General features: G+C 35.5%; 4 protein-coding genes across 4 annotated transcripts in view; all 4 read left to right on the top strand.

Annotated features, from left to right (window-relative positions):
• The window catches only part of LOC139141555 (organic cation transporter protein-like), a 15,875-nt gene extending 9,427 nt beyond the window's left edge, over positions 1–6,448 (top strand). The window contains exons 4-8 of the mRNA XM_070711148.1: positions 1,620–1,636; positions 2,945–3,165; positions 3,532–3,646; positions 4,014–4,223; positions 5,799–6,448. Coding sequence (XP_070567249.1) covers positions 1,620–1,636; positions 2,945–3,165; positions 3,532–3,646; positions 4,014–4,223; positions 5,799–5,928 — 693 coding nt within the window. The 3' untranslated portion in view covers positions 5,929–6,448. The remainder of the gene's footprint in view (positions 1–1,619; positions 1,637–2,944; positions 3,166–3,531; positions 3,647–4,013; positions 4,224–5,798) is intronic.
• Positions 6,449–16,731: 10,283 nt separating this feature from the next.
• Positions 16,732–17,157, top strand: LOC139141556 (solute carrier family 22 member 21-like). Its single transcript, XM_070711149.1, has one exon. It carries the CDS (start codon positions 16,732–16,734, stop codon positions 17,155–17,157), a length of 426 nt encoding a protein of 141 aa, XP_070567250.1.
• A 13,108-nt stretch (positions 17,158–30,265) lies between these two features.
• LOC139141557 (organic cation transporter protein-like) lies at positions 30,266–33,577 on the top strand. The gene is made up of 4 exons (XM_070711150.1): positions 30,266–30,464; positions 30,855–30,969; positions 31,346–31,555; positions 33,448–33,577. Exons 1-4 carry the CDS (start codon positions 30,266–30,268, stop codon positions 33,575–33,577), a joined length of 654 nt encoding a protein of 217 aa, XP_070567251.1.
• Positions 33,578–34,376: 799 nt separating this feature from the next.
• On the top strand, positions 34,377–48,129 carry LOC139141452 (organic cation transporter protein-like). The gene is made up of 10 exons (XM_070711064.1): positions 34,377–34,456; positions 40,122–40,225; positions 41,431–41,585; positions 42,697–42,865; positions 43,761–43,914; positions 44,336–44,439; positions 44,944–45,164; positions 45,551–45,665; positions 45,997–46,206; positions 47,412–48,129. Exons 2-10 carry the CDS (start codon positions 40,164–40,166, stop codon positions 47,539–47,541), a joined length of 1,320 nt encoding a protein of 439 aa, XP_070567165.1. The 5' UTR covers positions 34,377–34,456; positions 40,122–40,163; the 3' UTR covers positions 47,542–48,129.
• The last annotated feature ends 12,062 nt before the right edge of the window (positions 48,130–60,191 follow it).

Below are 60,191 nucleotides of genomic sequence, written 5' to 3' on the forward strand. Positions count from 1 at the left end.
ACCTCTTTGAGTGACGAGAAAATCGCCAGTAACTTTATCCCCACCACGCAGTAAGGGACTGGTCAGTTTCTTCGCCCTGGGGGGGTGGTGGATTATTTTTTGCCGACGTCAAAAAGTGACTGACCCCTCCTATTCCAAATTTTGAAAACAGGGTGACCCCCCCCCCATTCCTAATTTCGAAAACAGGGTGACCCCCCACCCGGCGCGCGACATAGGTAAAACAAAAGGTGGACATAAATTATATATATATATATATATATATATATATATATATATATATATATATATATATATATATATATATATATATATATATATATATATATATATATATATATATGTATGTACGTATATATATTATATTTTACATTTTACATATATTTATTTTTTAATAGTCATTTTATGTTTTAATGAAATTGTTGACATGTCAGTTGTAAGATAGGAATTTCAAAGTATCAATCTTAAAGTTTGAATACAGTACATTTTGAATGAGCTGTATTTTGAATGAGCTGTGAATGTATTTCACACTTTCTATGCTTAACCAGATGTCCTGAACTGTTGTACAGAAATGGATGTCAATCATTAATATCAAAGAGGAAAAAGGAGTGAATCATAAACTTTGATGGGTGTTAAGACTTGCCAACCATCCAATTAAATCTCCTGAGGAGCCATAGAGAGCTTTTTAGCCAAATCTGATGTGTACAGTGTCTGAGAGGACCTTTTCTTGTAACATTGAAACCATAAAAGCACAGCTAAAAATGACAAAGACTGCCTTTTTTAACTGTTATTTTGTTCATAAAAAAGCATCTTTGTACAGAAAACCTGCGACACAAAGGAAAATAATTGCATCAATGAGAACGAAAGATATCTTGTCATTTTTCTATCTCTAAAATAAGTCACTCTATCAAATATATATTGTGAAATATTTGTGCATGTTGCTTTCTCATGCTGAATTCTCATAGGGAGAACAGAAAGATAACAGGAATTTGTCATCCTTTTCATATGAAATGCAGATTTCATAATGGTACACTTTCACTTAGCAAACATCAAGATATCTCTGATTTATTAAAGTATGGCGCCCGAAGGGCGCGCCGAAAAATATGAAACATCCTGATATCTCTGATATATATGCCTTGTATATTAAAGTCATGAACCTGAAGGGCATGCTGAAAAATGTCTGATATATTAAAGTAATGAGCTTGAAGAGCACGCTGAAAAATTTTGAACATACAGATATCTCTGATGTGTGTATGCTTGATATGTTAAAGTTGGGCGTGCTGAAAAATATGACTGATTATTAAAGTTACGCGCCCGAAGGGCGCGCCGAAAAATACAACTGAATGATGAAATTTGTGGCTGACACTAGCATTTTAGGCAATGATGAGCCTGTGTCAAAATTCAAAAACACACTGACCCCCCCCCCTATTGGGCATTTCAAAAACATGGTGACCCCCCCCCCCCCTATCACCAAAGTCAAAAACAGGGTGACCACCCGTGAATCTACCGGCCCCCCAGGCTGAAGAAACTGACCAGTCCCTAAGATTTCCATGCTTGACAATCAAATCCTGTAACTCGGGAAGATTGCCCTCCCACTCCTAAATCTCCGTTTGAACCATTAGGGTGTCACAGGACGAAGGTAAACCAGAGACTTGTTCAAGTCGGTGTATTTTTTAAAAAAATAAAATAATTTGCAAAAGTTCCTCGTGTAAAATTTGACAGCCCAGGTCAAATTTTCGTAGCGATCGAACGCGTTTTTATTTAGTCTGTGCAGCTATAGCAGTAGTGAGTTAGCTTGTGCCGGGTGAAACTCCCCTGTATCGCGTTCACCCCACTCAACGCGTTCACATAATCCTACTCACACGTTTCACATGAAAACAGAACACAAATCATCGCATTCCAAGCGTTCACCCAACTCACACGTTAATTCACAAATCACGCACTTGAACCAAGTCTAGTAAACCAGTAAATAAATCCAGAGAATCAGACGTGCTGGCGACAGGGTCTTTGTTTTTACGTTTTGAATGCATTAGTGATTTCAGCAGTAATTCCTGCGGATCATGTAGGTCAACGTCAAACGTACCTACACAACTGGTGTCAATGGGCCCGAGTATAAGCCGTTCCCAATCCCGTTAACTTGAAGTACAGCATCGCATCGTCACCTTTACATTGAACTACCGTACGGTGGTTGACTTGTTCGCCGATAGTACGACAAAGCAAACTGACCAAATTATGAATGCACTAGTTTTAAACTTTTGTAATGAATAGTTGGTGGGAAAATGCTCGAACGCGGTGACAGTCGTTTCGGGCCCTGGCGCTGATGCTGGGTCCGGCTAATGCACCGGGCCTAAATTACCTCATTTTTACTCTGGCCTAATGCATCACCACTTGAAACGTAAAAAGCACTCTCATACTCAAGCAACAGAAAAAAAAGAGTTTGAACAAATAGCAATCCAGATTCAAACGAACAGTGGACGTACATCACAATCGAAACAGATACACATGTGCGTAAGTTAGATATAAATATGACTCTCTCCGTCTCCATTGTTACAGTGATCACGTTTAAAATCCCGCTCTCGCGTGGCTAGTGATATCATCACTCTTTGTGCTCCATACCACGTGATCGCCTAACATTTTGTAAACACAAGCGCCGCGAACTTCGGTTTTATTACCGTTCGTCATTCACAATCGGGTGTTAGTTTCGACTTATTTCCTTGTCAATCGACAATTAGGAAGGGATAGATATAATCTAGCTTGGTTTTTATCATGTGGTCGGCCGGAAAAAATGGTCAAAATTTACCGCTACTATCCCTTTAAGTTACATTTTATATGAGTAGCCTCTAAGCATGACAGAAGATTGCCCCTCCAACTGACAGGCCAGATAATAAATCATCCGCTTATTTGTATATCTTACAGGTTTGATTTCTTTTTGTATTGATATTTCAAGGTTCGTAAATACGTTGGTTTACACAGGGATATCCATGAATACGTCAAATCTTGGAGGAAATGATTACATCAGTGCTGCCATATCCGCTGCTGTGGAAATCCCCGCTGCTGTCTTGACTTTCTTTTTGGTTGAATTGCCAAGACTTGGAAGTCGCCGATCAATGGTCATTATGATGACATTCGGTGGTTGCGCCTGTCTTGTGACACCATTCATGCCCACGTGTAAGGAATATGGCGATTTTAAGACCATTTTTGACAATGGCAGGTGTGACAAATGGACGAGTAACTGTCTTCTCATGTCCGTTCATTAATGTTCAAGCAAAAGAAAATAGAGTCGTTCATCACTATAGCTAAGATAGGCTGGATTTTACTTAGTTGGTTCCTTAGAGTGAACAAGGCCATGTTAATTACTATGTGCTCCTTTCAAATTCAAATTCAACGGAGCAAGTAAAATATGTGTATGCATACCTACATTCAAATTCACGCTAAAATTAATAACAAGGATTGTACATGCTATAAGCCTATGTCGACCTATAAAATTAAACGTAAGTTTGTCAATTAATAATTTGATTTCCGTTTTTCCTCTAGGTGGAAACGTGGTCTGGGCTGGCATATTGATTCTTATGCTTGGTAAAATGAGTATCTTGATGGCCTACAATACAATCATCGTGTATGCCAATGAGTTGTACCCTACACCACTAAGGTCTGGAGTAAAAAATATTCAGAAATCTTAGAAGTTTAACTCCTTTCTCTTGATAATGTAACCTTACGATTTAAAATATTAGTCATACTGGTAACTTATGAGGTTAAGACGTGGACTGGATGAATACTCACGGTGTGAGCACTCTTATAATTTGCGATTATTCTGTAAAGGTGATTTCGATCCTTGCTGATGCTGCTATTGCTGCTGCTAGTGATGATGCTGATGATGCAGAAGGATCTGCTGCTGCTGCTTATGATGATGATAATATAGATGACTGCTATGACATTGTTTTTAGTAACAAATATGATTATGACTAAATATTGTAATTATTGATGTTATAAAGTTTTGTTTATTTGTATTTAACCAGGTCAAGTGGTGTTGGTATGTGTTCCATGGTTGGTTATATAGGTGGTATTCTGTCTCCTCAGTTTCTCGAATTGCAGAGAGTATGGGCACCCCTGACGTTGTTAATATTTGGCGTGCTCTCTGTCATCGCTGGAATTCTGATACTACCTCTGCCAGAAACTCCGGGACAGAAACTTCCAGAAACAATGATGGAAGGAGAGAACTTTGGCAGGTATATCATAGCTTAGAATTTATGCAATTGTCCGTACATATTTGCTGATTTATGCTCGTTTTCCTTCAGTCGTTCGTTCTTATAACGATCTTCTTTGATGTTCCCGATCTTAGCCAGATCGAACACGTATGACATATGTAAATAGCAGATATGTAACAATTTGGGAATGCTGCTGTATAAATGCGCATTTCAGTTAGAATGTATCTCAAAGGAAGAATAAGATTCTCAAAAGCTACAACACTTTTAAAGTATAGTATTAATATTGACATATTTTGAAGCATTTTTCTAATAAAGTTTTAAACGTCTTGTTGACAGTTGAAGTCGCCGGTTTCCAGCAGCATTGTTGATTTCATACTTCAAGACGTCGACATTTGTGATCCTTCTAATATTTGATACAATTGTGATATTTGTAAACGCTAACATGCGCCTCGAAAGTGAAAGACATTACCTTTTGTTCAAACTTTCCTCAATGAAACTTTTAACCATTCTCTTACCAAATAAAGAATAAAAGCTAGGGTGCATTGCGAAAAATGGCACTAGAGAGACAAAATACCTTTGATCTACCGACATTTGAAATTTAAAATGTGATGTCTGACATCCCCGTGTTAACTCTATGGGTAAAAATGCAATATTCAAGTTTCGAAAAATGAAGATGTTAAAAACTTTTCTGACACCAAGAGCTTTAAAATGAGCCCTACAAGTGGTAGACCACATAAATATTAATAAAATTTGAAAAACAGATGATCTATTTCCGAAGCGCGTTCTACCTAAAGCTGTTATTATCAATAGAAGGTCGGGCAATTTGTGATAGAAGTCACCTTTACATATAATACATGAACTGTAATATTGGCTCTATCCACTAACGTGTTATTTTCTATTACTCATAGCTTCTTGTCCAATTTCAAATATCCTGAACTTGAAAACAGGAATTAAATATTTATTATATATATATATATATATATATATATATATATATATATATATATATATATATATATATATATATATATATATATATATATATATATATATATATATCGCTATCGTGGGTAGTGAATGCATGACTGAAGAAGGGATTTATTTGTCACCAATAAAATCCCATGTTATATTCAACCTATTTAATGACATGGTTGTTGCTTCATATTTCAACACAATAAAGAAAGACAGATAAATCGTATTGTTTGAATGTATATATATATATATATATATATATATATATATATATATATATATATATATATATATATATATAGTGTTTGAATATAAATTAATATATTATCAAAGGTTACAGGTAATCGCTCTTTAACGGAAGTCCTCTTTCGACAATGAACAAAGTGACAAAGTTCTCTACGCACGCGTTAGTGCATACTGTTAGTTTTTCATACTGACAATGAAATTTGCAGTTTCTTAGATGCATCGGCGCTCCCTCCGGGCAAGGTTGCCCTGGCCGCTGGCGTTGGGGAGGGACAGTGATTAAGAGATGAAATAATGCAGTTATTTATTAGCGACGTTTTGCAAACCTCATCTAGTAACTGAGAGAATCAATACGGGTGTAATATATTTCTATTTCTGTAGAAAACGCAAACCAAACGGAAATGGAGATGAACAAACCAAAGGCGAAGATCAACTGGAGACATCTCCTTCAAGTGTTAATCTTATCGTTGAGCATGAAAAGGTTTTGCAGGGACTGGACAATGCTATATGATGGCGTATAATATGTTCTTCTGGTGTGCTTTGTAATTATCCTGAAGCGATTTTGCAACATTTTGAATAGGGCCCCGACTCATACTTGCAAGCATTGTCACTTTGACGACTAGGTCGTCGTTGAAATTAACATCTATCATATACGATCTCGTGTTTTTTTTATTTTATATTTCAAGAATTTGGTAAGAATAATGAAAGGTGACATTGTTTTTACAACGGTGCCGCAAAGTGTTAAGATAGTAACAAATTATACGCATTTGTACCAATAGCGTTTGAGTAATCTGCATGTAAGCCATAAATGTATTTATAAATTGTGAAAAAGGGGCAAATCATTAAATCAATATGAACACGTTGAAAATTTTACCGTGAAACGACAGAAATCTTATCTGATGCGTTACTATGAATTAAAAATCAGACACGAAGTTTGCGTTGTCTACTTTACCCTTTTTCGCATTTTCAAACACCTTAATATTTCAGACTTGTGTTTTATTTGAAAAACAACAGCTCTCAAATAAATACGCATCTCCACCGTTGTTAAAGTATAAAACACAATATTTAATACTCATTTATGCTTGTCTGCATGCATGCGAGCGTACATATTTACACAGGTTCCTAAATGCCTACCTACCCATCAACCAACCCACATCTTTTTGCAAATTGTTATATTTGTACTGTATCCCATATTTGTATTGTATCCCATAAACAATGTGGTACCTGTGTCCTTCGCTATTCATTGCTCAAAAGCGAAAGAGGATGAGATAAACGAGGCTTGAAGCAAATAGTTTTACTTTTTATTTGGACTATTTACAGTAGGTCAGAAAACGTCAGTCTTTCTCACGTTACCTTTACCCTGGGCGTTGTCTTGTCAGAACAACATTTGATACACGGAAACGAACTGTACAACATCATTTCTGTTCTACTGCCCATATTTGTTGCCATCAGCAGACGCTACAGATTCAGGTGAGTAAAGTAACCCTACGCCGGATCAGTTTATCGATTATCTGACTTTGAGCAGAGTGAAACAAAATGAAAAATATTTCTCAATCGTGTAATCTAGCACAATGGCTTTCCGACTGAGAAAAGCGCTCGATGTTAAGTATTTACAAATTTGTAGAACTAAAGAAAAGAAAGCACGGCGCTACGGTCAGAGTTTTATTTGTCGTTCATGCTTTTAGGCATTTAAGATAATTACGAGGTTGTGATAGCAATGCAGAAACTACAGCATTTGTAAGATGTCAATAGGTTTACTATGAGATGAAGAGATCCTGACTACAGACTCAAACTAACAATTAAGTGATATCTTGACAATTAGTCCAGTCAATCTACAACATTTTGGCACCCGACCCTCACAACGGAATGCTTTTCAGAATGCATTTGAGAGAGGCACCCAGATCAACATACTAAAAAATTACTTGAATCTACTTTGGGAAAGATGTCTTATTTGTATAAATCATATATGGCTGCCAGCTGTCTGACAAAACAACATTATTGACCATATATCACATGGTAAATTAGCTAAAACAAGTGATTTTAAAGTCTAACAGGTTATCATGTTGGTGATATAATTTTCAATACGGGAACTTTGATAATGTGCAAAATATCAATATGGCTGCCAACATTCCTGCAAAATAACATTTCGTCCGAACATCACGTCATAAACATGGTATTTCTGTGAAATTTTTTAAGTCGGAGCACATTTCTTCGCTGTTGACAAACGATTTTTTGGTAGAATGTTTTTTTTCTTTGTATAAATATAATATAGCGGTTAAAGTTCCTGTAAATGACATATTCAGTCACACAACACGTATTAAAACAAGCTATTTCAGTGGTTTTCAAGTTTAAATATATATCTGGGTATAAAACATTTTGGACGTTCAATGTTTTACAAAAACACTATGATATTTTGCATAAATCAACATGACTGCAAAATTAATGCCCAAATGCTTAATAGTCTAGGAATCTATCAAAAAGTAACTCAAGTCCGAAGACATTTTTTTAAAGTGGAAAATATGCTATAAAGATATTTATAATAACGACCCATTTAATACTAAAGGTCTATTTCAATAGGTTAATGGGTCACCCGAATGTGTTAAAATACTTCATAAATGTACTGTATTTTGTAAAGAACGTTAAGCTGATTTTAGAAACTTCCATATATGACTTTAAATCAGATTAAAGCAATTAATATACTGATAGCTTTTGCTACTAGGACGTAAAAAAGAAATGCGATCTTATTATTTTGTGATTTTCTATCCTATGACAACTGTTGATGGAGGAGTACTGATAATAATTGCAAGCCATCTAAATAATTTATTCTCAATGGTAATGTAGCATTGGACACATTTGTGCAAGGCATTATTTTTAATTTGTATTGGTGTTAAATGCTTTACGGTGGCAAACTGTGTGTTTGTTTACTCTTTAAAAGGCATGTACAACATGTGAAGTTTGTATTTTAGACTGAAATCCCTCATTATGGATGAGTGTATCTTTAGTAGATCCACCTCAGATGATTTGCAAAATACCATCCTAAATGACAGCAAAATAGAATGAACCCAACAAAGCTAATGTAAACACACAAACAAAAATGGAATGACAAAAACGACAACATGCCACAATGAAACCAAATTAAAATTCAGCACTTTTGCAGACAATTTCAGATTAATAACAGCCTATTCACCCTACAAACTCACAAAGATTGCAAACTGCATGCTTAAAAACGGCTTAAAATTATTCAAAACTTATCCATTTGTATAGAATCAAACTGTTAAACAAATACATCTGAAAAAAGACATTTTTGAGTATTGAAAAACAAAATCGACCTTACATACAACAGAAAACATAAAGTTTCGACAACTGTCGGAAAGCTATGTAACTGGCCCCTGTGAACGTCCCTTAAAAACAGAAGAACCACACAATTCTTGAAGGACGCAAACCATTGAAAATGCTATCTAAAAGGAGGAGATAACAATTAACCATTTGATAAAGACACGAGAACAGCAGCTCTAGGCACTGATGAGAACATATAAGGGAAATGTCTACGACAACTGTACAACCAGTGATACTACATGAAGTTAACAGCAGATGGCACGTAGTGAATAAACTCGAAACAAACAATTTCATAGCAGGGTTTGGCAGTTGTATAGGATCTCCAACTCACTGAATATACCTGATATTACTTTTTATTAGACAGAAATGATAATAATACAGCAACATACAAAACGAATATCGCCCAGGTAGAGATTCTGAGAAGCTGTATGAACATATACCCATCCAATGTCAAATTTTGTTTGAAACTCTGATAACCGAATCTAATGTTTAGGCCAAATTATCTTTAAACGTTAGTGATATAGCAAAGAAGATTTTCCTCACCAAAACGCACAAAAGCAACTGGTACATTCCGGTTCTTACACGTACACAGAAAGCCATGTCTTCCTAGTGCAATATTCAAAGGCCTCATTGAAAATGAAACGTCGAAGTAAAATGCAAAATCAAAGATTATTTTTACTCAGAAAATTACATGATGTTGACTATACTAACCAGATTTAAACTGACAATGCTCACGTGTTTCATTATATATAGCAGTTGTGTGTAAATTGAAATTTTTGCAACATGTTTGCAACTTCATTGAAAGTATTATGATCAACATCAGGAACAATATTCAGCACAGATTAATTTTAAAGGTCATTAACAACACAAATATGTAATTAGCCGAAATAAAAGTACTAACTTTCTTTGACTGGTGTCATGGTATCACCACTTATCATAGCAACTGCCTTTCGTCAAGTCCTAGCTCAAGTCTTTTAAGCTATATTTGTCAAACTTTGAAAGCTCATTAGATATGAAAATCATAAATTAGCTGACATTAAAAAGCGAAATGAATTTCAATATTGTTTTAACCTGGTATCATCAATGTACATAGCAGTTTGTCTCTACTTTTGGTCAAGTAAATCCCGGTATATATCGCTAATTAGGAAAGATCATAAAATATGCAAATTCAGGATTGGCAGAAATAAAATGCTTAATGACTTTGAATAATGTTGTAGCCAAGTATCTACAATGTACATAGTAAGTTTCGTCAACTTTGGTCTCGCCAATGAAGATATATATATCCCTAATGAGGAAAGTTCATTAATTATAACCAGATATGAACTGAAAATGCTCACGTGTTTCATTATATATTGCATTTATGTGCAAGTTTGAACCTTTGCTACATGCTTTGCTACATTTAAAGTGTTATGATCAACACAATGAATTTCACCACAGATCAATTCTAAAGGTCATTAAGTATTCAAATATGTAATTAGCTGAAATAAAAATAATTAATTTCTTTGAGTACTGTCATTGTATCACAATATAGCATGTGTAATTACCTTTGGTCAAGTCCTTCAAGCTCTATATGCCAAACCGTGAAAGCTTGTTAGCTATTTATGCAAATTATGAATTAGCTGACATGAAAATGCAAAATGACTTTCAATACTGTTATAACCTGGTATAATGATCAATGTACACAGCATGTTTCGCCAAATTTTATCAAGTAAATGCCAGTATATATCCCTAATTTGGAAGGTTCATTAAATATGCATATTGGGAATTGGCTGAAAAAAATGTCAAATGACTTTCAATAATCTTGTATCATAGTATCTTTAATGTACATAGCAAGTTTTGCCAACTTTGGTCAAGTCAAAACAGATAAATATCGCTAATAAATCGGACACGCCAGGCGGGCGAAGATTGCATTATAAGCGCGCCAACCCAAACTCACTGCATGACATCACATTTACGAAATCGAAGTCCAAAGTCAACTACGTCATTGTTAGAATAAGAGAGGTTTTCCATCACACGGGAGCATACCACCACAAATTTTGCACAGATGGCGTTTCACTGGCATTGAAAATGGGTGCATGGGAGCATGGGAACGCGGGCAGTTCCCTAGCTATGGGTAGGAAATGCATTGAGCAAGACACACTTCCGGGTTCGCAAAAAAACGAGGATCCCATTTACGGGGCGCTCAAATATAACTATTTGCTGTGATACATAGCAGAGGCGTATATGTTTGTGATGCTGAGAATAACATCAGTAAATAATGACGGGTTTTAAAAGTTGACGTTTTTTGCGATGAAACAGACTTCTGAAGGTAGCTCGCTTGGGAACACGTCATCCCGGCCGCTGTCCGCTTTGACCCCAGTAATTCACACTGGTTTTGGTCGGCCCCAGGTACCCAAGTCACTTCGACCCCGTCACACTTTTGCCTACATGTCCACGGAGACGATTCAACATGTTCCACAACAAAGCCAAGACAAAAATTGAAAATATCAATAAAATGGCTTCACAAAGGCTGAAATACACGATACTCGATGAAGTATGAAGTTTATGAAATGAAATCAAAATTGACAACACAAGTGTTTGTCTCGGGTAATACCACTTGAAGTTGAACTATTCTACAGACTGTTTTTTCCATAAAGTGCAGTATTTGTCAGTGACAAATTAATCTTTGCAATACATTTTTTTGCGATGAGCTGGAAATTTGATTAATATCGAGTTAATGTACATAAATATTCCGTTATTTACTGGGACACGTTTATTTTCTCGATCCGCTATCTGCGGACTACGTGCTGAAGTACATTGACTGTTCATGTCAACGATCGTTTCTCCCTCTGCAGAGTTTCTGTATCCCGTTCAACAACGCTGTACCTCGATCACACGATAGTGACGCTATGTAGCTGTGCAGTATTGAAACTTATCATAAAATGGCCACCTCGTCTAACAGTAACACGTATTGTCGGGATTATCGTACGGAAAAAAGACTGCAAAAGTAAGACTTATGAATCTTCATCAGAATTGAACACATCATGATTGTACACGAGTATCAACCGTGAATGCACGTTGAGCTCGGCAGTTACACAAGCATGGTACGCTACATGCATAGCCCTACGAGTATGGCGACAGTGTCCGGCTTTGGCTACGCCGCCTACCGGAGGTGGGAGGCGGCGTAGCCAAAGCCGGACACTCTCGTCATACTCGTAGGGCTAGCTACATGCACTGCCGCGATGCCGATCGTATGCATTCCAAGGCCTATCCCGGAATTTGTTTCACAAACAACCTCAAAGGAGAGCAAACATACTTCTATGGACAATGACGAACACGTTTCTTGGCGAAGCAAATTCAAAACAGTGCAGAAGTACATGAAGTAGGTCATGGCCTTGGACTCTGTGCACGAACCTGATTGGACACTTCAATACCTTTGACCCAAAGTTATTATTCATCAGCACTTCCATGCCATGAGGCTAGGTAGAGAACGTATGTACTCATTTCTGGCGATTGAGCAGCGAGGGAAACAATCAATTACCAAGGATAAAGCTAATTTGCTAAACGATATTTATCTTGAATAGTGAGTTGAATGAGTAATAAAATATCATATTTTTAATGTTCAATACGAGGTTGAAACACGGAGGGACCGTGGTTGAAACCAGAGCTATCCAGCTGTAGCCAACCTGGACAAGCACATTTCACAGCGCCCTCAAACAGTCGATTGTTTTCACTTGTCATACGCGGCGTAACAGAAAAATTAAAACTTTCATAACTTCATTAATATCCAAGCCACGCCCACCAAAACCTTTTCAGTTCTAGCCATTTGAATTCTGAAGATGTCTACCAAATTTGACTGAAATACGTTCAGCCGTTTTTGAGAAAATGGACCAACAGACAGACAGACAGACAGACAGACAGACAGACAGACACACAGACACACAGACAGACAGACATCGCTGCGACATATGCTCACGTGTTCACACGTTAGCATTAATTATAAAAATTAAAAATTGGCTGAGATAAAACCTCTGATAACTTTCAAGAATATTGTATCATAGTATTTTCAATATACGTAGCAAGCTTCGTCAACTATGGTCAAGTCAATTCAGATATATATCCCTAATTAGGAAACTTTATTAATATGCAAATTGGGAATTGGCTGAAGTCAAACTTCTTAGCGACTTTCAATAATGTTATATCCTAGTATCTTCGATATACATACCAAGTTTCGTCAATTGATCTTGTCAATTCAGATATATATTCCTAATTACGAAACTTCATTAAATGTGCAAATTAGAAATTTGTTGAATTAAGACTGCTTAATGACTTTTAAAACATTAAATCACAGTATCTTGAATATACTAACTAAGTTTCGTCAATTTTGATCCAGTCAATTCTGATGTATATCCCTAATTAGGAAAATTCATTTTTTTTAAATGTGCAAATTAGCAATTATCTTTCATGTCACCCCTAAATATCTTTCATGGCTGATATATCATGGTTTGATCGACATTTCCAGCAAATCTCATCAAACTGTGTGCAGTCGTTCTCAATGTATATCCATTTTTTTTTCTAAAACCATTAATTTTTCAAATGAGTAAAAACGTAAGCGAGCCACACCACCCATCAAGAACTAATTAGCTCTTGCCATTTGCAAAGTGCATCTAAGTACCAGATTTGATTCTGATCTGATGAGCTGTTTTTGAGATATCGGGCCTACAGACAGGCGGAAAGAAAGAAAGACAGACACACAGACATCGCTGTGACAATAGCTCACGTGTGCGAACACGTGAACTAAAAACGGGAAATAGAACACATCATCGGGTAAAATAACGTGCAGCAAGAAGACAAGTGGAACAAAAAGTAGCAAACTAAACCAAGGACGAGAATCTATTTTTCACATCAATGCAATCCATAAATCAGAACTTTGAAAATCATACAATCCTTAACGGAAAACGGGTTTGAGCTTGGAAACATTAAAAAATCTGTTTCCAAAACGACCTATTATCGCGTACAAAAGAATCAGAAAAATTGACAATGACCATAAATACAATCCAAACGAATATCCTAACTTCGATCACCTGAGCATACACAATTGTAACCAAACTGTTTGTATAAGTGTCGTCATATATCGACGTGTCATTTTTAGCTCACGTGTTCACACACAAAACTTGCTATGTGCATATACAGCAATAATGAAAGTCATTGAACATTTGTACTTCAGCCAATTCCACTGCATGAAAACCCAATAATTCAGATAAATTCACATTATGAGTTGCCTGTATTATAGTGTAATACACGTGAATTCACATGAATCCACATGAATACAGGCTTGCTGAATACAAAAAATGGATTCTTGACTGTATTCATCTGTATATGCACTCTTCAGCTAAGATACAGGCAATAATTCATGTAAATACAGTAAGTATTATAGGTTTTTATGCAGTGTTCCTAATTTGCATATTTAATGAACTTTCCTAATAAGCATTATATATCTTGATTGCCATGATCCAGCATTATTGAAAGTCATTAAGCAATTTTACTTCAGTCGATTCCTAATTTGCATACTTTATGAATTTTTCTGTAGGGGATATCTCCCTCGATTATCTTGACCAAAGTTGACGAAATTTGCTGAGTACATGAAAGACACTATGATACAGCATTATTGAAAGTCATTAAGCATTTTTACTTCGGCGAATTTCTAATTTGCATATTTAATGAACTTTCCTAATTAGGTATACATACTTGGATTAACTTGATCAAAATTGGCTAAAATATACTACGTACATTGAAGATAATAGGTTAAAACAATATTGAAAGCCTTTTAGCATTTTAACTTCAGCCAACTCCTAATTTTCATATTTAATGATCTTTCCCAGCTAGGGTTATATATCTTGATTGACTTGACCAAAGTGATGAAACTTGCTATGTACACTATGATACAAGATTACTAAAAGTTATTTAACATTTTACCTCAGCTGATCACTTATTTTCATCCATATATTGAACGTACTTTCCAAACTGAAGATATACATCTGGATTGGCATGAACAAAGCTAACGAAACTCACTATGCATGCTTGAGATACACTGAAATAACAATCATGAAAGTTGTTTTAGCAGGTTTAGATAAACCCAATACTAATTTGCATTTTTAACGAACTTTCCCAATTAGGGATATATCTGGATTGACATGGCTAAAGTTGATAAAACTTGCAATCTGCATATTTAACTATCTTTTTGAATGAAAATTATAAGACTGCAAGGGCCGTAAAAAGTAAAATTTATATTGATGAGATAATTACATGGTATAATGTGAAAGCTAGATATTTTGCATATTTATGTCAGCTAGTGTATAATTTGTATATCTAATGACTTTCATAGTTTGACATATATAGCTTGAAGGACTTGACCAAAGGCAATTGCACTTGCTTTATAAAGTTGTAATACAATGACAGCAGTAAAAGACATTTAGTACTTTTATTTCAGCTAATTGCGTCTTTACATACTTAATAATCTCATAATTAATCTGTGGTGCATATTGTGCATAATGTTGATCACAACACTATCAATTAAATTGCAAACATGTGGAACATATCTAAATTGACAGCCAACTGCTATTTGTTGGGAAAAACATGAGCATTTCAGTTCATATCTTGTTACAGACGTTCTTGTTAGTTTTGTGTAAAAGTTAAATTTTGTTGAGATGATACGGTGTTTGAAATGATTTTAAGCCTTTGATAAGCATGTACTTTTGAAATGTTTATTTTGTTTGGTGATAAGATTGTTATGAATCTGACATCTTTTGCAACGATGCTGTTTTAATTTTTAATGTGTGTTGTGCCTTTTTTTATAATTTGCCATTTTATTCTTTGTTTCGGTGGTTTTATTAGCTTTGTTGTGTTAATGATATTTACACTATTACGTGTCATTCCTTCCTGCATATCATATAGTGGAATCTACTAAAGATAATTTCATCCATAATGAATTGGTTCTGTTTAAATTACCAGGTAAACATTTTGTAAACGTCTTTTTAACAGTAGAAATTAGAGATTACATGTTTTGTCATAATTAACACTGATATAAATTACAAATAATCCCTACTTAAATGAAGCAAACGTTATCTTAAGAAAGTTTATAAATGATAAAGACCATTTACAATGATTAAAAGGTGTCATATATGGAAATATAACGATATAATTAAAATGACTTTTTAACATCGTCATATAACTTGCTGTAATCCGTTTGTAAGTCCTTTTATGGAAGTCTCTAAAATCAGCGTAAACCTACTTTACAAATTTCAGTATATTTATGAAGTATTCAAACACATTCAAGTGCCCTAAAAACCTATTAAAATAGACTTTCAGTGTTAAATGGGTCCTTATTATAAATAGTTTTATAGCATATTTTCCATAATTTTAAAAATACATGTACAGGGACTTCTGTTCCTTTTTGATGGCTACTAGTGCTAAAATTAAACCAGAATTTTATTCATATTAGGAACTATTAAGCCTTGAGGCATAAATTTAACAGCCATGTTGGATTTACGCAAATTTTCATAGTACTTTGTAAAATATTGAACGTCAAAAGTGTACTTTTATGTCCAAGAAATATATTTAAACTTAAAAATCACCGAAATAGTTTGTTGTAATGTATGATGTATAACTAAAAATGTCCATTTTTAGGAATTTCGGCCATCATATTAGATTTATGCAAACTATTAAAATGCCTGCGTAAAAGACTCAACCTCAATCTGCGAATATTGTATATGATGCCCTGAGTGCAGTTCGGAGACACATCCTTGGCATTTCACTGTTAATCTAATAAATTATAATTATATGCATCAATAAAATTGGGTAATCTTCAACCACTACTTAGTGATAAGAAATAGCAAAAAAGCAAGACTGAGTTTATTTTGCTTTTTTGTTTCATAATAATGGTCTGCAACTTAGTAGCAGTTACTATACTATACTTTTTTATCGCTTTTCCTAGTTCAGCATGTTGCACTTCGATGATGTCTTAATTCATTTGCTTGGAGAGTTTGGAACCTACCAGCAACGATGTTCGTTTTTGATCTTGCTGGCTGTTATTCCACTGGGAATGGATTTGTTTTCCGTGGTCTTCACCATGGCCGAGACTGTGTCGTGGTGTAAGCTGCCCGATCCGAGCACGGAATGGTGCGGTAACTTGTCAACAAGTAACTGTGCACAGATTATGAAAAATCTGACCATACCAAAGGAGGCGGTCTATGATGGTTGTGACATGGTTGAGATATTTAGCCAGTGTTATCGCTACGATATAAATTACGGTAACATTTCTCTGTCGGCTGACATCAGTAACTCATCAAAGGTCAAATGTGACAATGGATACGAATATGATACGTCACGATATAAATCCACCGTGGCGCAACAGGTGAGGAATTAAGCAAATCATATCAGAGGATTTTCTGACCTTATCGGCAAATAAACATCTGAACTCTCCTTTGAGCGGAAGTTGTTGCTGTTAAGGTAAAATACAACACTTGACACAATCATATATAAATAATCTACCGATTATCCGAAATTTCGTACAATTATTAGTTTCATATTTAAGTTGTGCAAAATCATGATATATTTGACAAACCATACCTTCCTAACCTTTCCATTATTGCAGAAGAAAATATCCCAAATCTTACTAATTTAACTAAAAATTCAAGGAGAAAGTTGATTTTTCTTTATTTTTCATACGAATCATGGAGTTAAACATACTCTTTCCTTCAATCACGATGTGTCGCTTTTCCATGTAACTGCGCGTGTGTGCCTTTCTTGTTTACAAACAATGTATTTCATGCATGATATCTAGATTCGTCAAGTCAACATAGTTGCACATTTAAATTTTACGATATTCATTATTTAAAACATCTTTTAACTTTCATCAATCGCCAACGTTCCCTAGATACAGTGTTTACATCGGTAGTAAGGGCTTACTTTCAACCTTTGAGCAGAGTTCCGGCGGAGTAAATTATACTATTATCATTTATAACGCTCTGCTTTTTGCAGGGATCACTGTATTATTCAAAATGATGGTCTTCTTTCGGTACAGTTGTACATTGTCCATTATGCAGAGCCGCTGAAAAAACATCGAATCTGATTAAAAGTGAAATTCGGGCTAATCCTATATCTTTTTTTCAGTTTGACTTGGTATGTGATAAAGCTATCCTGGTCCCAGTAGCAATGTCACTGTTTCTTGTCGGCATCCTCCTTGGGAGTGTTGTTATTGGGATAGTTGTTGACAGGTAAGAATGCTACAAGAAGATAAAAGGTTATATGTGTGGCATTGTATTTTGATGCCAACTGACGTATTACGCAAGTATGTTAAAGCATGGGTCACTGTAGCAAACAACTGAATTAAACGAAATTTTATTATGTGGTCAGAATTGACTGAAATTTTGATTACTTGTTCGTTTTGAGAAACTTGAACACATTGAACAAGAGAAATATTGACAGACGCGGTAAAGTAAGTAAAATTGACTTTTCCCGCCAAATTTCTTACCTTAAAAAAAGGTAAAATTTCAACTTCTAAACTAAGAATCCTATGTTTTTCTGAATATTTAGAAAGAGTACCTATCATTTAACATAAGAGATATCATATCCTTAATAAAATAATTTGACATATTTAAAATATCATTTAAAAATACCCATCAAATGTTAAAAAATACTGGATTTTTTTTAGGTTAAAAAATATTGCAAAGAAAATGTATAATTTTGGTGTAGTGGTTGGTACACGAGCTTAATTGGTATTCTATAAACATAACAATTAAGTTAGAATAAATTTTCGTCCAGTGGTTGAAATATCTTATTGTTTTCCACGTGTCATTTTAGCGGGAAAATATCGTGCCTTGGACTAAACTCCAACATTTCCACAATTTTTTTCTTCACGTTGAGAAATGTATTCGTGCCAACTTGCAATTTATTGCGGTCAGAACTTCCTAAAACTTTATCCTAAGCTGCTTTTGAATGTTAAATATATAAGACCTATGCCTTAACTCACGTGCGCATTGCTTTATTGATTCAAAATATTTTTAACGACACATACTTTGTACGTTATTTTCACTGCGATACTTCCCTAATGTGTGCTCTAGAACATAAGATGATTATCTACAGTTATTGCGTTGAACAAATAAATCAATTATATGGCCGTCTAGCTAGGAATATTTTCTGTAACGGTTACCTGTAGAATGCAACTGGGTTCCTTCATGTAATAATAACCACAATACTAGTACTCTTAACTAGTACTTTAACTGGTACTGAACCCGTTCAGAATAACATTTGACTGTATGAGCGATATGTTGGTAGGGTTTGAGGGCCCTCTAAACGACTGTTAGTTACCAACAAGGGGTGCATGCTAAGGACCAATATTCATTACTCACTACTATGCCCTCAATGGAAAAAATATAAAGTAAGTACATCGCTGCTCATAATTGCAGATTTGGTAGAAGGACACTAATAGTTGCATGTTGTGTAATCTGTTCAATATTTGGAGTCGCTGCTTCATTTTCACCGAATTACATCGCTTTTTGTGTGTTGCGATTTCTGGTCGGTTTTTGGGGTGCAGGCGTGTGGCTAGGTTGCTTTGTTTATGGTAAGTGTGATTTGTTGAACTTTATTACATCTTTATATGCTTAAGCAATGAAGCACATCCAGCGGTGGTATACCACGAGATTTTGTTCTCGACATATATGCACGAGCAATAGCAAGTGCATATCTGAATTGAACTTGTCAAAATCGACTTGTATACCGTCGCTGGGTGTGATTTATTGCACTTATATCGTAACAGTATGTTGAAATTCTGACCGTCTAGCTAGGAATATTTTCAAAAACGAGGGGTATACCTACGAGGCGCCATATGTAAAAAAATAATTTACACAATCACCCTTATTTCAGAGATAGAGCAGCAAGGAAATGTATATAGAGATTAATTTTTAATATATTGATATAGATATACAAACACACATACAAACACACATATACATTGGCCATACATATATATGCATACGTATACATACACGTATATATATGCATACATATCCATATAGGGTATTAATTTATACATGTAGAATACATACATACATACATACATACATACATACATACATACATACATACATACATACATACATACATACATACATACATACATACATAGAGTCTGGACTTGGATAAAGGTCGAAAATTTACATTTAGGCTCGCTTTCGACACATACAGTTTAAAATGAGGTTGAATGTAAATGTTTTCAACTGTAAGCTTATGTCTCGAAAACATTAAAATTGTCTCGTTTTCATGCAGCTGCAAAAATAGTATATATATATATATATATATATATATATATATATATATATATATATATATATATATATATATATATATATATATATATATATATATAGGGCCTCGCTATCGTAATACAACTGCAACTTTTATAAACACGAAATAGAACTGCAAAATTTTATATACCGTCTCGTTTTAGCATAGATGGGACGGAAATGTATTGATATATACATACTTGTTTTCGAAACATGATAGTGACTTCCAAATGTTCATATAATGTCGGTTGCAAGTGGAATTACATAAAAGACATTGTGTTCACACCCCTGCACACAGCAGGGCTTGTGTGTTTCACAAGCCCAAAGAAGAACCCTTGTGGTCCAGCCTTCAATGCTGTACATTCCCGGCGTAAAAGGTGCTGGACGGGAGGCGTAGGTCTCTCGCGCCGCGCTGGGAAAACATAGTGTCGTACGCAGGGCCATGGAGTAAAAGGGTACCATGGCAGGGCTAAGAATGACCCAGGTTAGGTACAACTATTGTAGCCCATATGCCGTGCGCTGGCTTTTCTGACGTGTTTGCTTTGCAGCGCTGGCCTATAGGTCTTTTATCTAAATCCACTTGCAGCCGACATTATATGAACATTTGAAAGTCATTATCATGTTTCGAAAACAAGGCCTATTTAAATAATAACACATGGGAGCGAGGGCAATATCACAATTTATTGCCTGCCCAAGGGATGGTGGTCATGATCGAAATACTGATGATGCCCGAGCCGTAGGCAAGGGCATTATCAGTATTTCGATCATGACCACCAGCCCGAGGGCAGGCAAAAAATTGTGATATTGCCCAAGCTCTCATGTGTTATTATTCTTATTACACCGAACAAGCACTACAAACATGCAAAGAAACAAAAACACAAAGACTTCTTCGTGTACAGTTCGCCTTCTGAGTCCGGAACTCAGCGTAAAATGTTGTCAGTGCCGAGTCTAGGGTTGCCGCTAAAGTTTGCCGATTTCCTCGGTGGCGTATCCAAATTTGTTGCTTGCATAGTCGCTGAACACAGAAATTGCATTCATTGTTGCCATTTTCGTTCGTTTGCTGTTTACTTGCATCAAAGTATCGTCTAACTGTGCCGGTGACAGCTATGCATGACGTTTCGAAGCCATAAGTTGCCGACTGCAAAGTACAACAAGCGAACGACAATTTGTTTTGCGCAGAAAGGATGCGCAGTAAGTAAAATGACGTCATCCATGTAATATCAAATACAGAGGGCATCATCACATTCGCAGAGGGCATCATCACGTTATTTTACATGTCACGTGAGTCGTGTTTAACCAATGGCAGTGCACGCTGAATGAGTGAGGTGTAATAAATGCCCATATGCCCTGCGCTTGCTTTTCTGACGTGTTTCCCTTGCAGCGCTGGCCTACTAGACTCCAGGTATTGATGGGATTGCCCCTGAAATTTTGAAAAATGCACCTTTCCAACTTAAAAACATTATTCTCCACCTTTTTAATAACATTCTTGCAACAGGTTGTTTTCAAAAGCAGTGGGCACAGGGACTAATTGTCAAATTACATAAAAAAGGTTCTAAAGAAATTCTCAACAATTATAGAGGAATAACCTTACTTTCTAAAATTAATAAGGTTTTCAGCATTATTATTTATCAACGATTACGGTCCTGGTCTGATACAAATTTTCCACTTATTGAAGAGCAAGCTGGTTTTCGTCAAAAATATTCTACTGTAGATAACATTTTTATTCTCCACACTATTGTAACTAGATATCTTGCACTAAGTGGCCGACTCTACTGTGCTTTTATCGACTTTGAAAAAGCTTTTGACCGTGTAAACCATTATATAAAGTAATCGTAATCATACCAATCCATAATCCAATAACACTAGGTCAGAATTTGTAAGACAATAGTTGTAAACATTGACACAAAACAGCACAGAATAGACAGTAAATAGTCGGAACACAAACAAAGTCAAATTCATAAAAAAGAAAGATAATTGGACCTCTGGCCAAAAGACCATATGTTATTCTACAAGCTATTTAAATATGGTGTGAAAGGTAGAGTGTTTTCAGTCTTACATTCCATGTACTCTAATGTGACAGCCTGTATTCGATCTCCGTCAGGTATTTATAATTTCTTCAGATGTGAACTTGGTGTCCGACAAGGTAGCATTCTGTCCCCACTTTTATTTACTTTATTCATCAATGATATAGGTAATGCTTTGGACCATAATTTAGCAGGAGTGCATATAGCAAGTGTTAAACTATTTTTTCTCCTGTTTGCCGATGACCTTACTTTATTCAGTACGACTCAAATAGGACTTCAGAGACTATTGAACAATCTCAGCTCGTATTCTGATAAAGGGAAACTCAAAGTTAATCTTTCAAAATCTAAAATCATTGATTTTAGGAAAGCAGGGAGGTTAAAGAATAGTTAAAAATGGTTTTTGAATGGCCAGAAATAGGTTGTCGTCCAAGCTTATAGCTACCTTGGTGTTATGCTTTCTAGCTCTGGCCTGTGAAATTGAGCTCAACAACAGTTGGCAATGCAAGCAACCAAAGCTCTTTTTAATGTCCAACAAGCTCTTGCTAAATTTGGTTCTCTTGATGTCAAGGTGGCTTTTAAGATATTTGATGGGGAAATTTTACCAGTTATGATGTATGGAAGTGAAATATGGGGACCTCATCAAGCGGAACAAATTGAAATTGTCCACAACAAATTTTGTCGTTACGTGTTGAAAGTCTATCAAAATACACCAAGTCTGGCAATTAAAGCTGAACTTGGGCGTGTCCCAGTGCGTGTTTTCAGATTGACCAGAGTCATCAAATATTGGTTTAGATAGCTGCCTATGCCACAAAATCGTCTCGCATATCATTGTAATATCTTTCAATATAATGAAGCAGAGAAGAGTAAAAAGTGTTGGGCACTTGGGTTAAAAAGTTACTTTTTTCAGTGGGGACGGGCGAAGCATGACTAAATCAAGGGGTAGGGTGTGTCAATAGCTTTATCCTCCTTTGTAAACAACGCTGTAAAGATATTTATATCCAAGATTGGCATGGTAGTTTACCTATATTTAGTACGCTTGACAATTATCGTATTATCAAAAATTCATTATCTTGTGAGTCATATTTGTCAGTTATCCAGGTACACAAGTTTCGCAGTGCTTTATGTCGTTTTAGACTTTCTGCACAATCTTTACGAATTGAATCTGACAGATATTTAAAAAGTAGTCGTTCAGATAGAGTTTGCTATTACTGTGATACAAACAGTATTGAAGATGAATATCACTTTTGCCTTATTTGTCCATAATATAAAGAGCTCAGAGCTAAATATTTACCACGCAACATTTACACTCATCCATCTATTGATTAGTTTACTCTGCTATTTCAAATGCAGAATGTCACTGTTATCCATAATTTATCAAAGTTTATATTTTTTGCAATGAAAAAGCGAGATAGCATACAATCTGTACAATCTGTGATGTTTCCAGATTCTATGTCCAACAATATAATGTGACTGTAAATACTTCAATTGAATACATGTATACATCTTATTTATATATATAACAACAGTGTCTTCCGAGATGTACCTATTTTTGATAACTGTTGTATACATTTCGGCTTGAAGCCTATTGTATATGTATAAAGATTAATAATATATAGAGAGAGAGAGAGAGAGAGAGAGAGAGAGAGAGAGAGAGAGAGACTTAAAATATCCTCTCGATATACATTCCTAGCTGTCCTATCTCTGAAATAAAGGTGATTGTGTAAATTATTTTTGTTTACATTTGGCCAATTCGACCAATCAGTCGCTGTATTAACACCATCAATATACAGGTATGATGTAATAACTATATAATAACTATTATGTACAGTGCTCGATGCGGAAAGCAGAGCGTTATAGATAACACAAATTACTTCAAATACAAAGTAATAATATGTGTTACTAAAGTTTCATGCATCCTGTCTGTTTGTCGGAAGATTGCAAGATGCATGAAACTTAAGTAATGGATATTATTACTTTGTACTTCAAGTAATTCGTGTTACTATTCCTATTATATATATATATATATATATATATATATATATATATATATATATATAATATATATATATAATTAGATATATATGAGAGAGAGAGAGAGAGAGAGAGAGAGAGAGAGAGAGAGAGAGAGAGAAATTACTTGCGGTACAAAATTATAATATCTGTTAAAAGGTTTGATGCATTCTCAATCATCAGACTCTCAGGGATGCATGAAGCTAAGAAACAGATATTTTTACTTTGTACTTGATGTACTTTGAGTTATTATTGATAATATTCCGTTTACATCGAAACTGTAATTTCCAATGAGAACATCTGTTTACTTTGGCATATATGAATGATTTTTTGAATCCCTCGGTGGACTGCGGTACCGAACACACGGAAAAAATAACGTCTATCTCACTACATTGACAAAATTCTTAGTGTACACGTTATCATTTCAATACAACCTCTTCCACAGTGACAGAACTAGTTGGCCCGTCTAAGCGTGTACTTGTCGGAATGATCAACGCTGCGTCGTTTGCAGTGGGTTACCTCTTGATGGTGATTTTAGCATATTTCATCCGCGAATGGTGGCTCCTTCAAGTGATCGTCTCACTCCCGGGTATTCTGTTGTTTACCTACTGGTGGTAAGAATCAAATTAATCGTAAAATTATTAAGTTTCTATACGTTCTGATGATATTTCTAATAATTTGTAGTTCATAAACAGTGTATGTTTACCTTTGTCTCATAACACAATGTCGACAAATGAGTTCATGTCAAGACTATATTTCAAGTTCGAACATAAAACAGATGTGAAGTGAATGTGCTCACATGTTTTACAACAGGTTTACTAATAGTAGTACGCTTATCAAATATCTGTTATATCATCATATGTAGCAGGTTTCATCAACTTTCGCACAGTACTCTCAGAGTAAAATCACTAATTTCAACACTTAATTTAATATGTAAATGAGCTGTTTATTAACCTGACACTGCTCAATGCTTCATGGGACAATTAGATATCTTTCGAATCAACAAATGTAGCAAATTTCATTACATTTAATGCTGTAAGTTTGGAGTAATATCACTAATTACAAAGTTCATTAAATATGCAGTTGAACACTTCACTAACTGCTGAATGTTTCAAAGCACAATTATTTATCAGCTCAATATCTGTAGCAGGTTCACTAAATTTGGTGTCGTAATTTTATAGTTATATACTTAATTACAAAGTTCATTAAATATGTAAATGAACTCTCAATTAACTTCACACTACTAAATGCTTTACAACGCAGTCAGATATTTGTTAGATCAGTTTCTGCAGCAGATTTCATCAAATGTGGTGAATTTATATCGGAGTTATATGACTAATTACAAAACTTCGTAAAATATGTGTAACCCTGGTAGTTCGACTGTCTTAAACTTACCAGCCAACTAAACCCGGATCCTGGTTCATATTATCCAAATCACAAACAAAGGGAAGAATGATTATCATACAATTTGCGTTACAGTTTTTATTGAGGTTTATTTCACGACAACTACAAATTCTACTAGTGATGATAATAATAAAGAAACTAAAAAATAAACACTAGTCTACGATGATGGAACTGATAGTATTGTTACTGGAAACGTATCTCCTGGCGCACAATTAAATTAATCCACTATTATACTAGAGTTCAAGGTGATTAAACAATGGCTGTTGTCATACGGTCCATTCACTTAGCTGACGTTCATATAGTTGTACAATGGCTGCTTTCTAGGGTCTAAAGTCCGTCCTGTCGCTATGACGATGACAGTCTATCCAATAGGAAAGCTACTTTACACACACAGTTCTTCAGACGATCCTCCCTGGGGATTTTATATTCCTACCGTGGTAGCGGTAATCCAGTCGATGATAAACTGATATTGACAAGAAAAACTCCTAGGCTCTCCTTGGCTCTCCTCTCAGGCCACACAATAGGAACACACAGTCTATCAGTAGTTCATTAACTGGATATCCTTTGCAAGCACAGTCATGTGGAAAGACGAACGGCAATTGTGTAAGCATTTCCTTCTGTTTAAACAATCTCATTCAGGATGAGACTAAGTCAACATGATAGCCAATACGTTCCGCAAAGGTCTCACTGAAACTAAAAACCTAAGAATCACAGAAAACTTCGTTCAGGATCAAAAAACCAAAATTACAACTCCAAAAGAGAACTCTCTTACTTTATAAAGCACTACTGGAATTACACTAACAACAGAATAATAACTTAAAAACGTCTTCACGTCAATTCGGAAAACACATGGTCCTTCGAAGTTTAAAACTTGGGGGCTGTACCTCACACTCTGAGACCTTTAAAAGTTAATTGCTTTTAATACCAATGTATTCAAATACACATACCTGCAAGCACAGTCATGTATAAAGACCAACCACGCTGCCTTGAAATTTTTTCTTGGTACTAAAACTGATAATAATTTCTAAACGTACATACATACCCAAGTACTGTCTTTAATCAGTGAAAATCAGTAAAGCATTGTAATGCATTGTGGGTGAAGACGCTATCAATGAAATGAAAGACATGTGTCATCACACTCAACAACACGCAGTAGACCTAATCACGTGACTTACAATCGAAACCAGGGCTACATATGCAAAAGAGCTATTAATCATTGACACTGCCGCATGCTTCGCAGTATAATGAGATATTTATCAGATAAATATCTGTAGCAGGTTTCACCTAATTGGGTGCCGTAATTTTAGAGTTATAAACCTAATTACAAAGTTCATTAAATAGGCAAGTGAACCTTTAATTAATTTCCACAGTTAGATATCTGTCGGATCAGTATCTGCAGCAGATTTCATCAAATTTGATGCATTTATTTCGGAGTTATACGACAAATTACAAAACTTCATAAAATATGCAAATGAGCTATTTATTAACTTTACACTGCCCAATGCATCTAATTACAATCAGATATATATCATATCAACATTTGTTGCATGTATCATCAAATTTGGTGCAAGCATTTCAGAGTAATTTCACAAATTTACAAAAGTTAATTAAATATGCAAACAAGGAGATAATTGACACGTACTCACATTATCCTCATAATGTTCTGAGATTGTCATCTGTGAAACGTTTCATTAAAGTTTGTGCAGTATTTCTTTATATATATCGACTCTGTCATTACTGTCTCCATAGGGAAACCATTATATGGAAAAAATGATATTGCATAACCTCAATAATATGCAAGGCACACTAACAAAAATCTAATCAGTTCTTGTAAGTAGCATATAGTACCTGTCTACCAAATCTGACTTGAATCTGTTCAGGCGTTCTTAGTTATCGCGTAAACAGACAGACAGTCAGACACTCACACACGCACACTCATAGACAGACAGACATTGCTATGATATTAACTCCATGTGTGAACACGTGAGCTAAAAATGGATATGTAAAAGATGTATTGAAGGTCAATGCTAGATATTACCATGGTAGTATCGGTCGGGCGACGTAAAAGCATACTTTTATTATAAGACAAACAATAATGAAAAGCAACATCAAACAGTAGCGGCAATGCTTGTTTGATCTTGTGTATGGAAAATATTCAAGTTAAAGATTAAACTTCTTTCGAAAGTAGAAGCCCACACTTAATATCACAAAGGCATGTAAACAATAAAGCTGACTTGTCGTTTTCTATATAAATTACAAATTCGCATCCCGCGCATATGTAGAGCTATAATTTATCAATATAGAATATCTGTTCTTGACAAAGGACAGGATTCGTTCTGAAATACTGGAAGGGCGGAGGAAAATTGTTATAATGTCAACAGTACAAATGATGTGGTAATTGCGAGTGGGTTACAGTGCGGGCATTGACATCTTAAAAAGTGAATCTGTAGGCAATACATAACAAATAACCTCGATAACTTTGTTTGGTCTACGAGCGTCTATTGAATCTTGTTACCATTCTCAAGTAAAAAACATTTGATTTTGGTTTATTCAAAGTGGCTAAATAACAAGTCTCTTCACAGGGTTCTGCCAGAATCGCCCCGATGGCTCATTTCCGTTGGTAAGATGGAAGAAGCAGAAGAAATCATACGGAGAATGGGTAGAGTCAATGGTGTTGAACTTCCAGAAAAGATAAGCGACCAGTCATGGAATCCCCGTAAACAAGATGGTGACAAGGTGATCACATATTTTTCTTAAATATCTAAAGTAGAAAACTAAAAACATGCAAAAAATTGGAAAAAGAATACGTTGAAAAAACGCTATATTCACGTTCTATACTCTATTATATCAGATGTTCTTGCCTTTGACGGGATTACGTTCAAACAGAAAGAAAGGATATACTTTGATAAGATATGAATAAAATCATTTTTGTGTAATGCAGTGAACAGCCCGACACCTCATGTAACATGCCATAAACATTCAAACGATCACGCCTTACAGATAAGTTGGTCACTTGGCAAGACTGAGCAAACTGTGCCCACGTTGAATAATGATACAACGTAATGCAAAGGGGTTCAATTGTTTTTGAGTTGCGGCATAACTTGAAGTTGCTTTAATGCAAATATATCGTCGGCATATATATTAGTTTAAACCAGGTTAACTCCAACGGCGATGCTGATGACGAAAGTCAATATGGGGTTTTGGATTTATTCCGGTTACCGTCGATGAGGACGATACACTTAACCCTCTGCTTTATTTGGTAAGAAACGAATAATATGTACTGCAGAACATGACTCATTCTAGAGAAATGTGCCTAACAGATGAGAATTATAACATTTCTAGTCGCTAGTAATCAATGTTTTCGGCACTTCTGTTCTACATGGATTTGAATTGGCACTGATGATATTTAATTACAATATAAAAGCTTCCACTTGAGTTTCATATTAATTTTCCGTTTGTGGCTCTCTTGATGATGTCTGTTGTCCATAAATCATTACATTTTATTACTTCACATGTTAACACACGTGAGCTTATGTCGTAGGTGTAGCGTGCTTACTTTTTGCTCAATAGCATAATTACTAATTTTAGAAAAAAACTGATGCATTGAGAATGTCTGCACACAATTTGATGAGATTTGCTGCGAATGTTGATCACACCAAGATATCTCAACTGTGAAAGGTATTAAGGGGTGACATGAAAGATGATTGCATATTTTAATGAACTGTCCAAAACAGGGATATATATCTCAATTGGCTGGACCAAAGTTGACGAAACTTGCTACATATATTGAATATATTATGATACAGCATTCTTGAAAGTCATTAAGCATTTAACTTAAGCTAATTCCTAATTTGCATATTTAATGAATTTTCCTAGTAAGGGATATACATCTGAATTAACTCAAGCAAAGTTGATGAAACTCGGCATGTACATTAAACATAATATGATACAACATTACCTAATTTGCGTATTAAAGGATTTTCCTAATTAAGGATTTATCTGAATTGACTGGACCAAAGTTGGCGAAACTTGCTATGTACATTAAAGACACTATGATACAACATTATCGAAAGTCGTGAAACGTTTTTACTTCAGTAAATTCCCAATTTGCATATTTGATGAGATTATTTCATTCAATGTCGTACTTCCATATTTAATGAGCTTTCCTAAATAGGAATATATACTGGGATTTACTTGATCAAAGTTGGCAAAACATGCTATTTACATTGATAAATACATAAGGTTATATCAATATTGAAAGTCATTTCGCATTTTCATGTCAGCTAATTTATAATTTGCATATCTGATGAGATTTCAAGTTTGTCATATATAACTTGAAGGACTTCACAGAAGGCGATTATACTTGCTATATAAAGAGGTGATACACTAACAGCAGTCAAAGACATTTAGTATTTTTATTTCAGCTAATTACATATTTGTATACTTAATGACCTTTGGAATTAATCTGTGGTGAATATTGTTCGTGATGTTGATCATAATACTTTCAATAATGTTGCAAACATGTAGCAAAGGTTCAAAGTTACACATAACTGCAATATATAATGAAAGAGATAAGCATTTTCAGTTCATATCTGGTTTGAGTAGCCTCTCAATATGACTTAAGGCACTTGCCCCTAATAGATGCTCTGAAGGATAGGAAAGGCAATGAAAGATCCAAATGTCTTTCACGGTTTGTATTTTATTTTATTTTTTCTTCATTTATATTTTAAGGTTTGTTAATGCATTGGTTTACATGGGAATATCCATGAATACGTCAAATCTTGAGGGAAATGATTACATCAGTGCTGCTATATCCGCTGCTGTGGAAATCCCCGCTGCTGTCTTGACTTATTTCTTCGTTGAATCGCCAAGACTTGGAAGACGCCGATCACTGTGCATTATGATGACATTCGGTGGTTGCGCCTGTCTTGTGACACCGTTCATGCCCACGTGTAAGGAAAAGCAGTAATAGCGATTTCAAGACCCTTTTGACGACTGACAGGTGTAATTACGGACATAATAGACTAGCAACTTTCTTCTCACGTCTGTGCATCAATGTCCAAAAGCAAAAGGAAAAAGATTGGTTTATCTCCTTAGCTAAGATAGGCTGGTTTTACCTAATTAATAGGTTTTTCAGAGTGAACAAGGGCATGGGCCAGGGCAGGGGGAAGGGCCTTTCATATTTATAGCCACAGCGGAGCAAGTAAAAAATGTGTATTCATACCCTCATTCCAATTCACGCGACAATGAATAACAAGGATGATACATGCTAAAAATCTATATCAATACAATGGTTAACGCAAATTTGTCAATTACTAATTTTATTTCCGTTTTTCCGTCAGGTGGAAACATGATCTGGGCTGGAATATTAATCCTTATGCTTGGTAAAATGAGTATCTTGGTGGCCTTCAATACAATCTACTTGATCGCCAATGAGTTGTACCCTACTCCACTTAGGTCGGGATTTAAAAATCTGAATTCTTATAATTGCAATTCTTTTCTGTTGTTAATGTATCCTTACGATTTAAAATATTACTCATACCGGTAACTTGTCGGCTTAGGCGTCGACTGGATGAATAATCACATATCAGTACTTACAGATAATTTGAGATTGTTTTTGAAGATGCTGATGACTGTACTGCTGATGCTGCTACAGCTGCTAGAGACGATGAGATGATGATGATGATGATGATGATGATGATGATGATGATGATTAGGAGGAGGAGTAGGATTGTGACGTTGTTGTTGTTGCTGTTGTTAATGGTGCAAACGATTATGACTAAATATTGTCATTTTTGTTGCATTTAATTTGTGTTTGTGTTTATTAAACCAGGTCGAGTGGTGTTGGTATGTGTGCCATGGTTGGTTATGTAGGTAGCATTCTGTCTCCTCTGTTTCTGGAATTGCAGACAGTATGGGCACCCCTAACATTGTTAATATTTGGCGTACTCTCTTTCATCGCTGGAATTCTGATACTACCGCTGCCGGAAACTCGTGGACAGAAACTTCCGGAAACAATGATGAAAGGGGAGAACTTTGGCAGGTATGTAATAGCAATGGAATTAATAGGCAGTTGTCCGTACATGTATGCTTATTTCTGCTCGTTTTCTCGCTGCTAATCGTTCTTTCAACGATTTGTTTACCGTTCCTGACCTGTGGCAAATTTAACACGTATGTGATATTTAAATAAAACCTATGTAAACTATGTGGCAATATTACCCTATGAATGCGCATTTGAGTTGGAGTGTATCTCGAGAGGAGAATTCGATCCCAAAAGGTTTACAATACTGTGTTAATATAGTGTTATTGTTTATGCATAAACGTATTATTTTTGTGGAAGTCACCGAATTCAAGCAACAGTGGTTTTATAATAAAACAGTTCATATTTGTAGCCTTTCTAATATTTGTTATGGTAGTGATATTTTGAAATGCCTTGGAGATGTAATTGTCAAAAGAAACTGAGGCAAATTGTGATCAAAGTAATGTGTCAAACTCCATTACCTGTAACATAGGCTGAATCCAGTATCGTCTTACTGTATACTTATAGCATCGTGCTTTACTTCAAACATTTTGAAACTTCAGGGCACGAATTGCATATGCGTCATGAATATTTGTTATCGCTTTTAGCGGGTATTTGGCCAGACTAGGATTCTTTTCAATAAGTCAAATGTATTACTTACAGTAATTTAAAGGGGCACTCCCACTTGGTAACATTTTTAAAACGCATTTTTTTAATGCCAACGGTCGATATTTGACGTGGCGACTGTGCACGGATCGCGAGATATCGATGAAATCATGTCCTCAAAAAAGTAAAAGTTTGAATTCCGGTGGCCCACCTAAATTCAGCTTCCGAACATCGAACGTTCGGCACTGGGGCCATTGTCAACTAAGCTATGGAGTACGAGTCTACGCAGACGCTGCTGTACGCCACAGTACCACTCGCGTCAGTGATCGGTCATGTCCCGTGGGAGAAAGCAGAGTCTTATTGACTCGGCAAAAAAACCTCGAAAAAGCAAAGTTTGCTGATTCCACCAGAATTCGCATAGGTGACCAGCACAGTTACGTTTGGTTGACACTTAACGGCCGCCGCATGGTATGCAGACGCATACCACGTGGCGACCGTTATATATCGAACCACGCGCAACTGTGTGGCAGACGACAACATGTCGTCATCAGAGACGGCTAATATTTTACACACTGATATCTATGTGTTATTGGTTAAAAATCTAATACAACTGATTGAGAATAATGAAAACGACACAAACTAAGGAGAAGTTTTTAAAAAAATACCTTAGGTAAAGGCATAATGATGTATATAAAGTCTTCGCAGTGAGAGGTAAATCAATTGCGTCATTCTAACGTTTTTGGTCTCCCTAGAATATCGTCCATCAGCACAACACCAAACCTTTGGGGGATTTCGGGTCATAATCAGAAACTTCGGGATGTGAAAAATACGCTCGGGAAATGACATGTTTTTATCGATATCTTGCGATCCGCGCTCAGTCGCCACATCAAATATCGACCGTTGGCATTAAAAAAATGTTTTAAAAATGTTACCAAGTTGGAGTGCCTCTTTAATGACATGGTCGTCGCTTAATATTTCAACATGATTAAGAAAGCCCGATAAAACATAATAGCTTTTTAAAGAAAATATGAAAATATTATCAAAGGATGTAGCTACTTGCCCTTTACAGAATGTTTTCTATCGACAATAAATAAAGTGAGAAAGTTCTCTGCACTTGTGATGGTACAGTATGTTTGTATTTCATCGAGGGTATTTTTCCTATTTGGCAAGTAAATTTGCAGTTTTTTATCTTGCAAATTGCAGACAGTTATTCAAAGATGAAATAATGCAGTCATGTATTTACGACGTCTTGCAAACTTCATCTAGTAACTGAGAGAATCAATACCAGTATAATATTTTTATTTCCGTAGAAAACGCAAACCAAGCGGGAATGGAGGTGAACAAAGCAGAGACGAACATCAACTGGAGACATGTCCTTCAAATGTTAATTTTATCGTTGAGCAAGAAACGGTTTTGGAGGGGTTGGACAATGCCATATGATGGCGTCTAATATCTTCTTCTGGTGTGCTTTGTAATGTGACCCCTAAACATACTTATAGGCATTGTAACCTTGTTGAAATTGACATATATCAGATATGATCTCATGTTTTATATTTTATATTGTAAGAATGTTGGTAAGAACAATGAAAGGTTACATTGTTTAGGAACGGTGCCGCATAGTGTGGAGAGAGTAACAAATTATACGCAATTGTACCAATCATGTTTGAGTAAGCCATAAATTTATTTTTAAATGGTGAAAACGGGGGCACATTATTGAAATTATGTGAACACGTTGAAAATATAACAATGAAATGATACGAAATCATACATTAAAGTTACTAAGTATTAAAAATCAAACTAAAGTCTCAAACACCTTTGCATAGTATTTCGGACTAGTGTTTTATTTGAATAACAAAAGCGCTTCAATAAAAACGCATCTCCATTCTAAGGAAAAACACAAAATATAATACGCATACAATGTGATGTTTTCATCCATGCGCACATACTTACGCAAGAATTTAAATGCATGCCTACATACCTACCTACCAACCCGCCCACATCTTAAAGCAAATGTTGTTACATTTGTATTGTATCTCGTAAACAATATGGTACCTGTGTCCTTCGCTATTCATGGGTCAAAAGTGAAATATAGTGAGGTAAACGAGGCTTGAAGCAAATAGTTTTATCTTTTGGTCAATTAGACCGTTTACAGTAGGTCATAAAACGTCACACTGTAACTTTTTCACGAAACCCGACTTAACCTTTACCCTGGTCATTGTGTTGTCTGAATAATATTTGGCACAACGGAAACGAACTGTACAACATCATTTCTGTTCTACTGTCCATATTTGCTGCCATCTGCAGTCGCTAGAGTTACAGGTGAGTAAAGTAACCCAGCATCGGATCAGTTTATCAATTGTCTGATCTTGAGCAGAGTGAAAAACAGGGCAAACTAAATGAAAAATATCCCTCAATCTTGTACTCTATCACGATGTGTTTCCGATTGAGAGTAGAGCTCGATGTTTTATGTTTACACCTCTACAGCATGACGCAATGGTCCGAGTTTGATTTGTCGTTCATGCTGTTAGGCGTCTACGATAACAATACAGAGAGCAATACAGAAACTACAGCACGTGTACGACGTCAATAGGTCTACTATAAGATGCGAAAATTATGACTACAGACTCAAACTAACAATAAAGCCAAAAGTGGTATCCTGATAATGGAGGACAAACATAACATGCAGTCATTCGCTGAGTTCTGAATATGTTGTGTAGTCAGAAAGTAGCACGAACAGGGGACAGGCCGCACATAGAGGTGTCTGGTGTACACAGACAACAATGCGCCATAAATTTTAAGGCAATAAGATTTTATGCTATACAGCATCAGCATTTTAGTATGGGAGCACACAGTCTAGCCATTTTCGACTTCTGACAACGACGACAAGGTCAAAGAGAGAAACTCCGACACTTCTTGTCTCGCTGAAAAGCTTCAACTAAAACTATTCAACTGTCTGTTTCGTCTTTCATAACGTTCAACACCAAATGGAAGAAAGTTTCTTACTAAGCAAATGACTCTTAAAATAAAAATGCTCATTGTGTTTACACAGTCGCTATAAGTACTCCTCTTAGCGTTTACTCAAACATGTTCTGAGCCATAGAAATATAACCTCTTCGAAAGTACTAGCCTAAGGGAACACGTGAAACTAACGACCTGCATCTAGTAAAAGAGTTCATCTAAATCTTAGTATGGGAGCACACAGTCTAGCCATTTTCGACTTCTGACAACGACGACAAGGTCAAAGAGAGAAACTCCGACACTTCTTGTCTCGCTGAAAAGCTTCAACTAAAACTATTCAACTGTCTGTTTCGTCTTTCATAACGTTCAACACCAAATGGAAGAAAGTTTCTTACTAAGCAAATGACTCTTAAAATAAAAATGCTCATTGTGTTTACACAGTCGCTATAAGTACTCCTCTTAGCGTTTACTCAAACATGTACTGAGCCATAGAAAGATAACCTTTTGGATTGTAATAGCCTAAGGGAACACTTCAAACGAACGACCTGAATCTAGTAAAATAGATCTAAATCTTAACGCACCAACACAGAATATACATTATGCACAACATCTGCAAGTACGGTTTCTGCTTTACCCCCATCTTAAACAGCAAGGAATACGCCACGACCAGCAAGCGTCTCTTCAATACGCACGCTCATACATATATAAATAAATCACGGAAGCTAGGAATAGTTGCCTTGACTCTTGGCAGCACTTGTAGATAGCAAAAGGTCATGACTTCGGAGGGCGCTCTGTTGCGTTTATTTCGCTGCCAACTGATCAGTAGTTTGTGGTACACATGTAATAATCCTTAATACGAAAGAACGAAAGTATTGTTGGTCGAGATAACATTTCCAAATGATGAAATGATGATTACAGCACCGAAAATCAAATACATTGCATAAACCTGCCGTTAAATGTTGACAGCGGCTACCATTATTTCCATGTGTAGCAATAACCTTTATGAACAGAGTCAGTGCTTGTTCTTCTGGCTCTGTACAAGATACACATACCATTCTGAGAACGCTTTCAACTTAGAAATAAACTTTCCCTTTCGAATGACAATCCTCCCTAAATGGTTGAGTGTGTAATGAATCCTTCCCCTTCTGATTCGATGTATCTCATTACCATATTTGGACGAATAACAGATTAAATCCGAGGTAAGAGAGCATCAAACCATCACCTATGTTGGCCGTGTATTTTCATACGCCGCACCTGAACTATCAAACGCTCTACCATTCGACATCAGATAATCCGCGAACTTTGAACTTTCAAAAGCAAACTGTGAACACACACGGAATTTTGATTTGTGTATTTGTAGATCTCTCCGAGAACATTTTTGAACCCAAGTCGAATTTTGCGTACGAATTTTCTAAGAAAAGCGCATTCTGCCCGAAACATGATTCCTAATTTGCAATTGGCTTAATACCGTATAGCAATCTTCATATGGAAAGAGGAAGACATAAAATTTTTACCTCTTCCATCAAAATTAAATCCCTGCCACCCTACCGCGCAAAAATTCAATTTATAGTCTCCGACCGCTTATTTGAATACATATTTCATTTTATATTATAATAAAATCCTTCAAAATGTTAAGTGTGCTAAAATGTACAAAAGCTTTGCGATCGTTGACAATCTCTGTCGATTTTCTTAATACTGTCAAAACCGTTATAGTATTCATAGCTCTGTCAAAGCAAAGGACCTTAATAGTATTTGTGAATGTTGAATATACTCCCCGAGTGCAATTCTGAGACACATCCTTGTCAATTTACTGTTAATCTAATAAATTATAATCATATGCATCACTAAAAATGGGCTAATCTTAAACCACTGTTTAATGATGAGAAAAGTAAATAAACCGAAAGGGGGTATTAGCATGTTTTTGTTTCATAATAATGGGCTGCAAAATTTGTAGCATTGGCTATACTAGTTTTATCCATTCCCAGTTCAGCATGTTGCACTTCGATGACGTCTTAATTCATTTGCTTGGAGAGTTTGGAACCTACCAGCAACGATGTTCGTTTTTTATCTTCCTTGCTGTTATTCCGTTGGGCATGAATATGTTCTCCATCGTTTTCATCATGGCCGAGACTTCCTCGTGGTGTAAGCTGCCCGAACCGAGCACGGAATGGTGTAGTAACTTGTCAATAAGTGCATGCACAGGGATTATGAAAAATCTGACCATACCAAAGGAGACGGTCTATGATGGCTGTAACATGGTGGAGACATACAGCCAGTGTTACCGCTATAATGTAAATTATGATAACATTTCTCTGCCGGCTGACATCAGTAACTCGTCAAAGGTCAAATGTGACAATGGCTACGATTATGATACGTCACAATATAAATCAACCGTGCAGCAACAGGTGAGGAATTTCGGTCAATCATGTCGGGAGATTTGCAGAACATTTTTGCAAGTAAACATATGAGCACATGACATAGGTTTTTTATTTTCCTGCACTAACGTTGATGTATTTCCGGTCAAAATTAGCTTGATAAATTGGTATCGTGTTCCTCTTTCAAACTGTGTCTGGGATTTTTTAAAATCTGTCCTACTTTTTATGTTACATACTCTGAAAGGTGTAAGACTAAGGATTAGTTCCAAGTCAGATAATTGTAGAATCATAAACAACGTTCTGGAGCCTAAAACAATAATCGCAGACATATTTTGGAAGATCGACATGACACCTTTTCATCATGTTAATTTCCACCGGATATATTTCAGCATTAGTGTTGGGATAGGCAAAACCTCCGTTTTTAAAGAGGTTATTAAAATTGACTGTCATTGTCATTGTGTAAATAGTTGTCTAGTAATACAAAACCTAGCATTTACTTTCAGAAAATATATACTTTAATGGGGTTATGAGCTTAATTTTCTGCGGATAGTTCATTGATTTGAAGAGTTCAATACTTGTCTTTAAATCTTAAAACGAGCTCTTGACACAGTCATATATCAATAATCTATCGATTATCCGAAACTTCGTACCTTTACTAGTCTGACGTTAAAGCTTGTTCGCAAAATCATGACATATGTGATAAAACATGTCTTCCTAACATTTTCATTATAGCAAAAGAAAATATCCGAAATCTTACTAATTCAAATAAAAAAAATCACGGACAGTTATTTTTTTCATTTTTCATACCAGTCATACAGTTACACATAATCTTACCTTCAATAAAGGTTAATGATGGATATACTTTGTCTTTTTTTGTTTTCAAAATGACTTCTGATATATGTATATATATATATATATATATATATATATATATATATATATATATATATATATATATATATATATATATATATATATTATTTCCCATGGTATTTTTCTCTATTTGACGTCATCGTATACGAGTGTTGTTCGCGGAGCCGTACAACTTCGTGCCGAAGGCGAGAAGTTTTGCGGCTCCGCGAAAAACACGAGTGTACGATGACGTCAAACAGAGAAAAATACCAAAGGATTATATATTTATCACATGGGCAGTCTTCTTATTTTTCTTTTGACGTAGGTGGATCAAAATTATTGTAACAAAGTGCATGAATTTCGTCGCGATTTATGTTTTATTTACGCGGATTACTTTCATTTAACGGGTAAAGCGGCCTGTCATCCAGGAGATACTTTCATTCATAAATCCCATTAAGTTTAAATTTTGATTCATCGAACGGTATCTGTACCAATCAGACATACGGATTCGGTCACGTGAGCGTGTCAATCATTGTCTCGCGTTGTCGATGCTAGGCAATTCGTCTACCGGCGGACATAGCTTTCGCCGCGCTAACGACGGATAGCCATAGTCATTTAGAATATTTACGAATAGATTTATGAAGTAAAATGCAACGACACGGTCGAAACAGTAATTCTCATTCTTAGAGATGCCGTGGCTTTTGAAAAAATCTCACAAGTTTTTGACCTTGGCGAGCGCGAAAGATTCAGATCGATGACACACATAGTAGGCCACATTTCATGTTTTTATATGGCCACAACGCTGCCGTCACCGGTCTCCGCCAGTGTCAACTCGGTTATCCCGATCCGGTCGTCAATGTTTACGTCAGATGGACTTTGGTGTTTGCAGTGACACATATCTCGCCCGTTGGTACCTTCAATTTTCATTACTTGACGGAAACTCTGTTCTGTAGTGAGTGTTGTCTGAGTCAACTTTCGAAATACATCGGATTCCACATTCCTTACGCTGCAGGTTTGTTTCCGAGCGAGAATTTTACGGAACTCTTTGTGTGATGAAGGAGATACGGGCCAGTTCATGTGATAAATATATATATATATATATATATATATATATATATATATATATATATATATATATATATATATATATATATATATATATATACTCGTTTGTAGGATATTACACACGTACCAATCTTCTGGTTCAAATAGTTTATTATAACAGCACAACGTTTCGTCCTAAAAGTAGGACTTCCTCGGGTGCTACAGATCAAAAAGTTTCAACACGGAGTAAGTCACAGTGATATTTAACGTACAAAAGTTACATGTCGGAGAAAATACTAAGTGACAGTATGGTGAAAATACAGGAGTTGTTTCTTACCTATCTGAATGGCTCAGATGTTCAGTGGCAATTGGGAGAATGTTTGAATGTGTATTTATAGTGTGGCTGGGAGGGCGCTAGTGTTGGAATTTGAATAAAGACAATGGGAGTAGCTAGCTGTGAAACCTGAAAAACCACAGTCGAACATATATATATGTATATATATATATACTTTTTGATTATGCAACCTTACATCATACTTTATCGGGGCGTGCTTTGAAGCCTAAGTATTTTTGCACGCTTCGATGAGCGATTACAATCGTTCGGTAACACCACCCCTCTATTGTAAAAATATTCAAAATTATTACCTTCTTTCGGTACAGTTTTACATTGTCCATTATACAGTGCCGCTGAAAAAAAAAATTTGATTTTTATTTTTAAAAGGTGAAGTTTGAACTTGGTAATATATCTTTTTCAGTTTGACTTGGTATGTGATAATGCTACCTTTGTCTCAGTTGCGATGTCACTGTATCTTGTCGGCATCCTCCTTGGGAATGTCGTGATTGGGATAGTCGTTGACAGGTAAGACAGCTACAAGAACATTATGTATTGTATGTTTCGCATTTTGTTACGATGCCAACTGACATGTTACGCAAGTATATTAAAGCATAGGCCACTGTAGCAAACACACCTGAATTAAGCGAAATTGTATTTTGTAGTCAGATTTGACTGAAATTTGGTCGACTCATTCGTTTTATGAATTTATTATTCAAGATTGAACATGACAAATAGTGACAGATGTTTTCCTGCCATAATTCATACATTTAAAGAGAGGAAAAATTTCAACTTCTAAACTCAAAATTTTATGATTTTTAGGGTTTTTTTCTGAATATTGTGAAAGCGTATCTATCAATCAACATAACATACACCATATCTGTAAAAATATTTGATATAGCTAATTAACATCTAAAACTATCTATGAAATTTAGAAATGCTTGATGTTTTCGGTTTAAGAAAAAAAATATTGCAAATTTAATAAGTTTGATATAGTGGTTGTTCTACGAGCAAAATTGCTATTTAAAAATTAATAGAAATTCGGTTTGAATACGTTTTCGTCTAGTCGTTAAAATATCTAATATTATGAATATGTGATTTTTGCGGGAAAATATCGTGACTTGCACGAAATTCTAACATTTATTCACTTGTGACAGTTGCATAAATTTTGTTTCTACACGCTGAGACATCTATTCTTGCCAACCCTCAGGTCGTTGCAATCTAAACTTCCTAAGCTTGATCCTAAGATACACTGAAATGTTACAATCTCATCCCTATGCCTTTAGACTCTTGTGTATTGTTTTATTAATTCACAATGATTTGGACGTCTTATACTTGGTACTTTATTTTCACTGCGACACTTCCTTGATGTGTACTCTAGAACATTTGATGATTATCTAAAGTTATTGCCTCGAACAAATAAAGCGATTACTTGGCCGTCTTGGTAGTAACGTTTTCTGTTGTTTCTTGTAAAATGTGACAGAGGTTCCTTCCAGCAATAATAGTATTCACATTACTAGTACTCTTAAATAGTACTTTGACAGGTACTGAACCCGTTCATAGTAACATGTAGAAAAAATGCGATTTTGTGGGGTAGGGTTGTAGCGCCCTCTAAACGACTGTCAGCTACCAACAAAGGGCGCATTGATCAGGACCCTTTTTGTACTTGCTCACTGTTATGCCCTCAACAGGAAAACATATAAAAGTAGGTACATCGCTTTTCATAATTACAGATTTGGTAGGAGGACACTAATAGTTGCATGTGGTATAATCTTTTCAATATGTGAAGTCATTGCTTCATTTTCACCGAATTACATCGTCTTTTGTGTGTTGCGATTTCTGGTTGGTTTTTGGGGTGCAGGCGTGTGGCTAGGTTGCTTTGTTTATGGTAAGTGTGATTTGTTGATCTTTATTACACTATAATACTATTCCTTATATGCTATCATTATTATTCAAATTTACCATATTAGGACCGTTAAATGCCAAGATAAAAAAGCTCTTAAAACATTTACTTTGACAGAACATTTCTTTAAACTTGCATTTTCTTGTTAAATTATACAATACCTCCCTTCCAAAACGACCTAATGGTAAAGAATCGTAGAGTCATATTTACTGCAGCGTTTCTTCAAGCACTTTAACTTTCGATACATTTTCCGGTACTTTGGGTCTGGTTGAAAATAGTTTCGCAGGGCAGGAGATCCCCAGTGGATTGTGCAACGGATTAATAAATGGAAAAAAGTGGAGAAGTACCCTGACACTGGTTATTTTGTCCAAACTGTGATGTATTGATTGCGTACGATGTTTCAGCTCCTTACGGTACATCTAAAGAGAGCGATACAAGTGTACATATCTCTGTATGCTTGTTCTCACTCATACCTTTTTCCATCGCCCGGTATCACCAAGATACGTTCCATAGCTTATCAGATACGTACTTTTCTGTAGGCTAGACATTTCTTTCGAATCCAGATTACAGTATAATGTTTATTTAGTCAAATCCACTTTTATCATTGGTGCTTCATCACCTTTTTGGCGATCCCTGCGATCGCCTTTTTCTAGTCTGTAAGAGGTTTATGGAGGTGTGATAGCGTTTTATTTCCCAATGAAATTGCAATATTGTTGGTAAATTTTCTGATGAGACAGTCTGGCACCAACGCAGGCCTTTAAGGCACACAAATTATTTCAGTTACAAAATGATGATGTATTTTACTAAAGTTCCATGCATTTCGCAATCTTCAGATTCGTCAGGGATGAATGAAACTTAAATAACAAATATTTGTACTTTGTACTTGAAGTACTTTGTGTTACCATCTATAACGCTCTTTTTTATATCAAGCACTGTCTTTTCCACGAGAACATCAGCATACTTTGGTATACATGAATTAATATGTGAATCCCTTGGTGAACAGTGGTAGCGAATACACAGAAAAACATGTCTATCTCACTACACTGACAGAATTCTTTGTGAGCATATCATCATTTGAATACCATCCATTCTGCAGTGACAGAACTAGTTGGACCTTCTAAGCGAGTACTTGTCGGAATGATCAACGCTGCATCGTTTGGAGTGGGTTACCTCTTGATGGTACTTTTAGCATATTTCATCCGCGAATGGTGGCTTCTTCAATTGATCGTCTCTCTTCCGGCTATTCTGTTGTTTACCTACTGGTGGTAAGAATAAGTTTATCGTTAATTATAAAGTAGCTATACGGTTTGATGATATTTTAATCATTTTAGTTCATAAACAGTAAGTATTTCCCTTTGTCTCATAACACATTGTCGACAAATGAGATCATGGCAAGGTTCTGTAGACGTCAGTGCTGAAATGCTGTATTGACGGCGAATACTAGAAAGTACGATAATATTATAGGTCGGGGGACGAAAAAGATACTGCCATTAATAGACAAAAGAATACTGGAAAACAACATTAAATAATTAATAATTCAGGATATATATATATATATATATATATATATATATATATATATATATATATATATATATATATATATATATATATATATATATTTATAATTTCGCGCCCCGCGCATTTCCGGAGCAATACTTAATTAATAAATAACACCTTATGTTGTTCTTGACAAGGGACAGGACTCGTTTGCAAATAAAGTTGTTAAAATTTCTGCACTACAAATGACGTGTTAATATGAGAGACCAAATGAAGCCAGTAGGCTACGGTAGACCAGATATGAACTGAAAATGCTCAAATGTTTCAGTATATTGCTTCTGTGTAAAAACTATTCAATTCTTGCCATTTCAAACTAAATCCATGTATTAAATTTTATTCAGATCCGATAAGCCGTTCTGGAGATATCGCACTCAAAGACAGACACACAGACAGACGGATATCGCTGCTATATTAGCCCACGTGTGCGAACACGTGAGCTAAAAACGAGCATTGAAATCTTCAAATAGGCAGCACATGACAAATAAGATCGACAACTTTGTTTTCCCTGTTAGCATCTCTTTTGTCTCGTATCCGTTCTCAAGTAAAATGCATTGGTTTTTGGTTTTATTCCTCGTGCCTAAGTAACAAATGTCTTGACAGGCTTCTTCCAGAATCACCCCGATGGCTCATTTCCGTTGGCAAAATGGAAGAAGCGGAAGAAATCATACGGAATATGGGTAGAGTCAATGGCGTTGAACTTCCGGAAAAGATAAGTGACCAGTCGTGGAATCCCCGAAAACAAAATGTTGACAAGGTGATCACATACTTTACTTTAATATCTTAAGCAGAAACATGCAAAAATTCGAAAAGAATATGTTTTAAAAAAACTATATTCACGTTCTAGGCTTTTAAAAATTCGAAAAGAATATGTTTTAAAAAAACTATATTCACGTTCTATACTGTATTATACCAGATGTTCTTGCACTTGACGGATTTAGGTTCACGAAAACAGAAACAAAGGATACACTTTCATAAGACATGCACAATATAATTTTGTGTAATGCAGTGAACTGCCCAACAATTAGTTTAACATGCCAAAATATATTCAAACGATTCAATCGCTTCATAAAGCTACGGAGGGCCCCATAACCAGCCATAGTGGGCAAACTGATCTAAACTTGAAGTTGCTTTTATGCAAATATATTGTCAGCTATCTTGTTATGATTTTAAACCAGGTTCACTCCAATGGTGATGCTGATGACTTAAGTCAAAACGGGGTTTTGGATTTATTTCGGTTACCGTCGATGAGGACAATGCACTTAATCCTCTGCTTTATCTGGTAAGAAACGAATAAAGTTCACAGCAGAACAGAGCTCATTCTAGAGTAAGGTGCCAAACAGAAGAATTATAACATTTCTAGTATCTAGTAATCTAGTTTCTAGTAATCAGTGTTTGCTGCACTTCCCTTCTACGTGTTTCATTTCCAAAGACTGGCGACACCTGATACACGTGCAGCTAGGCCACTTGTGAATCATAAACACATTGATCACCAGAAAAAAAACGTTGGTATCTGAGCTCATAAAATTGGCTTTTTGAATTCAGAACTACAGTTCATTTATGATATATATCTACAATATCTTAAACTTCCTCATTTGAGTTTAAAAGTTAGGTTGCCATTGGTGGTTGTTTTGATGATGTCTATTGTCAACGGCCTAAATATCATTTGATTTGAGTAGCTTCTCGGTATGACCAAAGGTAATTGCCCCTCTGATTGATACATGAAAGGCAATGAAACATTGGTGTCTTATCCGGTTTGTATTTGTTTTTGCATTGATATTTTAAGGTTCGTACATGCATTGGTTTACACAGGGATATCCCTGAATACGTCAAATCTTGGAGGAAATGATTACATCAGTGCTGCTATATCCGCTGCTGTGGAAATCCCCGCAGCTGTCTTGACTTTCTTCTTCGTTGAATCGCCAAGACTTGGAAGACGCCGATCAATGGTCGTTATGATGACATTCGGTGGTTGCGCCTGTCTTGTGACACCATTCATGCCCTCGTGTAAGGAAAAGCAGCTATAGCGATTCCAAGACCCTTTTTGTCGAATGTCCGGTGTAATTAACGACATAATGGACGAGCAACTTTTTTCACGTCTGTGCATTAATGATCAAACACAAAAGGAAATATAGATTGGTTACCTCTATAGCTAAGATAGATTCGTTTTTACATTATAGATCTTTCAGAGTTAACAAGGACATGTAATTACTGTAACTATGCTCCTTTGGAATTTAGAGTCACAGCGGAGCAAGTAGAAAAAATGTGTTTTCATACTCTCATTTCAATTCACGCGACAATGAATAACAAGGATGATACATGCCACAAGCCTATATCAATCTATAATGGTTAGCGTAAATTTTCGGTTAATAATTTATCTCTTTTTCCGTCAGGTGGAAACGTGATCTGGGCTGGAATATTGATTCTCATGCTTGGTAAAATGAGTATCTTGATGGCCTACAATACCATAAGCGTGTACGCCAATGAGTTGTACCCTACTCCACTCAGGTCTGGATTGAAAATATTGGATTTCTTAGAAGTGAAACTCTTTTCTGTTGTAAATGTAACCCTACGATTCAAAAGATTACTCATGCCGGTACCTTTTGAGGTTTAGACGTGGACTGGATGAATACTCACGTATCAGTGCTTATATTTTGAGATTGTTTTTACTGCTGATGCTGATGATGCTGATGACGCTGATGATGATGATGAGAATGACAAGGAAGGAGGAGGAGGAGGATTGTGACGTTGTTGTTGCTGTTGTTAATGATGCAAATAATCAGAACTAAATATTGTTATTGTTGTCATTATCATATTTATTCTGTGTGTATTAAACCAGGTCTAGTGGTGTTGGTATGTGTGCCATGGTTGGTCATGTAGGTAGCATTCTGTCTCCTCAGTTTATCGAATTGCAGACAGTATGGGCACCCCTAACATTGTTAATATTTGGCGTACTCTCTGTCATCGCTGGAATTCTGATACTACCGCTGCCGGAAACTCGGGGACAGAAACTTCCGGAAACAATGATGGAAGGAGAGAACTTTGGCAGGTATATCATAGCTATGGAATTTACTTACATGCAGTTGTCCTTACATGTTCGCTGATTTCTGCTCGTTTTCTTGCTACTAATCGTTCTTTTATAGGTGTTCTTTAATGTTTCTGACTTATGCCAAATTGAGCACGTATGTGATATTTAGATAAAACGTATGTAAACAATTTGACAATACTCCCCTATGAATGCGCATCTGAGTTAGAGTGTATCTCGAGCGAAGAACTCGTTTTCTTGCTACTAATCGCTCTTTTATAGGTGATCTTTAATGTTCCTGACCTATGCCAAATTGAACACGTATGTGATATTTAAATAAAATCGATCTAAACAATATAGCTATACTACCCTATGAATGCGCATTTGAGTAAGAGTGTATCACGTGAGGAGAATTCGATCCCAAAAGGTTTACAATATTTTGCTAGTATGGTGTTACTGTTAGTGCATTTTGGACCTTTCGCAAATGCAGCTTTAAACGTATTATTGTTGTGGCAGTCGCCGGTTTCAAGCAACATCAGCTTTGTACTAAAATACGTCAAAATTTGTAATCCCTCTAACATTTGTTATGGTAGTGATATCATGAAACGCCTTGAAGATATAATTATCAAAATAAGCTGGGCCAATTAGTGATAAAAGTAATGCGTAAAACTCAATCAGTTGTAACATTCGCTGTATCCAGTATCGTCTTACTGTCTACTTATAGCGTCATGTTTTACTTCAAACATATTGAAACTTGAGAACAGGAATTAAATATGCGTCATGTATATTGTTATCGCTATTAGAGTGTATTTGGCCAGACTAAGGTTTATTTGTCACCAATAAAATCAAAAAGTCTTACTCAAGGCAATTTAGTGACATGGTCGTTGCTTTATATTTCAACACGATTAAGAAAGACTGATAAAACATAATAGCTGGTTAAAAAACAATGAAAATATTATCAAAGGATACAGCTATACGCCCTTTACAGTATGTTATCTATCGACAATAAATAAAGTTAGAAAGGTCTCTTCAATTGTGATGGTACAGTCTGTTTGTGTTTCATCCAAGGCATTCTTCCTATTTGGCAATTGAATATGTAGTTTCTTATCTTGTAAATTCTAGACTGTGATTAAAAGATGAAATAAGGCAGTCATGTATTTGCGACGTCTTGCAAATTTCATCTAGTAACTGAGAGAATCAATACAAATATAATATATCTATTTCTGTAGAAAACGCAAACCAAGCGGGAGTGGAGATGAACAAACCAAAGACGAACATCAACTGGAGTTATCTCCTTCAAATGTTAATCTTATCGTTGAGCAAGAAACGGTTTTGGATGGATTGGACAATGCCATATGATGGAGTTTAATATCTTCTTTTGGTGTGCTTTGTAATTATCTTGAAGCCTTTGTAAACAATTTTGAATAGGACCCTACAATTACTTGTAAGCACTGTTACTTTGGTTGTTGAAATTAACATATATCAGATATGATCTCATGCTTTTTATTTTATATTTCAAGAATGTTGGTAAGAATAATGAAAGGTTACATTGTTTTTAGAACGGTGCCGTATAGTGTGGAGATAGTAACAGATTATACGTATTTGTACCGATGTCGTTTGTGTTATCTGCATGTAGGCCGTAAATGTATTTTTAAATGGTGAAAACAGGAGCAAATCATTAAAAAATATGATCACGTTGAAAATATTACCATGAAACGACAGGAATCTTATCTGATGAGTTACTACAAATTAAAAATCAGACTAAATTCATAAGGAGTTTGCGTGGTCTACATTAATATTTTTCGCATTTTCAAACACCTTAATATTTCAGACTTGTGTTTTATTTGAATAATAACAGCTCATAAATGAAAACGCATCACCACCGGTCTTAAAATAAAAACACAATATGTAATACGCATGTATGCGTGCATGCATGCGTGCATACATACTTACACACGTACTTAAATACCTGCCTACCTTCCTACCTACCTACCAACATCTTATTGCACATATTGTTTTATTTTTATGGTATCCAATAAACAACATGGTGCCTGTGTTCTTCGTTATCCATGGCTTAAAAGTGAAACAGGATGAGGCAGACAAGGCTTGAAGCAAATAGTGTTATCTTTTGTTTATTTAGACTATTTAAAGTAGGTCATAAAACGTCAATCCTTCTCACCTTTACACTGGGCGTTGTGTTGTCACTACAACATTTTGGCTCACGGAAACGAACTGTACAACATCATTTCTGTTCTACTGTCCATATTTGTTGCCATCTGCAGACGCTAAAGTTACAGGTGAGTTTACTAAACTTGCGTCGGATCAGTTTATCAACTATCTGATTTTGAGCAGAGTAAAACAAAGGACAAACTAATTGAAAATATCTCTCAATCGTGTATTCTACCACGATGTGTTTCCGATTGAGAATAGTGCGCGATGTTTTATGTTCACATCTCTAAAATTACTAGTAAAACTAAAGAAAAGACAGCACGGCGCAATGGGCCGAATTTGATTCGTCGTTCATGCTGTTAGGTGTCTACGATAATTACAAAGTTGCGACAGTAATGCAGAAACTACAGCACTTGTACGACGTCTCAAACTAAAACTAAAGTCAAAAGTGCTATCCCGACAATTAGTCCAGTCAATCTTAAACATTTTGGCACCTAACCCATCACAAACTGCAACAGACTTTTTATTTATATTCAGAATGCACTTGAGAGAGGTATCATTATCAACGTACTATACTTTTACTCGAATCTACTTTGACGAAATATGTATGCAAAAATCAAATATGGCTGCCAGTCATCTGACAATATAAAATTATTGACCATATATCACATGGTTAACAAGCTAAATCAAGTGATTTTAAAGTCTAACGTTACTAATTTAGCACAGGGAATCATTTTTGTGATATCATTTTTAACATAGGAACTTTCATAATTTGCATAAATCCAATACGGTTACCGACATTACATTTTCGCCCGTACATCACGTCATAAACAAGCTATTTCTATGATTTTTAAGCCACAGCACATTTCTTTGGCATTGACAAGCGATATTTTCGGTAAAATGTTTTACATGGGCGTTTCAGTGATTTGCATAGATCCAATATGGCAGCCAAAGTTCCTTCAAATTTCGTTTTCAGTCTTACGTAACATATAAAAACAAGCTATTTCAGTGATTTTTAAGATAAAATATATTTCTGTGGCATAAAAGAACATTTTTGGAGGTCCAATTTTTTACAAAAGCACTATTATAATTTGCATAAATCCACATGGCTGCCAAATAAATAGTTTCTAATATGAATTAGGTTTTGGTATATTTTTAGCACTAGCAATCTATCAAAAAGGAACTGAAGTCCTTAACTTGGACATTTATTTTTGAAGACACGGAAAATATCCTATGTCTATTTTAATAGATTTTTGGGGCACCTGAATGTGTTAAAATACTTCATAAATATACTGCATTTTGTACAGAACGTTTAGGCTTATTTTGAAACTAGTTAATAATTGTGAGTCATCTAAATCATTTATTTTCCTTGATAATGTATCATTGGATTCATTTGTGTAAGGCATTATTTGTAATTTTTATTGGTGTTTAATGCTATACAGTGACAAAGCATATAATATGTTTGTTTACTGTTTAAAAGGCATGTACAAAATGTGTAGTTTTTATTTTAGACTGAACTTTCTTATTATGGATGAATGTATCTTTAGTGGACCAATCACAGATGATAGGCAAGAAGTCATCACACATAACAGCAAAAATAGAATGAAGACAACAAAGCTGGTGTAAACACAGAAACGAAAATAATATGACAAAAACAACAAAATGCCACAATGCACACAAATTAAAACATAGCACTTTTTTACCACGCAAACTCACAAAGATTGAAAACTGCATGCTCAATAACGACTTAAAATTATTAAAACACATTATTCATCCCAAAGGAATCAATATTTTAAACAATACAAACAAATACGTCTGGAAGAAGACACTTTTATCTATACAAACTCAAAACGGACTCACGTACAACATATTTAATGAACATATTTAATGAACTTTCCTAATTGGGGATATATACTGGACTTACTCGATCAAAGTTGGCAAAACATGCTATGTACATTGATGATACCAGTCTTAAACAATATTGAAAGTCATTTCGCATTTCCATGTCAGTTAATTTACAATTTGCATATCTAATGAGCTTCACAGTTTGGCGTATTTAGCTTGAATGACTTGACCAGAGGTAATTATACTTGCTATATAAAGTTGTGATACAATCACAGAAGTCAAAGAAATTTAATGTTTTTATTTCAACTAATTACATATTCGTATACTTTATGACCTTTAGAATTATGTTGTGGTGCATATTGTTCATTATGATGATCATAAAACTTTCAGTGAAGTTACGAACATGTGGCAAAAGTTTAAATTTACACACAACTGCAATATATAATGAAACACGTGAGCATTTTCAGTTCATATCTGGTTACAGATGTTCTGGTTAGTTTTGTGTATAATTTAAATTCTTTGGGATGAATTAGGTGTTTGAAATAATTTTAAGCCTTTGTTAAGCATGCAGTTTTAAAATGTTTATTTTGTTTTGTGATAAGTTTGTTTTGAATCTGACATCTTTTGCAACGGTGCTGTTTTAATTTGTGTGTATTGAGGCATTTTCATGTAATTTTGTCATATTATTATTTGTTTCTGTGATATGATTGTTTTGTTGTATTCATTATGATTTTGCTATTATGTGTGATCCCTTCCTGTCTAGCGCCTATCATCTGGGGTAATCTACTTAGGATAATCTCATCCAAAATGAGGTGGTTCTGTTTGATTAAACAAGCAAACATTTTGTACACGTCTTTTTAATAGTAAACATGACAGATTTCATTTTTTGTCAGAGTATGGTATTAAAAAACAATACCAGTCACAGATAATGCACCACACAAATAGAGCCAATGTTATTTTAAGAGAGTTCATAAATGATTTAGATGATTTACGATGATTAACAGGTGTCATTACGATATAATAGACCATGTTCCGAACCGCGCGAGACATTCCGAGATATCGCGAGAATATGTGGTTCGCAGTGGACGTGTTCTCGCAACACAGGACAAACTGCGTAAAACAGGACAAGTCGCTAATTACGTGAAACACTGCATAAAGTATATGAAGTTGCAATCTTTGCTCAGTTCTGCACTTTTTCTAGTTCCATACAAAGTTTGACTTGTATTACTAAGCTGGAAACCTGTTTCTACGGGCATGTATTAAAGTCTCGCGAGATCTCGCAATCAGCAGAACATCATCTATTAAAATCGCATGACTTTCTAACATGTTAACCCCTTGACTACCAAGGCCAATGTATTCCTATATACCAGGCCCCTTATGTAAATATTGATAAAATCTTGGGTGTTGTCATTGCATGAACACTGCTTAGAGTAAAAATTAAGTAAGTACCAATAAACCATATATTTTCTGATTCAGCATGAAATTTCCCACTTTTTCATACATAAGTTTTGTATTTCCAGGTCACGTGACTGATCACATGACACATCATGTGACCAGAGTTGGCAAAGAATATGAATATTTGAAGCATCATGACGTGTTTTGAATCCATAAAATGACGCAAATTTGAATACAGTTGTAATTTCATGGCATTGTCTTTACATATATGTAATAATTACTATCCTTTACTTTATTTATAGATGTACGTATTTAAGAGACCAGTCATGTGACCAGTCATATTGATAATATGGCTGCTATAAAATTTCACGGTCACGTGACTGGAGCCAAAGTGACAGGTCACACGTTCATGTCGCTCTGAGAAAAACACTTTCTGACGACTTATATCCCAGCTATCGATTTCGAAATTCAACTGAGTAATCGTATTTGAGATGGGTCTAGACATTTGTGCGTGGAGAATACGGATAGGTTGTTTCATTCAGCCAAAAAACTGGAGAAGTGTGTCCATCGAGTTCTACTGCCCGACAACAACTTGGACCTATGCAAATGAGCTGGTGTACCGCCTCATAGCATGCTGTTTGGTATGTACGTTCACTGTTATTGGTGCGAGTTTATTGACACAGTCATCAAATCTCTACTTTCTGTGGTTAGAAGATTCTGGAAGACTGATGCTAACAAACCGAAACAACTGCCATATGATTTTGCCGTTTGAAACTTGTTTTGAGTCATGTAGCTTCGAAAGTCCAACAACAAAATGGTCCTGCTTCCAGGTGCAGAGCGTGTCGTCACATATTTGTACAATTGCGGACAATTCACACGTCGATCGGCCGTTTGTCGTACGATTTGCTGCAACTAGCCGGTGACATCGAGCTAAATCCAGGGCCACAAAAGGACATTGTTCAAGCTATGGAATCATTGAAGGAGGAAATACTCAAAGAAATGAGAAATACGGGAAGAGAGCTGAGACAAGAAATGCAGGACTTGAAAAATACACAAGCAGAACTGAAAACGTCTTGTTTGGATCTGAAGAACGAATTCACTGATGTTAAAAGAAATGTCCAATCAATGCGGTCAGAAATAAATGAAATGAAAGAAGAAAATCGTGTTACTGGATATGATCTGGCCGCCGTTTCACAAAAGCTCGATGAGATATCTGAAAGACTGGATAGTCTCGAAGATGACACAGATAGACTTGAGTCCTTCTCTAGAAGAGACAATATCAGATTGTATGGTATACAAGAAGAACAAGGTGAGAGTTTCGATCAGTGTAAGAGTAAAGTGGTCGATATCCTGAATGAAAACGTGAAAAGCAAGGTATGGAATGATAGGGATGTCGTCCGGGCGCACCGAGTATCAGTACAATGGAAAGACCAGCCGCGTCCGATTGTCGTCAAGTTCCATCATTTTTCTGATAAACTGCTTGCACTGAAGGAAAGGCCGATATTGAGAGACTCGGGTATCGGTATCGGAAACGACCTGACAAAGCGCCAACGAAATACACTATCGGAACTGAGAAAGCAAGGTAAGCGCGGTTATTACAAGAACGGTAAACTGAAAATTGAAGACAGACAGACAAGTGAAAACGAAAGAACTGTACAGGACGATACAACTACGAACAGAAATACAGAACGCGAACGTCGACAAACTCGATCACGGAGTAGGATGCATGGCACTGCACGGAAAGACTGAGGACTCGGCAAGGCCCAGGTATAGATTCAGTATCTTTTTTAACATGGAATATACAAGGTTTAAAAAACAAACTTCCGTCTTTTGATTTTGCTAATTATATACTGAACTATGATGTCATTTCCTTCATAGAAACATGGTCCGTAAATGCATCTCAGTTTGACTGTAATTTTCCTGGTTTCACTGTCTTAACAGAGTGCGAAAAAGAATCACCGATCATGGTCGTTATCCAGGCGGTGTTTGCACAGTAATACGTAACAAACTTGTTCCGTATGTTACAAAAATCACTTCCAAACTACATGACTGTATTTTTTTACTTTTCAAGGGACAAATCTTTACTCTGGATAAAGATGTGTTGTTTTGTAGTGTTTACATATCACCACGATATTCGAAAGTCTATGATAGTTTGACATCTACAGATGGTGTTGAACTTTTCGAAAATGAATTGTCTGAGATTCTTACAAATCTACCAGAGGTTTATGTCATCATCACAGGTGACTTCAACGCTCGTACAGGTGAAGAACCTGATTATATCATGGATGACAATACTGAGTATGTCATTGATTCTTCATATAGTTATGATAATGACTCCTTTAATTTGACACGAGTGTCAAAAGACAAAGATGTAAATTTGTATGGTCGATCTCTCTTGTCACTGTGCTGTACTTACAATTTACATATCTTGAATGGTAGAGTTGGTGTTGATCGGAATAAGGGAGAATTTACATGTACTGCTAACACGGGTGCAAGTGTTGTAGATTACACATTGGTATCTTCAGAACTTTTCACAAGTGTTCAATCCTTTTCCTTTGTCATTTTCATTAGCTTCAAATGTGTCAGTGAAACAAAATGATATCAGTACAGATCACATGTGTAATCGAGTTTTACGTAAATGCTCATGGGTTTCTGAAAAAGAGACTGATTTCTCTAGCTCTGTTCAGCTGTTTATGGCAAATAATGGTCTTGAAGATGTTATTCTATTGCCTGATTTTAGTGTAGCGAATTTTATTGATAAACTTGGCAGTGCCTTTATGTACGCTGCTGAACACTGTAACATGGTAAAGAAAATTTCGCCGACCAGGCCAAATCATAGACAACAGCCTATTTGGTTTGACAATGAGTGTATTTCCTTAAAGAAAAAGAAATATTGTTTTCTGAGAAAATTTAGAAATAACAGTGGCGAAACAGAGTTGAAATTGTATAAAGATGCCAGAAATGAATTTAGAAATGTTTGTCGAAACAAAAGACGTTCTTTTTTAAATGAACAAAGGCAAAATTGTCCATTCTTGCTTTCACAGATTCGAAACAGTTTTGGGCTTCTGTAAGGCGCTGTATGTCTGTGCGTCGAGTCCAAAATGACATCCATCCCGATGTATTTTACGATTATTTCAACAACTTATTTCAAAGTAATGTATCTGTTAACGATGACTTTTCCCTTTCTGATGAACTAGATAGTATGATAAGCTCTGTAGATGACATTGTAAACCACGAATCAGAGTTAAATTGGGACTTCTTATATAGTCTTATTGCAAATGATGATATTGAACGGCTATAAAAATGGAAAAATGGCGAATCAGCTGGTCCTGACTTGCTGTTGGGAGAATTTTTTAAATCCACAAGTCATTTTTTGACACCATATTTGAATATCCTTTTCAATAGACTATTTGATGCTGGTATCTTCCCAAAAGATTGGTCTAAGGCAATCATTGTACCTCTTCATAAAAGTGGTTCATCTAACTCTCCTGACAATTACAGAGGGATTTCTTTATTGAGCATTTTTAGTAAGATTTTCACTTCGATTTTGAATAATCGTCTTACATTTTGGGCAGATGCACTTGAAAAAATCGATGAAACACAAGCAGGTTTTCGACATGGGTATTCAACAGTAGATAACATTTTTATTTTGCAGTCAGTCATCCAAAAATATTTATCGAGGAAACGTGGTAAGTTTTATTGTGCCTTTGTTGATTTTGCAAAAGCATTTGACACTGTTGAACGTCAGAGACTTTGGTTCATACTTTTGAAAGGAGGTATTAATGGAAAAATGTTTAAAATTTTGAATGCCATGTATAATGACGTTAAATCTTGTGTGAGAATCAATTGTTATTTTACCGAATATTTCAACTGCCCGGTCGGAGTTCGACAGGGATGTATGCTCAGCCCATTTCTGTTTTCCTTTTTCATAAATGAATTGACACATGATGTACAGAATAGTGGTCAGCGTGGTATACAGCTTTCTCCTGCTTTAACTGAAATATTATGTTTATTATTCGCAGATGACGTTGTACTTTTTTCTGACACTGTAATTGGTCTGCAGCGCCTTTTGAATTCTTTGCACTCCTATTGTAAAAAATGAAAAATGACGGTAAACTTAAAGAAGACCAAAGTAGTGGTATTTAAAGCTGGTGGTTACCTTGCAAAAACAGAAAAATGGTTTTATAATGGAGAAAAGTTAACGTTGTGTCGTATTATAAGTATTTGGGTATTCTGTTTTCCTGTAGGTTGCAGTGGACAATGTCCACAAAAACACTTGCACAACAAGCAAGAAAAGTACTAATGGGTATTATTAGAGCGAGTAACAAGACAGGTCGTTTTACATATGATACTTTTTTCAAGATTTTTGATTCAATGGTGTTGCCAATACTGACCTATGGCTCAGAAGTATGGGGTTATGCAAAATATGATTATCTTGAAAGAATCCAGTATTTGGCATGTAAGAGTTTTCTTGGTGTTTCAGGTAATACCCAAATGTTGCAGTGTTGGGCGAGTGTGGCAGATTTCTAGTTTACTTGTATACAGCCAAAAAATGTGTTAAATATTGGTGTAAACTTTTAAAATGCCAGAAAACCGCTATCCAAGGAAGTGTTATGAAATGCTATATCACATTGATAAATCTGGTGTCAGGTCGAAACCCACATGGATACACCACGTAAAAAACTTACTGTGTCTCTGTAATTTGCAAGAAGTATGGGAGCAACAAGAAGTTCCCGATGAGAATAGCTTCATATGTACTTTTGTAGAGAACTTAAAGAGTTATTTGCATGACCATTGGTACAGTGAAATTTGTAGCCTTGATAAACTTTCTTGTTATCGAGAACTTAAGTGTTCACTTACACCAGAAAAATATCTTTCTGTTGTCAAAATTAATGTACACATGTCTATGTTAGCTCGATTGAGATGCTCTTCTCACTATTTGCGTATTGAGACTGACAGAAAATTGAAAAATGATGCAAATGAAAGAGTGTGTTTGCTATGTGATAGTAACGAAGTCGAAAATGAATACCATTTTGTTTTACTTTGTACTTTTTTTGATAACTTGAGGATGAAGTATATTCCTTGTTATTATTTCAGTCCACCAACAGAAAGAAAATTTATTTCTCTGATGACATCTGATGATCCAAATATAATGCAACGTCTAGCCGCTTTCACTTTTCACGCTATGAAAGTGAGAAAGGAGATAAATGATAATCAATTTTTCTGAGTGTTTGTAATTATTATTTTCCTGTCAATTTTTGTATATTGATGCTAACTATGTTAAGTATGCTGGGCCGATGGCCTAGAACTACTGAATAAAGACCAACTTATATTAAAAAATCGTATTTCCTCTCGTTTCATTCACGAATATTGCTGTTACTAGAACATATTTACATATAATCATTTGTTTTCAATAATAAACATTTCATTTCATTAAAAAAAAACAAACCATAAACATCTTCGCGATCGTCCGTACTTCTGAAAACTGTAAACAATCAGCGCGACGCTTCTGTGATCAGCCTGACCTTTCAGGGTCGAGGTCATGGGTCACGACATTTGCTTCCGGATTTTGGCCATACTCGGACGTACGGGGGCGCAATCACATTCAGGCCAGATCGGAATACATCAATCTTAGTTGCGCTGCGTGCCGATGCCGAAATTACGGGATTTTTAGCGACAAAAACGAAGCAAATACGCCTATTTAACTGTGCCGGATATTTCCGGCACTCAAGGTATATGGTAATTCAATATGGCGCCGGATATATCCGGCGCCATAGGTAGTCAAAAATATATCATTATATAACTTTCTTTAATGAGTTTGTAAGTCATATACGGAAGTCATTTAAATCAGACTAAACTGTCTTTACAAAATACAGTATATTTATGAAGTATTTTAATACATTCAGGTGCCCCGAAACTCTATTAAAATAGACTTTCATTGTTGAATGGGTCGTTGTTATAAATAGGTTTAAAGCATATTTTCCATATTTTTAAAACTAAATGCCCAGGGACTCCTGTTCCCTATTGCTAGATTCTTAGTGCTAAAAAATAAAGCAAAACCTTATTCGTATTAGAAACTATTAAGCAGCTGGTCATTAATTTGGCAGCCAGGTTGGATTTATGCAAATCTTCAAAGTGCTTTTGTATAACATTGAACCTGAATAGTGTTCCTCTATTCCCGAGAAATACATTTAAATTTAAAATCACTGAAATAGTTTGTTTTAATACGTAATGTATGAATAAAAATGTCATGTTTAGGAATTTTGGCCGCCATATTGGATTTATGCTAATTATTAAAATGCCTATGAGATTGTACCTCAAAAATCATAAATACATTATTTAAAGTCACGGAAATAGCTTGTTTATGACGTAATATGCAAGCGGAAATTGTATTTTATGGGAATGTAGGCAGCCATATTGTATCTTTGCAAATTAGACATATTTCCCCAAGGTACATTCAAGCAAAATGTAGTATGTTGTTCAGGGTACCTCTCCAAAATGCGTTCTGAAGAAAAAAATTCTGTTGCAATTTGCGGAGTATCTAACCGTATTTGACCCGACTAAATTGACGGACAAACATCACACGCAGTTCTGAATATGTTGTGTTGTCAGAAAGCAACACAAACAGGGGACACGCCGCACATAGAGGTGTCTACTGTACAAAAAAACAATGCTCTAGTGTTAAATTATGCTTTGCAGTTGTATGTACCTTTAAAATTTTGTTACAAGTTTGCAACTTCATTGAAAGTTATGATCAACGTCATGAACAGTAATCGCAACAGATTAATTCTAAAAGGTCATTTAGTATACAAATATGTTATAAGCTGAAATAAAAATAATAAACTTCTTTGCTGTCATTGTATCACCACTTTATATAGCAAGTGAAATTGCCTTTGGTCAAGTCCTTCAAGCTATACATGCAAAACTGTGAAAGCACGTTAGATATGCAAATTGTAATTTGCCTGACATGAAAATGCGAAATGACTTTGATGCCGTATGTTGTGGGTTCGAACCCGATTGAAAACTAGCCGTATTGAATATTGTTTTGACCTAGTATCATAAATGTACATAGCGTGTTTTGTCAACTTTGATCAAGTTAATCCCAGTATATATATCTTTTATTAGGAAAGTTTAGTAAATATGAAAATTAGGAATTGTCTGAAATAGAAATGTTTCATGACTTTGAATAATGTTGTATCCAATTATCTATAATGTACTTAGCAAGTTTCGTCACCTTTGGTCGCCTAATTTAGGAAAGTTCATTAAATATGCAAAATAGGAATACGCTGAAGTAAAAATGCGTAATGACTTCCCATATGTTACATCATAGTATCTTCAATATACATAGCAAGTTTCGCCTATATTCGTCAATTCAGTTCAGCATTAGGAAAGTTCATTTAATATGCAAATAGGAATTGACTGAAAAAATGCTTAACTTTCACTAATGTTTCACTAATATAAATACACAAAATGTATACAATATACATGCATATATATATATATATATATATATATATATATATATATATATATATATATATATATATATATATATATATATATATATATATTATCGCGTCCCGCGTATTTGTAGAGGGAGGAAAGTTGTTATAATGTCTGTACTGTAAATGATGTTGTAATAATATGAGAGACCAAATAAAGCGACTTTGTTTTGTCCTGCGCATGAGCATTTCTTCACTCTCGTTGTACATGTCGGTCTCTAGTAAAATCTATTGGATTTTTGTTTTATTCATGGTGGCTAAATAACAAACCGTGTAATATGGTTCTGCCAGAATCGCCCCGGTTGCTCATTTCGTTTGGTAAGATAGAAGAATCATAAGAAATCATAAGGAATATTGGTAGAGTCAATGGCGTTGAAATTCCGGAAAAGATAAGAGACCAGTCTTGGAATCCACGAAGACAAGGTCATGCCAAGGTGATCACATACTTTACTGTAATATCTAAAGCGGAAGACTAAAAACTTGCAAAAATAGGAAAAGGATATCATGTTGGAAAAATTGCTATATTTGCGTTCTATACTCTGTTATACCAGATATTCTTGCATTTCACGGGATTACGTTCACGAAAACAGAAACAGAGGATATACTTTCATAAGATATGAAAACATCATTTTTGTGTAATGCAGTGAACTGACCAACACCTAGTATGACATGCAATAAATAGTCAAACGATCGTGGCATACAGATACGTTGATCACTTGCAATTTGCAAGACTGAGCAAAGTAGATCTACGCGGAATAATAATACAACATAATGCTAGGGGTCCAATCGCTTCTTAAAGCTACGGAGCCCCATCCCCCCCCCCGGCACAGTCAAAGTGCGCTAAGTGAGCGGCATAACTTGAACTAGCTTTTACACAAGTATATCGTAAACTAATTTTTATAATTTTAAACCAGGTGGACTCCAACGGAGATGATGTTGAAAGTCAATATTGGGTTTGGGATTTATTCCCGGTTATCGTCGATGAGGACAACACACTCAATCTTCTGTTGGTAAGAAACGAATAAAATTTACTGCAGAACAGAACTTTTTCTAGAGTAAGGTGCCAAACAAATGAGAATTGTAACATTTTTACAGTCG

Source organism: Ptychodera flava, chromosome 10 (assembly GCF_041260155.1).
Source record: "Ptychodera flava strain L36383 chromosome 10, AS_Pfla_20210202, whole genome shotgun sequence".
Taxonomy (NCBI): domain Eukaryota; kingdom Metazoa; phylum Hemichordata; class Enteropneusta; family Ptychoderidae; genus Ptychodera; species Ptychodera flava.

Bases quoted from the DNA above. Each gene is read 5' to 3' on its own strand.
- LOC139141556 (XM_070711149.1), top strand. From the start codon at position 16,732: ATGTTGCACTTCGATGATGTCTTAATTCATTTGCTTGGAGAGTTTGGA.
- LOC139141557 (XM_070711150.1), top strand. From the start codon at position 30,266: ATGGGAATATCCATGAATACGTCAAATCTTGAGGGAAATGATTACATC. The intron at 30,465-30,854 runs GTAAGGAAAAGC...TTTTTCCGTCAG, and splicing joins GACACCGTTCATGCCCACGT to GTGGAAACATGATCTGGGCT. The intron at 31,556-33,447 runs GTATGTAATAGC...TTATTTCCGTAG, and splicing joins AAAGGGGAGAACTTTGGCAG to AAAACGCAAACCAAGCGGGA.
- LOC139141452 (XM_070711064.1), top strand. From the start codon at position 40,164: ATGTCACTGTATCTTGTCGGCATCCTCCTTGGGAATGTCGTGATTGGG. The intron at 40,226-41,430 runs GTAAGACAGCTA...TCATAATTACAG, and splicing joins ATTGGGATAGTCGTTGACAG to ATTTGGTAGGAGGACACTAA. The intron at 45,666-45,996 runs GTCTGGATTGAA...GTATTAAACCAG, and splicing joins TTGTACCCTACTCCACTCAG to GTCTAGTGGTGTTGGTATGT.